The sequence below is a fragment of the Helianthus annuus genome, chromosome 5, assembly GCF_002127325.2.
Source record: "Helianthus annuus cultivar XRQ/B chromosome 5, HanXRQr2.0-SUNRISE, whole genome shotgun sequence".
In the NCBI taxonomy this organism is placed as follows: Eukaryota; Viridiplantae; Streptophyta; class Magnoliopsida; order Asterales; family Asteraceae; genus Helianthus; species Helianthus annuus.
In genome coordinates this window covers 51,784,860-51,856,948 of record NC_035437.2, presented here as the reverse complement: position 1 = coordinate 51,856,948, position 72,089 = coordinate 51,784,860, and the positions used below count along the sequence as shown (strand labels likewise).

Below are 72,089 nucleotides of genomic sequence, written 5' to 3'. Positions count from 1 at the left end.
AGGAAAACCATTTATCAGCAAATCACTCATCAACCGCATCAACAAAAGGAACCTCAAACGGCACATGGAAGAATGATCGAGGATGCAAACAGGAAAGCTTATTATGGCATCATTGATCAAGACGACGAGAAAATGGCTGAAGGTTTTAGCTGGGACAAGTTTATTCCAGCTGATTCAAATGTTAAAGCATTCATTGCACATATTATTCGAAAGCCAGAAATGCTGAAGGAATGGATGGAAGTGTTATCTGATGAAGAGAAGAGTGAAGATGAAGGATCTGTTTCTTCTGAAAACAGTTCATCAGAAACAAGTGATAGTGATGAAGAAATTGAACAAATTAATATTGGAAAAACTCACTTATCTTCTGATAGCTTTGAATTTTATTTTGCAGAAAAACTGAAGAAACTGAAAGAGAGGAAAGCTGCAAAAGAAATGAAGGAAATCAAAGTGATTGAGAAGATTGTGGAAGTTGAAAAGAGAGTTGAAGTCGAGAAGATCGTTGAAGTCACAAAACCTTGTCTTACATGTTTAGAGTCTTGTAAACAATGTATAGAGAAAAACGAGAGGTTTAGTGAGTTAGAAAAGTTGAAAGAACAATTGTTATTTGATGTAAAGAACTTGAAAAGGTCGTATGATGTATTGAACAGGCATGTGAATGGTCTGGAAAAGACTAACTCTGAATGAGAGAAAGCTTTGAAGATGTTGAGTGCTACCATGATGACAAAGCAGAAAGAGATCAACATGTATATAGAAGAATGTGCAAAGTTGAAGAAAGAGTTGGATAGTGAAGCAACTGAGAATGAAAGAATCAGAAGATTGCTGCAAAGTTACAAAGGTTGTGACTACGTAATCGACATAATTTATCCAACAGTTGAAGGTTTCGAGGCATTTAAAGATGATCAGCCAAAGAAGAGAACGGATACTGGTAAGAAACAGGGTGTCTGTTATAATAAGTGTCCGCCTCCGATTTGGGAAGGGTACTCGCCTAGAAAACCTAATGAGGAAGAACTAAAACAGACGGTCAATATTAAGTTAGAATCCGAGATAACCGATGTTTTACCAGACAATATTGACGTCACGTTCACAGCGTCCGACACAGATCATGAGTCCGAACTGATAAAACGAGTGGTCGATCAGGTGTTGGATAAGGATGAGGAGTCAGAGTCAAAGTCCGAGTCCGAAAGTTCATGTCAGTCAGTCGGGAGTTCGAGTTCGTCCGAAAAGAGTTCAAAATCATCGGGAAAACGGGTTTACAGTAAAGAGTTTTTATTGTCAAAATCTATTTTGAATGACGAAATGTTTGAAGTTGCATATACTTTGAATGATTCTGACAAATTATATTTTGATAAAGAGTTTCCAATAAGAGGTGTTAAACCAGAAATGATTAAAAAGGTTTTCAAACTAACAGAAATTAATATTTCTGAAATAAAAGATGAAAATATTATTGTAAAACCTAAATTTTACACCTCAAGAGTTCAACAACGACTAAACAAGAAAAAAGGTTACAATTCTGGTTCGGGTTTTCAAAAGAAACCAAACCAAAATCGTAGCTACAAAAAGAAAGGACTTGGTTTTACGTCACAAGAAAACTATAAAAATGAAAAATTTTCTAAAAATACAAAATTTGTTTCAGGAACAAGCTCGGAAGAGGAAGCAAAAAGCACATTCTGGAAACAATCTAACCAAGAATTTCTTGCTGAGAAGAGAAAGAATGGAGCTTATGTGAAGAAAGAAACCAGAACCTGTTTCCGATGCAATGAAGCTGGTCACATTGCATGGAACTGTCCGAAAGCGACGAACACAAAACAGGGAGTTTCTGGAAAAATGAAAGAAGTTGTTGTTGATAAAACCTAACCACCAACTGAACAATTTAAAGTTTTCAAAAATTCAACATTTGAAGTTGGTGAATGTTCGAAGAGATTTTACAAGCGAAGTGTAAAACTTGACAACCAAAAATGGGTTGTTAAGAAATCTGAGGTAAAATCTGGCGATGAATCTGATTCCACAAAATCAGAGGAGCCACAGTTTGATGAGAGTGATGAAAACTCAGTTCCTTCAATGGATGACGAGAACTTTCCACCATTGAGGACTGAGTATTTTAAAAGAAAAGTTGGAAAGACTGAAGTCTCAAATCAGGATTATTCTGAAAAGGACAATTTTGATGTTGAGAAAGCATTTAACGGGAAAGTAAAGAAAATTTTCGGTAAAATGGTTGATAGGAAGGTGAAAGGGGTAAAAGACTTCTACGCTACAAAGAAAGCAACTTACACCCCAACAAAATCTGAATTGAAATCACCCAAGGCTGGTCAGGCTTGGGTGGACATTTTCTTTGCTTGAAAAACCTGACTTGCCGAAGATCCCAAGTTTGTAATCGTGGATCAGGAATCGGCATCATTCATGTATTATGAATTTGTATGAAAAATTCTTAAAATTGTTAAAACTTTACAGGTTGAATGACTACGCCGGAGCTTCCAGGTTGGTAAGTGCGAAGCAGGAATCAGCATTCTGATTGGTAAAATGGTTTGTGTAGAGGTGTCATTCCTACAAGTGATATTGTTTGGTTATTTTTACAAGTGGTACAGGTTTCTTGATTGCAAAACGGTAAATCAGGGACATTGAGTTGTACTTGATTTACTACATTTGATAAAACTGACAAGACGATGAACCATATCCCCGTACTTAACCAAGTGGTAAACTTACAAGTGGTAAAAACAAACACATTTTCCGGAAAAATCATTTTGATTAAAACAAACTTAAGTGTTTTGAAATCTAAATGAGAAAATGGTTTGTGAAAGGGGGAGTTCAGATTGTTTATGCCTAGTGAATGGCGAATTGAGGCGATTTGATATCGGTTGTCATGTTTCTGTACAGTTTGTTTTGAATTTTCTTCAAGTAGGTCAAGAGCTTAGATAGTTTTCAAATTTCTTTAATGTGTTTGCATTTTAGGGGGAGTAGAAAATTTCAGAAAATCCAAAAACATTAGAAAATTTGAAAAAGTCAAAAACATGATAAAATCAAAAATGAGTTTCGTTGTGAAAAGAGGAAATGATAGTACATCAGTAGACTGTCACAACATGCTAAAGAAATGAAAAGTAAAAATGTGATAAACAATCTCACCGAGGATGTGCCAGTAGGTTTTTACACATTTAGTAGATTGTGACGAGATATAAACCTATAATTCAAATTTGCTTATTCTGTGGGTTAACAAAACTGCTTGGATATATAGGTAACCCCTGAAATCTTGTTTGAAAGGTCCCTTATTCTGAGATACTAGGTCTTTATGCTCAGTGATATCTGGGGTATTATCCCGGGACTTCTGCTGTATGGAAGTACTGACCTAGTCCCCGGATAATGCTTTCCGCAAATGCTTGAAACATAGCATCGCCCTCAGCAAGCTGATGAAACAATAAAATTGATAGTCGCTGCTGTTGAAATCAAAAGATCCTCTAAAGGGGACACACCGAAAAGTCGAAGCCGTCATCTCTCTGCGTATACGGAAGTATCGACCTGAGCTCTCACGGCCCTTGCATTTAACCCCTGAACAGATATCATCTGTGGTATACTCACCTGTAAGACTGAATATTGGGATCTGGATACGGGAGTATATTCAAGTAGTGGGACACACGGATAAGTTTAAGTTCTTAAGACATTAATATCGTATATCGGATCAGTTGAACTTTGTGTGAAAATTTAAGTGGACAAATATACTGACAATCTAGGTGAATTGTTTAGAACTTAAAATGAAATGAAGCTTAACGGTGTTGGTGACTTGTCTCATAAACTGATATGATCCTCTTACACGAACTCACAAAAATATTGTTTTGTAAATATTTCTTTGCTGCATTACATATTTCTTTATTTCAAAATCCAAAAAGATTTTCAGTGTGTTTTAGCATAAAATTTTGAAAAAGTCAAAAGATTTTCGACAACTGATATTGGAAAGCTGATTTTCAAAATTCCGAGTGCTAAACATGATGAGCAATATTTGAGGGGGAGTGTTTGTTTGAAATCAAATGTTTTCATAATTTAACCTTTCAGGGGGTTCATCAATATTGTCACTGATAAAGTTTCAGTTTGGTTTGAGGAAGAGTTTGTTTTAGTGCATACACCTTTATTCTAAATTGTAAAACTTATGTTTTGGGTAGAGAATTTGCAGGATAAGATGAAAAGCTGTTAGATGGAAAGCCAGACAACGATCCTGAAGATGTTACTGAAGAACAAAGGAATACCAGTAAATCGAGAGGGGGAGTCTGAAGATAGAGAGAAAGAAAAGCCCAGAGACTGATCAAGACTGAAGATGTGAAGACTCAGCATTGTTGTGACTCGATAGTCGACTCCATCAACATCTGAGGGGGAGTCTGTTGTGCACTACATCTGTTGATTACGTCTTAGATCGAGTCTTTCATTGTAATGTATAGATTAGGGCGCGTTTTACGAGAAAACTGGAGAGTTTACGTGTTTTAGAGTATAGGTCCGCTTATACGGACATAGTAGGTTCTCTTTTGTGTCAGGTCCACTTATTCGGACATAATAGGTTAGCTTATTCGTCAGGTCTGCTTATACGGACATGCCGTATAAGGGAATGTAACACCCCAACCCGGAAGGGCGGGCGTGTCACAATAACGGTAACATAAACAAAAGTCATAATTCCATTTATTTATTTGATAAGGATACAACCACACGACTATTAAAATTAAGATTAATATACAAGCGGAGATATTCGTCTTAATTAACTAACATCTTCAGATTTATTCCTAGGCTTTATTCTTCTCTCTTTTCCCCTCCCAAAGTAACCTGTGGACCTGTATATACAAAAAGTTTACGGAATGAGCCGAATGCTCAGTACGGAATTTTAGGCTCAAATAACAAATAAGGCTTTATATGAAATCTTATCCGGATGGAATTTTATGCGAAAATGATACGATGCAAGAACATAATTTCATAATCATATCTTACGGATGTACCCATGAGCAAACTTAAAACGTGACAATACACAGGTAGCTACTCCTGCATAATTATCACATGAGATGGCGAATTGGCATACCCGTTATCCACCTCCTTATACTTAAATCCTAGGATCGATCCATACGCCTCCTAATAGCCTTATGTACCACACTTGTACTTAAGAGACGCCGTGAACTAATCTCTCCGTCATGGATGGAGCACATGATGTCGATGCCACAACAACATGCTCGTGGGACACTCCACGAGAAGCGATACTCAGGGTATCAGAGTACAAATGGTCTTATTCACATAACTTATAAAACTTATTTTCATAACAAAACGGAACATATATTGGAACATGCGATAATGAGTATAACAACATAATACTATCGCATGACATGAAAGTTAAATCAAATGATTAGGATAGGAATCGAACGGACTGTCAAATGAATCGATAATCAAAGACGTGAGGAGTTTTTAAAAGCTATAGTAATTTAGTGGTTTTATAACAATTTGAATATGAAGCAATAAAGAGCGGGGTAAGGATCCGTACCTTAATAACTTCAAAGTGAAGCTACCTTGTGCTAATATTTTAGATTTATATGGGCAGAGTTTCGACTACTGATTAATCTTTTCACCTAATTTAAATAACATGCACACAAACTAGGTTAGTAACTTAATACAGCATTTACGTCAATTCACGAGATCAAACCCTCACAACTATTATCAAGTGCAATACTTAATAATTCAATCGGATTCACAACGAATAACAGAGCATAGTCCGAATTCGAACAACACTCAAATATTCAAGTTGAAATCACGACGAATAATCAAAGTAGAAGCTCAATTTGAGCAGCACTCAGACAATCGTTGGATAGTTATGATCGATCGGACGTTGAATCGTAATAGCGATCGAGTTATTACCCTGATTGCGGCAGCGTTTCGAGGGGTGTGTGTGTTTGGGTAGTGGAAGAAGTATAACTCGACGTCAATTGAGAATTTGAGCGTCGTTTTTGTGCACAGAAGCAAGTCCCAAAGCCTGCTATTTATACACAAATTTGGCACTGCTTACGGACCGTAAGCCTGGTCCCTTACGGTCCGTAAGGGATACCGAAAATTCTTTTGCTTGCTCCTCACGGGACAAGCCTTGATTGGTCAGAAATTTGGTCCAATTATATTTAGACAACGTTTTAAGTAGATAATCGTCAACTAAGGTTTACCCCCCTTGAGTTTTACGGGTCCTGATCCTGATTGCTTTGAAATTTTCAGGGGTTGTGCAGAATTACTTGGGTGTCTTAATTAGGGTTTTCTAGTGGTCTATTATTCTTTTTATTTCTAGAATAATGATTTTAAATTTATGGGCATTACAACTATTACCCCCTTAAAAGAAATTTCGTCCTCGAAATTTTTCAAATAAGAATATAACCTATCGCATAAGTAACAGAAACGAAATTTTATAGCAGAGTTACTAACTTATATAACCAGAATCTCCTAACCACACATGTGTATCTGAAATTCATAACTAAAGTCATGACTATACTTGTCAATGACCTTATATATGTGCCCTAATGGTCCTTCTATAACGTATCTTAATAAAATATCTTACCGTACGAAAAGTTAATAGAGACTTACAGATACTTAGAGTGGCTATTAGTACTGATATTTTCTACATAGATATGCTTAGTCATAGCTAAAATATATTCACATAAGGTAAAGCATAAATGACCGTAAACAGAAACAAATGAACATATATCAAAGAGCAAGATTTACCGTTACTTGACTAAAATTCTATTGCGAGAATAGATTAGGGTATAGAGAACGAATTGATTCTTCTGATTCCCATGTTGCTTCGTGTTCAGAGTGATTTTTCCAAAGGACTTTAACAAACGGGATTACTTTCCTATGTAAAACCCTTTCTTGTCGATCTAAGATGGCTTCTGGTTCCTCTTCGTAGGACAAATCTTCGTGAATTGTAAGTAACGGATAACTAATGACATGGAGTGGATGATAATTATATCCTCGTAAAGAGGATACATGAAAAACGTTATGAACGTGAGAGAGTTGAGGCGGTAAAGCTAGTCGATATGACACTTCCCCAATTCTTTCAAGGATTTCAAACGGACCGATGAAACGGGGACTAAGTTTCCCTTTAATTCCAAATCTACGAACGCCACGCCAAGGTGATACCTTTAAGAATACGTGATCACCAATTTTAAATTCGAGGGGTCGTCTATCTTGATCTGCATAGCTCTTTTGTTTACTCTGAGCTTCTTTCAGTTTTTCTCGGGCCATAGTGACTTTTTCATTTGTAATCTGAACTAATTCTGGCCCTTCAATAATCTTTTCTCCGACTTCATCCCAGCATAATGGTGCGCGACATTTTCGACCGTACAAAAGCTCAAAAGGTGCCATGCCAATACTTGCTTGCCAACTATTGTTGTAAGCGAACTCAACAAGACATAGATATTCATCCCAGTTTCCAGACCATTCAAGTGCGCATGCTCGGAGCATGTCTTCCAAGATCTGAATCGTGCGTTCTAACTGCCCATTTGTTTGTGGATGGAAAGCCGTACTAAACTTTAGTCGTGTCCCCCAAGCTGCCTGAAAACCTTTCCAAAATCGTGAGGTGAGATGTAACAACCGTCAATAAAACTCGTAATTAGAATAATAATTATCCAATAAGAAAACCCTAATTAAGACACCCAAGTAATTTGGCGTAAACCCTGAAATTTCCGGAACAATCGGAATCAGGATCAGGGCCCCTAAAACTCGAGGGGGGCAAACCCTAATTGATAATTATCTTTATTAAAACGTTGCACAGTTCTTATTTGTTGAAAATGTTGATTCACCAAGGCTATAACCGAACTCAGCTAGGCTAGGAAATAGGCTGAACCCTTTACGGACCGTAAGGGTTGGTCCTTACGGACCGTAAGCATACCAGTCAGCCTTACGGACCGTAAGGGTTAAGGCATACGGTCCGTAAGCGAAGCGAAATTCTGGCTATAAAAAGCCGACCTTGGCACTTGAACTGTGGTGTTAAAACGTTGCACAAAGCTTCTGTGTACGTTGAGTTCTAACTGTTACACTACAAATAAACACACACGATCACGAGGTGCTGCCGCAATCAGGGTAATAACTCGATCGCTATTACGATTCAACGTCCGATCGATTATAACTATCCAACGATAGTCCGGGTGCTGCTCAAATTGAGCTTGTACTTTGATTATTTGTCGTGATTTCGACTTGAATATTAGAGTGCTGTTCGAATTCGGACTATGCTCTATTATTCGTTGTGAATCCGACTGAATTATCGAGTATTGCACTGATTAATCGTTGTGAGGGTTTAATCTCGTGAATTGACGTAACTGCTGTATTAGTTACTAACCTGCCTGTGTGTGCATTGTGTTAAATTAGGTTTAATCAAGGCTAATCAGTAGGCTTATATCTTGCTCGTTAATCTGCAATGTGAGTCATTCTTTTTTTTAAACTGTTTTCTCACAGTTTGTGAGTAAGTTTACAAAACTCCAAGTTATTTTCAAAGGTTATAATTACAGGGATTAAGTCTATGTAATCACCATATTACAGCCGGTATGTGGGGTTTTGTATACATTACTTATTTCCCGTCACACTTGGACAAACGGGTGGCCAAGGGGTGATCTGACCACAGTCACAGACACCATTGGACAAATGGGCTAGCCAATGGTTGGTCGAGTGACAAATACTGTGGGTAGTTGGTTTGATATCAGAAACATTGTAATTCCCCTTAATACTGTAATTTATAACTAACGGGTCGTTTTAGAAAAATAGACTGATTCACTCAGTATTTCCCCGCTGACCAAACCTTTTTCCAAACATGTTTCAGGTGATCTATGTGATCCAGGAAAAGTGCAGTAAAGCACTACAAGCTCAGAGAAGTGGCTCATTGTGAATAAATAAATAAAACATGTTTTGGCAAATAATGATTTCTGTGTGGAATCAACGTATTGTAAATTATGGGAATTTATCCCTAAAACTTTGTATAATATATTAAACGAGCATTTTTACGGTGAAAAGATCCTGTAATAAAAGACTTCCGCTGCCGCATAAATCAGATACCACGGGTACCACTGGACTGCTTGCGGCTCCCGATTCCGTCCAGGGTGGGTCGGGGGGCGTGACAGAAGGTGGTATCAGAGCTAATAATTAATAACTATTGAGCCACTGATCGAGCCACTGATTTAAGCCTATTACGGAATTAAGTATTTGACAAAATACTTAATCCTACTAGTTATCATCCTGTGATTATTTGTTGTATTAACTGATTATTTGTTAGTTACAGTATGGGTAAACAAAAGCTGTCTGCTATCTACCACAAATTAGATATTGCATCTTCTTCTAAAAACCCAGTAAACCTAGAAGAAGGAATCTTTGTCCGCAAGGCAAACTATGAAAATCCTCTTTCTCCAGAAAAAGGGATTCAATACTTAAAAAGAGTCAGGAGAAAAAGAAACCCCGAACCAAGAAAGTTATGTTTAACCCAGAAGTCCAAGAGTTGGGTAATAGTACACCTTGGGAAGATAAAATAGACAAGAAATGGGCAAATCTCTATATGCTAGCTACTGTAGCAGAAAATGCCAACCTCTAAATATCCGATAAATTGGGTCTAGTAAGAGAAATCACAATCTAGTAAATAAATAAAATTCTAGTGTGTTTATTTCTGTTGTCCTTTGTATAAATTAGTATGCAATAAAACTTCAGTGTTTGTTTGTTAAACTTTGTTCCAAAGTTTTAACATTGCATTCTTGTATTTTGCATATATACTATGCAGCATGAATGAGATATCGGAAGCATTTTAGAATCTCAACCTATATCCAGTGCCTATCGAAGTCTCTTACGACTTTACTGGTTACATTGCTGACATAGAAGAACCTATGGAATTCAAAGCTCCACCGCTGGAAAAAGCCAAACCTAAAAAGAAAAGAAGATACGTAGGGTGGAGGAAAGTACGCCGTAGGAAACCAACCACTAGGAGACTTCCTAAAATAGAAAATCCTATGAGCATGAACAAGGGAAAGGAAATAGAAACTGGAGAAAATTCGAAACCACCAGAAAAGGAAGTAGGAATAGACCTGAAGCAAAAGGGAATAGAGATCGGAGAAAGCTCTAAACAGTCTGAGGAAATCACGTTCCAGGACGAAATAGACCGCCGACTGGATAATTGTGATGTTCTAGAGCCTATCAACGATAATCTTTTCTCTTATCCTGCTACAGCCCAATTCCCACTAAACCTAGGACCAGCTATTCCAGACCCACTAGTTCACACCAGACCATTAGGCCAAATGGAAGAATGGTGGACTAATGACTGGCAATTCCAAAATATAATTAATAGTCCCTATAGTTTTCTCCCACAGTTTGATCCAGAACCTATCCCTAATCCGCCAATGAGCTATGAAAATTTAGCTGAGTTACGTCAGTTTGGTGAAGAACTGATAGGCACCGGGAATAGGATCCGGGAAATAGGGGAGCAGATCTCTTGGAAGTACGACGAGAGGGAGCGTCGTTACTGAAACTGCCAGTGGACCAAAAGATAGGAAGGACTGGAAAAAGGTTGTCTGTATTATAACTAATGTAGTAAAACTGATTCTGTAAAATGGGCAATAAAACCTTGTAAGATATGGTGTGTACGGAGGCATATACAATATACAATAACAAAATGAAAGTCGAGAAATCGACAATTTTGGTTATGTTTGTATGTTGTAGTAATTTATGTGTTCATCTATGCTAAATTTGTTATTAATAAGTTAGACACTAATAAACTTCTACTAATTAGCAGATGGAAAACGCTAACAATGAACCAATTAACGAAGTAAATCAATCTGAGCAAGAATTGGAAGATCAATATATAACCCGACAAGATATTGAGCACTTTATCGCCCAAGGAATAGCCCATGCTATTCCAGAAATTGTGGCTGCTGTTCAAAAACCTGCCGAACCACAACAATTACATCCTAGTAAACATACTCTGGAAGATAACGGCAGTAACAACATAAATGGAGGCGGCAATCACAACGATCATGATCCGCAACAAGTCCCACTTCTAAAAAGAATAAAAGCTGCAACATCCGGTTGCACTTACAAAGAGTTTCTTGCTTGCAAACCCACTGAATTTGCAGGTAACGAAGGGGCAACTGCAACACTGCGCTGGTTAGAGAAAACCGAAGAAGTAATTGCAATAAGCAAATGTGCCGAAGAGGATCAAGTGATGTATGCATCAAATCTGTTCAAAGAAGGAGCACTAGAATGGTGGAACACAGTCATCCAGGAAAAAGGAAGAAGGATAGCCTATGCCATGAGTTGGGAAGAATTTAAGAATCTTGTAGAAAGAAAATTCTGTCCCGAATATGAAAAAGATCAAATGGCAAACAAATTCCTAAGTCACCGCATGACAGGGGTAGATTGCCGGGGCTATACTTCGACATTCTTTGAATACGCAAGGGTGGTGCCAACACTGGCTTCGCCAGAACCGGTACTCATTTCCCGTTACATCTGGGGGTTAATTAGTGAAATCCGAAACATCATTAAAGCTGCGAGACCTCGTACCATTGACGATGCGGTAGAATTAGCTAACACCCTAACGGATGAATTGGTACGCACAAGAGAGGAAGATCGTAAGAAGGAAATAGCTCAGAAGATTACCCAAGGGTTTCATATGGGTAATATCAAGAAAAGAGGAACAGGGTAATCCTCATCACCTCCTTTCTGCAGAAATTGCAAAAAGAAGCATTATGGACAATGCAATATAGTTTGCAATTTTTGCAAGGCAAAAGGACATCGTGAAGAAGACTGCAGGAAGAAAACAAGAATTTGTTATAACTGCAGAGAAAGGGGACATTTTCAATCCGAATGTCCTAAGCTAGCTAAACCAGTTGACAACAAAGCTAAACCAACTGAAGAAGCAACCAAGAAGAATGTACGCGCATTCCAGCTGACCACTCAAGAGGCCGAACTCATTCCAGATGTGATAGCTGGTACGTTCCTAGTACATGACGTATTTGCAAAAGTATTATTTGACTCTGGTGCGAACCAAAGTTTTATTAATACTTCATTTTGTCAAGCTCTTAAGTTACCTTTAACCACTCTTAGGCAAATTTTCACAGTTGAAACCGCAGAAGGAAATTCTGTGAAAATAGATAAAGTCTGGCAAGAAGGAAAAATAGAACTATTAGGCCATAAATTTTCTGCAAATCTGTTACCAATGAATTTAGCCGGATTCGATGTAGTATTAGGAATGGATTGGTTAATAGCCAACCATGCACGAATCCTATGTGATAAAAATGCAGTAGAAATTCAAACCCCCACATGAGAAGTAATTTTAATTACTGGAGATAAACCTCGAAAGCCACTGAAATTTATTTCAGTAATGAAATTGGTAAGCTATTCGAGAAAGCAGGAAATGGTGTATATGATTTCAGTAATCATTAACACTAAAGATAAGGAACTTCAGGATATTCCAATAGTCTCAGAATACCCAGACGTTTTTCCATAAGAATTACCTGGATTACCACCTGATAGAGAAGTAGAATTTAGAATTCATTTAATTCCAGGTACTGCACCAATAGCCAAAGCACCATATAGATTAGCACCTACCGAAATGCTAGAATTGAAAAAGCAATTAGATGAATTATTAAGCAAAGGATTCATACAACCGAGTTCATCCCCTTGGGGTGCACCAGTATTGTTTGTAAAAAAGAAAGATGGATCGATGAGAATGTGTATCGATTATAGAGAATTGAATAAGGTTACGATTAAGAATCGATACCCACTACCTAGGACTGATGATCTTTTTGATCAATTGCAAGGAGCTAGGTATTTCTCTAAGATAGATTTAAGATCTGGATATCATCAGTTGAAGGTACAAGAAGAAGACATACCTAAAACTGCCTTCAGAACTAGGTATGGTCATTATGAGTTTACAGTCATGCCCTTTGGATTAACAAATGCCCCAGCAGCATTCATGGACATGATGAATCGAATCTGTAAACCATACTTGGATAAATTTGTGATCGTTTTCATCGACGACATACTTATTTATTCCAAAAGCCAAAAAGAACATTGTGAACACTTACACGTTCTCTTAACTTTGTTAAGAAAAGAAAGGCTTTATGCCAAATTCTTGAAATGTGAATTTTGGCTACAAGAAGTACAATTCTTAGGTCATGTGGTAAATCATGAAGGTATCCATGTAGATCCTGCTAAGATAGAAGCTATTACAAAGTGGAAAGTCCCACAAACAGCTATGGAGATAAGAAGTTTTCTAGGCTTAGCTGGATACTATAGACGATTTATCAAAGATTTTTCTAAAATAGCCGTACCTTTAACTAAGTTAACCTGTAAAGCTGCTAAGTTTGAATGGGGACCTAGACAAGAAGAAGCCTTTAAGATTTTAAAGCATCGATTGACGAATGCACCAATCCTAGCTTTACCAGAAGGAACCGAAGATTTTGAAGTATATTGTGATGCTTCAAAATTAGGCTATGGATGTGTGTTAATGCAACGCAAGAAGGTAATTGCGTATGCTTCTAGACAATTGAAAAAGCACGAAGAAAATTATACGACTCATGACCTAGAACTAGGAGCCATAATTTTTGCCCTTAAGATATGGAGACATTATCTGTATGGAAGTAAGTTTACTGTTTATACAGATCATAAGAGTTTAAGATATATATTTGGGCAAAAAGAGTTAAACATGAGGCAAAGAAGATGGATGGAGATGCTAAGCGATTACGACTGTGATATCCAATATCACGAAGGAAAGGCAAATGTAGTTGCAGATGCCTTAAGTCGTAAGTACCATGAGAAACAGAAACGAGTCCGTGCTCTGAGGTTAAATCTACAAGTGGATGTAATGGAACAAATCAAAGAAGTTCAGAAAACAGCAATCCAAGATGATGCTGAAGGAATGAAAGGTTATATAAAAGAACTAGAACAAGGAAATGATGGAATTTGGAAATTCCATAAGAAACAAATTTGGGTACCTAAGCGAGGAGAGTTAAGAAATAAGATTTTAGAAGAAGCTCATAAATCTAGGTATACCATGCACCCAGGAAACAATAAAATGTACCAAGATTTAAGGAATAATTTCTGGTGGATAGGAATGAAAAAGGATATAGCCGAATACGTATCCAAGTGTTTAACTTGTTCACAAGTTAAGGCTGAACACCAGAAACCCTCAGGATTACTACAATAGCTAGAAATGCCTGTATGGAAATGGGAACTCATAACAATGGATTTTGTTACCAAGTTACCCAAAACCAAAAGAGGCAATGATGCGATTTGGGTAATCGTAGACCGATTAACCAAGTCAGCTCATTTCTTACCAATGAAAGAAACCTTTAGCATGGAAAGGTTAGCACAACTGTACATGGACGAAGTAGTATCCCTACATGGAGTTCCGCTCTCCATTATATCGGATAGAGATAGTCGTTTTACTTCTCATTTTTGGAAAAGTTTTTAGAAAGCAATGGGAACTCGACTAAATCTAAGTACTGCTTATCATCCACAAACAGACGGACAGAGTGAAAGGACAATACAAACTCTAGAAGACATGCTCCGAGCATGTGTAATTGACTTTGGTGGTAATTGGGATAGCCATTTGCCATTAATTGAATTCTCCTATAACAATAGTTATCATTCAAGCATCGAAGCTGCACCATTCGAAGCACTGTACGGACGTAAGTGCAGAACTCCAGTATGTTGGGCAGAAATCGGAGAAAGTCAATTATCAGGTCCTGAAATTGTACAAGAAACTACTGACAAGATAACTCAGATTAAGGAAAGATTGAAAACGGCTCGAGACCATCAGAAGAGCTATGCAGACAATCGTCGTAAGCCTTTAGAATTCCAAGTAGGAGATAAAGTACTTTTAAAAGTCTCTCCTTGGAAAGGAGTAGTACGATTCGGTAAGAAAGGAAAGCTAAGTCCAAGGTACGTTGGACCATTCCCCGTGATTCAACGAATAGGACCAGTAGCTTATCGTTTACAATTACCAGAAGAATTAGCTGGAGTACATGATGTATTCCATGTATCCAATCTCAAGAAATGTTTATCAGATGACTCATTGGTAGTCCCTCTTAAAGATGTAGAAGTAAACGAAAAACTAAAATTCATGGAGAAACCATTAGAAATCGAAGATCGAAAAGTCAAATTCCTCAAGCATAAACGACTGGTATTGGTCAAAGTCAAGTGGAATTCAAAGAGAGGACCAGAATACACTTGGGAGCTGGAATCAGAAATGAAGCGAAAGTATCCTCATCTCTTCCAATAAATCTCGAGGACGAGATTTTTCTTAAGGTGGGGAGGATGTAACAACCGTCAATAAAACTCGTAATTAGAATAATAATTATCCAATAAGAAAACCCTAATTAAGACACCCAAGTAATTTGGCGTAAACCCTGAAATTTCCGGAACAATCGGAATCAGGATCAGGGCCCCTAAAACTCGAGGGGGGCAAACCCTAATTGATAATTATCTTTATTAAAACGTTGCACAGTTCTTATTTTTTGAAAATGTTGATTCACCAAGGCTATAACCGAACTCAGCTAGGCTAGGAAATAGGCTGAACCCTTTACGGACCGTAAGGGTTGGTCCTTACGGACAGTAAGCATACCAGTCGGCCTTACGGACCGTAAGGGTTAAGGCATACGGTCCGTAAGCGAAGCGAAATTCTGGCTATAAATAGCCGACCTTGGCACTTGAACTGTGGTGTTAAAACGTTGCACAAAGCTTCTGTGTACGTTGAGTTCTAACTGTTACACTACAAATAAACACACACGATCACGAGGTGCTGCCACAATCAGGGTAATAACTCGATCGCTATTACGATTCAACGTCCTATCGATTATAACTATCCAACGATAGTCCGGGTGCTGCTCGAATTGAGCTTGTACTTTGATTATTTGTCGTGATTTCGACTTGAATATTAGAGTGCTGTTCGAATTCGGACTATGCTCTGTTATTCGTTGTGAATCCGACTGAATTATCGAGTATTGCACTGATTAATCGTTGTGAGGGTTTAATCTCGTGAATTGACGTAACTGCTGTATTAGTTACTAACCTGCCTGTGTGTGCATTGTGTTAAATTAGGTTTAATCAAGGCTAATCAGTAGGCTTATATCTTGCTCGTTAATCTGCAATGTGAGTCATTCTTTTTTTTAAACTGTTTTCTCACAGTTTGTGAGTAAGTTTACAAAACTCCAAGTTATTTTCAAAGGTTATAATTACAGGGATTAAGTCTATGTAATCACCATATTACAGCCGGTATGTGGGGTTTTGTATACATTACTTATTTCCCGTCACACTTGGACAAACGGGTGGCCAAGGGGTGATCTGACCACAGTCACAGACACCATTGGACAAATGGGCTAGCCAATGGTTGGTCGAGTGACAAATACTGTGGGTAGTTGGTTTGATATCAGAAACATTGTAATTCCCCTTAATACTGTAATTTATAACTAACGGGTCGTTTTAGAAAAATAGTCTGATTCACTCAGTATTTCCCCGCTGACCAAACCTTTTTCCAAACATGTTTCAGGTGATCTATGTGATCCAGGAAAAGTGCAGTAAAGCACTACAAGCTCAGAGAAGTGGCTCATTGTGAATAAATAAATAAAACATGTTTTGGCAAATAATGATTTCTGTGTGGAATCAACGTATTGTAAATTATGGGAATTTATCCCTAAAACTTTGTATAATATATTAAACGAGCATTTTTACGGTGAAAAGATCCTGTAATAAAAGACTTCCGCTGCCGCATAAATCAGATACCACGGGTACCACTGGACTGCTCGCGGCTCCCGATTCCGTCCAGGGTGGGTCGGGGGGCGTGACATGAAACGTGGGTTTCTATCGGAAACAATGGAAGATGGTGTGCCATGGAGTCGAATAATTTCTTGAAGAAATATTTCGGATAACTTATTAACCGAAAATCCTTGCTGAATTGGTAGAAAATGTGCTGACTTTGATAATCTATCGACAACAACCCATACAACATCATTCTTCTTGAATGTCTTAGGTAAACCAGTAACAAAATCCATTGTGATCTCATCCCACTTCCATATGGGAATATCCAATGGCTGCAACAGACCGCTTGCTCGTTTGTGTTCAATTTTCACTTGTTGGCAGGTGAGGCATTTACTTACGTATCGAGCAACGTCTTCCTTCATGCCATTCCACCAGAAGTTCTGTCTTAAATCTCTATACATCTTGGTAGATCCTGGGTGAATCGAAAATGGTGAGCTGTGAGCTTCAGCTAACAATGACTCACGAAGGGTAGAGTCATCGGGTACACAAAGTCTTTTGCCGCACCAAATCACCCCCTGATGGTCTATACTAAATTCAGATTGCTTACCCACCTCGAGATTTTGCACAATTGCCCAAAGTTCTCCATCTTGCTTTTGTGCATCTTTGATCCGGGATATGAGGCCGGGTTCAATCTGCATTCTAGCTAGATATCCATCAGATTTACTAACCTGAAGCCAAATGTCCATCCTTTCGAGATCCCTCCTAATATGAGGTTGAATTTTTAGGCAAGATATAGTCCCGGAATTCTTTCGGCTTAATGCGTCAGCTACAACATTGGCCTTGCCTGGATGGTATTGAATATTTGCGTCATAATCTTTTAAAAGTTCTAACCACCTTCTTTGCCTCATATTTAGCTCCTTCTGCGTAAATATATACTTGAGGCTCTTGTGGTCGGTAAAGATGTCACAACTTTCACCATACAGATAATGTCGCCAAATCTTAAGTGCAAAGACGACTGCGGCTAGTTCTAAATCATGTGTAGGATAGTTAACTTCATAAGGCTTCAACTGACGGGAGGCATAAGCGATAACCTTCCCATGTTGCATTAGCACACAACCTAATCTTTTCTTTGAGGCATCACTGTAGATTTGGTAACCTCCTGATCCAGAAGGGAGAGCGAGTATCGGAGAGGATACGAGTCGTTTCTTTAATTCTTCAAAGCTTTTCTCTTATTCCTCATTCCATGAATACTTCACCCCTTTCCTTAGGAGTTTTGTGAGTGGTAAAGCAATTACCGAGAATCTTTCAACAAATCTTCGGTAATAGCCAGCAAGACCCAAGAAACTTCGTATTTCGGTAACAGAAGTGGGTCTTGGCCATTTTGTAATAGCTTCAACCTTTGTTGGGTCTACCATAATTCCCTCTGATGATATGACATGACCTAGAAATGACACTTGGCTAAGCCAAAAGTCACATTTGGAAAACTTCGCATACAATTTCTCATGCCGCAAGGTTCCAAGTACTACATGTAGATGTGCTTCATGCTCTTCGCGACTCTTAGAATACACCAGAATGTCATTGATAAAGACAATAACGAATTTGTCTAGAAATTGGTGAAATACGCGATTCATCAAATCCATGAAGACTGCGGGTGCATTAGTTAGCCCAAAGGGCATAACCAAAAATTCGTAATGACCATATCGAGTACGAAAGGCGGTCTTGGGAACATCATCATTCTTGACCTTTAGCTGATGGTACCCAGACCTCAGGTCGATTTTTGAGAAGAACTGAGCCCCCTGAAGTTGATCAAAGAGGTCATCATTGCGAGGCAGAGGATACTGATTACGAATAGTAATCTTGTTCAGCTCTCGGTAGTCAATACATAAACGCATACTACCGTCTTTCTTCTTCACAAATAAGACCGGAGCACCCCAAGGTGAAACACTGGGTCTTATGAATCCTAGATCTAACAATTCTTGCAATTGTTCCTTCAACTCCTTCAGTTCCACCGGGGCCATACGGTATGGAGCTTTAGAAATAGGTTCGGCACCAGGGATCAAGTCGATGGTGAATTCTAACTGACGGTCGGGTGGTAATCCCGGGAGTTTATCCGGAAATATATCAGGATATTCACGAACAACGGAGTGGCTATCAATACTCTTAATACTGGCAGAAGTATCCTTAATCGATGCTAGGAATCCAGCACAACCGTTTGATATGGATTTTCGAGCCTTAAGCGCAGAGATGATTTTAAGAGATTTATGAGCTTGAGTTCCCTGATATATAATATCAGGATGATGAAGATCACCGAAAATAACACGGCGAGAATGACAATCTATAGTTACGTGATGTCGAGATAACCAATCTATTCCTAGAATAACATCAAAGTCACACATATGTATAGGAAATAGGTCTGCCTTACACATAATAGATTTAATACAGATCGGACAATCTTTATATACGTAAGTGATTACGGATGAAGTTTCCATGGGAGTGGAAATGGTTAAAGTATGATTTAAGAGAGTTGGTCTTATCGGAAGATACTTAGTAAACGAGTGGGATACTAAAGAATGGGTCGCTCCTGTATCGAATAACACATAGATACTACGTTCACCAATCTGAAGGGTTCCAGATACAGTACCTGGAACATTAGCAGCGTCAGTAGCAGAAAGTGCGAAAACTCTTCCTCCAACATTAGGTTGATTATTCTTCTTAGTATCTTTCTTAGGACATTCCTTGATCATGTGTCCAGTTTGGCCACATCTAAAGCATGCTCCTGTACTTCGGTGACATACGCCCTGATGTCTCTTACCACAAGTATTACATAGAGGATATGTAATCTGATTCGGGTTTACTTGTTGATTCAGTGGTTGAGCTCTAATAGGTTCTGCATACAACTGAATCTGGTTTTGAGCAGGCCTCGGGTTTTGAAATCTAGGTTGCCATGGACGTGCTTGATTTCCAAAGTTTTGATTTCCTTGCACTTTACGATCTTGATGCTGTGGCGTAGTGGATGATTGGCCGATTTCTTGCTTAAATTGGCCTTCCCTATTTCTCTTCTTATTATCCCCAGTTCGAGATAGGAATTCTTTCCTTTCGAATTCAAAAGTTTTGATTGCATCAGCAACTTCGGTGATATCCTTAAATTTCATGTACATGATCGACTTCCGAATTCGATCATTAACTGCCCATTTGCATTTTTCTGCCTGGACTTCTGCTGATCCTGCAACATTTCCTACAATACTAGCCAACCTTGAAAATCGAATAATGAACTCAGAGGCTGGTTCATCACTCCCCTGTCGAATTATTGCATACTCCCTGATATAAGCTTCTTTATCAGCGGTCGAGAAATACTTATCGTAAAAGATATTACGAAAGTCGACCCATGAAAGATTAGCGTCAAAATCATCCCCTCCTTTGACTTGCTTATATCCTTCCCACCAAGTTTGTGCGTTATCTTCCAATTTGTAGGTAGCCAGTCTAACTTTGTATTGCTCCGGAACTCCAAGAACTCCGAAGATCTTTTCAACATGAGCTATCCAGTTTCTTGCTTCGACTGGATTAGTAGCATGACTAAAGGATTTCGGCTTTTGTTTTTGGAATTTACTAATCCATATGTCTATACTATAAGTAATATTGTTAGTGGTATTCTCACGAGTTTCACCACCAGAGGTTGGATTAGTGTTAGTGCGTTTTGGATGACGGGTTTGTTGAATAACGGCCTCAGCTGTTTGAGCAACAAGGTTTGGAAGCAACCCGGCAACAGCCTGGTTGATAGCATTAATTGTGTTTGGATCGACTGGAGTCTCATTCGAAGAAGTGTTGTTACGTTCATGGTTAGTACGAGTACTCCTACGTGGCGGACGACGAGGAGGCATCTACATAGGAGTTAAACCAAATAAGAGATCAAGTTGAATCCTATCATAGATATCTACCCATTCCTCACAGGTCTTAATTACTATCTTCAAGTTTTCTACAGGAAAGAGCCTTTGCTCTGATACCATAGCTGTAACACCCCAACCCGGAAGGGCGGACGTGTCACAATAACGGTAACATAAACAAAAGTCATAATTCCATTTATTTATTTGATAAGGATACAACCACACGACTATTAAAATTAAGATTAATATACAAGCGGAGATATTCGTCTTAATTAACTAACATCTTCAGATTTATTTCTAGGCTTTATTCTTCTCTCTTTTCCCCTCCCAAAGTAACCTGTGGACCTGTATATACAAAAAGTTTACGGAATGAGCCGAATGCTCAGTACGGAATTTTAGGCTCAAATAACAAATAAGGCTTTATATGAAATCTTATCCGGATGGAATTTTATGCGAAAAATGATACGATGCAAGAACATAATTTCATAATCATATCTTACGGATGTACCCATGAGCAAACTTAAAACGTGACAATACACAGGTAGCTACTCCTGCATAATTATCACATGAGATGGCGAATTGGCATACCCGTTATCCACCTCCTTATACTTAAATCCTAGGATCGATCCATATGCCTCCTAATAGCCTTATGTACCACACTTGTACTTAAGAGACGCCGTGAACTGATCTCTCCGTCACGGATGGAGCACATGATGTCGATGCCACAACAACATGCTCGTGGGACACTCCACGAGAAGCGATACTCAGGGTATCAGAGTACAAATGGTCTTATTCACATAACTTATAAAACTTATTTTCATAACAAAACGGAACATATATTGGAACATGCGATAATGAGTATAACAACATAATACTATCGCATGACATGAAAGTTAAATCAAATGATTAGGATAGGAATCGAACGGACTGTCAAATGAATCGATAATCAAAGACGTGAGGAGTTTTTAAAAGATATAGTAATTTAGTGGTTTTATAACAATTTGAATATGAAGCAATAAAGAGCGGGGTAAGGATCCGTACCTTAATAACTTCAAAGTGAAGCTACCTTGTGCTAATATTTTAGATTTATATGGGCAGAGTTTCGACTACTGATTAATCTTTTCACCTAATTTAAATAACATGCACACAAACTAGGTTAGTAACTTAATACAGCATTTACGTCAATTCACGAGATCAAACCCTCACAACTATTATCAAGTGCAATACTTAATAATTCAATCGGATTCACAACGAATAACAGAGCATAGTCCGAATTCGAACAACACTCAAATATTCAAGTTGAAATCACGACGAATAATCAAAGTAGAAGCTCAATTTGAGCAGCACTCAGACAATCGTTGGATAGTTATGATCGATCGGACGTTGAATCGTAATAGCGATCGAGTTATTACCCTGATTGCGACAGCGTTTCGAGGTGTGTGTGTGTTTGCATAGTGGAAGAAGTATAACTCGACGTCAATTGAGAATTTGAGCGTCGTTTTTGTTCACAGAAGCAAGTCCCAAAGCCTGCTATTTATACACAAATTTGGCACTGCTTACGGACCGTAAGCCTGGTCCCTTACGGTCCGTAAGGGATACCTAAAATTCTTTTGCTTGCTCCTCACGGGACAAGCCTTGATTGGTCAGAATTTTGGTCCAATTATATTTAGACAACGTTTTAAGTAGATAATCGTCAACTAAGGTTTACCCCCCCCTTGAGTTTTAGGGGTCCTGATCCTGATTCTGATTGCTTTGAAATTTTCAGGGGTTGTGTAGAATTACTTGGGTGTCTTAATTAGGGTTTTCTAGTGGTCTATTATTCTTTTTATTTCTAGAATAATGATTTTAAATTTATGGGCATTACAGGGAACCTATCAGGTTCGCTTATATGAACATGCCGTATAAGGGGACCTCCTCACCTATATATACCGTATAAGAGAACCTCATTTGTAACCTTCTGATTTCCATACCGAGGTGCTGCCGGTGTGAGAATTGAATGTAAACGCTGTCAAATTAATCAGAAAAGTGAATTAAGAAGATATCTAGCTGTTTCTACGTCAGGTACTTGTTTTCCGCACCTGTATCTGATCAAACTCCCCTGATTGACTCGTTCGGGTCAGAATCCGATCCTACAAAATGTAAAAGATAATTTACTTACTTGTCCTTCCTTCTCACCCGAAGTTCCATTTATATCAGCACTAGGAGCCCAGAATCGCAGAGAAGAGAAGATGAAGCGAACACCAGGAGAGTTTACATACAGGTAATACAACCAAACGGTGACAAGTAATACAAAGCATCTCCCATGAACATAAAGGTAATTTTCATCCTATTTTTTAAGATGGCAAAATACCAGCAGTGACCGACCCACCAGGAGAGTTTACATACATCACAATATCCTGTCAATAATATTAAAAACGGTGACAGTAGCATGTAGTGAGCAGTCTTTAGAGGAATAACTAACTTTTGATCAATTAAGTAATGGATCTGATCAAAACTTGTTAGGATCAACAACATCAAGATATAGAAGCTAAGCAACTATAATGTTTACCATATCATCATCACCAAAAACCAAAGAACAAAATCAAATAAAGTGCATAAAGGGGTAGCGGCCATGAAAAGGGAGTGGTAAATCAGTGTTATCCGGTCAGACGCAATAGCAGTCGGAACAAAAATCAAGGGTCGTAGGAATTCCTGTATCACTGGTTTCTTAATCAGATGTTCAAGGATAACATAATCCCCTATGATAGGCAACATTTAAAGTAATGGTAATCGACTTATCGGATCTCAATATTATAATTAATTAGACAAAATAAAAGCTACAATGTGCAGCAAGAAGATGTGCGTTTGGTAATGGATAAACTTGAAGAATAAATTAGAAACTCAGTACATATTTTGAAGATTTAAATATATAAAATCAAACCTTGATTGCATTGTGAACACCAGTTATCTCTTCAAACTCAGCGAATCATCCTAAAGCATATTTAGAAACCCTAAATCAGAAACACAAAGGAAAAATTAAGCCCATAACAAACAATAATGATTGCGTATCTAATATACAAAATCGCATTACCTTAACACCGTCGTATGAAACAAACAAAAAGGCATATCGGCTGGTCCAAGTGCTGGAGAAGGAGAATTGATCGGATTTATGGGATTGAAATCATAGGGTTTTGGTGGCTTTTGGTGTGATATCAGTTTCATCGATCAAACCTTAATGATGATATCAGTAATTGATTTCAGTTTCATGAGAAGAATTGATTTCAAAGTTGACTGTATTAGTAATTGAACTGACGTTTGCTTCTCCCCTGTTCGGCTGGTTGATTTCCTTAACCATGGTATATTCAAGAAAGACAATGAGTTGGAGGCCGGTTTCTAGGGGACGGGAGGCAATAATGGAAGAAAATGGAGAAAAAATAGGGATTTTAACTGACTTTTCACATGCCATCTTAAAATTAGAGGGTACAATTACATCTTAGTCCTAAGGAGATGTATCTAATCTAATCTATATCTATATCTATATATCTAATAAAGCAAACCATTGGGGGACACATGTCACCCTATGGTTAATGCCAAATAAGCTGCACATGTGGCAGTACATGTGGCATAGCTAGAATTAAAGGATTAGGCAAGCTTCTTATGTACGTTTCTTAATCTCTCTCTCTCTCATTCAATTATACCGATTCAGTAGCTTCTCTCATAAGAATCCCTAATTAACCCTAAATCTCATCATTCTCTCTCTCAATCATCATCGACGACAATATCATCTTCTTCATTCTTCATTCATCAGAATTCAATACATTCTAATCGACGGTAATCTCTTTGCTCTGATGTTCGTTTCATATACTTTATCAGTATTTTACTTAATCTGTATTTGTTCATCTTCATCCGGATTCTAAACCAAACCCTAGAACCAAAATCATCTGCGTCTTTATCCGTCTCAATCGTCTGCACCACTTTCTAAAGGACCAAGTTTTTGTCATGTTTGCTAGATGTTTTCAGATCACAGGTAAGCTTTGTTCTTGATTAGGGCAGATTGAGAAAATTAAAACCTTTCCAATTCGTTTTGGTATTTAGGATTTTTTTAGTTTAGTTCTAATTTTTCAATTATTTTAACTAGACGTTTGATGTCTATAAGTTTCAGATTCCGTTTCCTAAATCTGCTTCTTCGTTTTTCAGAGATTCATCGTCCTTAGGTATGTTATTGTGCCATTTCCTCTTTGTTTTCGTATTGTTAATCTAATAAATCTTTGATTTTTTTTCGATTTCATCAACTGTCTTACATATTCAGATGAGATTCATAAGGACGACAATGTTTTGATGCTTTCTTCATCTTCATGTAAATACGATTTGTTTCATGCTTCCAGATTTGAAGAGATCGATTTGTTTGCTGTCTGTTTATCATGGTTAATTTGTGTATGCATTCTGTTTTGACAGCAAAATGGTTATGGGGCTGACATGTTTTTTCTTTAATTTGGCCATTGATATGTGTGTTTTCAAGTCCATAACTGAATTGCAAAATATCCGCTAAAATGATCTATTGAACAAGTATATATTACATATTCGTATACCTATTTTTGCTGTTGAAAACGATTTGAGCACATGTGTTATGAATATGTGAGATTTATTTAAGTTGTTCTCACTTTATTCAATGTTTATGCAAGTTTTATTTTTTAGTTGCGTTCAATATACGACCCATGAACCCAGGTTCCAGTCTTTACGCTCTATGTTATCGGTTTGGGATTTGGTAATTTTGCCATATAATCGCCCTTTGGGTAACTGTAAACTGGTTTGCATCTTGCGTCTAATTCAAACTATGTGATTATGTTCAAATCAGTGATTTCTTTGAAAAAAGGATATCATTGTATTATGATTTCTTTCATTTTTGGTAAGATTTATTATGCTATCACTCAAAAACGTTTTGATAAATTTTGATTGCTTACCTTATAAATGTAGACTATTTATTTGGTAAACATAACAAATTTATGTTAAGATTTTATTTGTTTCTAATAATTGTTATAGCTTTTAAACTTTATATTTCAAATTTGTTATTTTTTGGAATCTTCTAATTGTTATCTTAAATTTCATATATTTATATATGATAATTAGTAAGTATTTATTTCGTTCCTCATAAGGTACTAAAAAGTATTGCAAATAGTACAATTGATCCAGAAGTTGTACTATTATTGTTGATCACACATAGTTCAATTTACAATAAACAAAATTTCTAAACTGTAGTACTAACTGTTTCGGATATTGTTAGACTGTGGCTTGGATTTCTGATGAGTATTCTAAATTCCATGGCTACTCGCCCGCTATTGTCAAAGGAAAACCAATAGTGAGTATAAGTTAATATATCTATATAGCATGCTATCAATATATTTGAATATCTAGATAATTTATATCAACATTCTAATTACCAGGAGCTCGGTGGATCACTTGGAAGAGAGGCTGTAACCGGTCGTGGTGTTCTTTTTGCTACAGAAGCCTTGCTTACTGATCATGGGAAGTCAATCAAAGGTTTGACTTTTGATTTTCTTTTTATTAGATATACTTAATATAATTGTGTATAACTTTGCTTTTGATCTTTTGTTATTTAATTGTTTTGAATGTCGTGTGATTATTAAAAAAAAAGTAAAAAAATATTATTTTTTCTATATTATAATCAAATTAAAATTTAAATTGTGACAGTATTTTTGGTAACTTGAAAACGTAAAAATAAATGTGATTTAATTTATTTATTTTTGTATAATTTTCAAATATAACATGCTTCAATCTTTCATTTTTGGTAAGATTTATTATGCTATCACTCAAAAACGTTTTGATAAATTTTGATTGCTTACCTTATAAATGTAGACTATTTATTTGGTAAACATAACACATTTATGTTGAGATTTTATTTGTTTCCTAATAATTGTTATAGCTTTTAAACTTTATATTTCAAATTTGTTATTTTTTGGAATTTTTTAATTGTTATCTTAAATTTAATATATTTATATATGATAATTAGTAAGTATTTATTTCGTTCCTCATAAGGTACTAAAAAGTATTGCAAATAGTACAATTGATCCAGAAGTTGTACTATTATTGTTGATCACACATAGTTCAATTTACAATAAACTAAATTTCCAAACTGTAGTACTAACTGTTTCGGATATTGTTAGACTGTGGCTTGGATTTCTGATGAGTATTCTAAATTTCATGGCTACTCGCCCGCTATTGTCAAAGGAAAACCAATAGTGAGTATAAGTTTATATATCTATGTAGCATGCTATCAATATATTTGAATATCTAGATAATTTATATCAACATTCTAATTACCAGGAGCTCTCGATGGATCACTTGGAAGAGAGGCTGTAACCGGTCGTGGTGTTGTTTTTGCTACAGAAGCCTTGCTTGCTGATCAAGGGAAGTCAATCAAAGGTTTGTCTTTTGATTTTCCTTTTATTAGATATACTTAATATAATCGTGTATAACTTTGCTTTTGATCTTTTATTATTTAATTGTTTTGAATGTCGTGTGATTATTAAAAAAAAGTAAAAAAGTATTATTTTTTCTATATTATAATTAGGGGTGTGCATGGGTCGGTTTGGGTCGGTTTTGACCAAAAACCATAACCATAACCGTGATATCGGTTATTGGATAACCATAACCATAACCGATCGGTTATGGTGGTTATGGTTATTCGGTTTTAATGGTTAGAGCGGGTCGGTTATGGGTGGTTAACCGTGTATTTAGCTTAGCGAAAAAAAAAAACTTAATTTTTTAACATGGAATAAATTGTTATTGCATATTTGTATATATTAGTAGATTACATAGTATTAAAAAATACATATAATCTATAATGTTAATACCCCGAATATTCAAATAAAGTGTTATGATACAATCCATAATTCAAATAAACATATAACCAAAACCACAAAATAATATGAAAAACCAATAAGTACTAAAAATCTTCGGTCAAAAACATCAAATATTAAAAATATGGTGAAAAGTCCTAAATCCTACAAAGATTTATTACATGTCGGTTCGGTTCGGTTATGGTGGGTATGGAAAAAATGATAAACCATAACCGACCCGCTACATTCGGTTTTCAAAAAAACCATTAACCGACCCACTGGTTTTTTATTTGGTTCGGTTTTTTCGGTTCGGTTTTGTCGGTTAATTCGGTTATGGTTCGGTTAATTCGATTTTTTGCACACCCCTAATTATAATCAAATTAAAATTTAAATTATGACAATATTTTTGGTAACTTGAAAACGTAAAAATAAATTTGATTTAATTTATTTATTTTTGTATAATTTTCAAATATAACATGCTTCAATCTTTCATTTTTGGTAAGATTTCTTATGCTATCACTCAAAAACGTTTTGATAAATTTTGATTGCTTACCTTATAAATGTAGACTATTTATTTGGTAAACATAACAAATTTATGTTAAGATTTTATTTGTTTCCTAATAATTGTTATAGCTTTTAAACTTTATAATTCAATTTTGTTATTTTTTGGAATCTTTTAATTGTTATCTTAAATTTAATATATTTATATATGATAATTAGTAAGTATTTATTTCGTTCCTCATAAGGTACTAAAAAGTATTGCAAATAGTACAATTGATCCAGAAGTTGTACTATTATTGTTGATCACACATAGTTCAATTTACAATAAACAAAATTTCCAAACTGTAGTACTAATTGTTTCGGATATTGTTAGACCGTGGCTTGGATTTCTGATGAGTATTCTAAATTCCATGGCTATTCGCCCGCTATTGTCAAAGGAAAACCAATAGTGAGTATAAGTTAATATATCTATATAGCATGCTATCAATATATTTGAATATCTAGATAATTTATATCAACATTCTAATCACCAGGAGCTCGGTGGATCACTTGGAAGAGAGGCTGTAACCGGTCGTGGTGTTGTTTTTGCTACAGAAGCCTTAGCCTTGCTTGCTGATCATTGGAAGTCAATCAAAGGTTTGACTTTTGTTATTCAGGTATGGTTTATAATGAAAAGTTAATTTTATATTTCCTGATATTGTAACTATTTTTACAGGGTTTTGGCAATGTGGGATCTTAGGTAGCAAGGCTGATACACGAAAGGGGTGGTAAGATCATCGCGGTTAGTGATGTTACTGGAGCTGTAAATAACCCAAATGGTCCTGACAAAGTATCGTCTCTTATATATATTTATTAAATATTGAATCCCATGCCGAAAGAGGATATATTATTTAATCAGATTAAGATTAATATGAGGACATATGTTTTTAAAGACATAAGTCCTAATAATGGTAAAGAACAAATTGTTACGTCTAGCTTTAAGATTCACTAATGTTGGAAAATCAAGTATGAATAAAAGTTGGGATCTTCATGGGTCTTTAAAAATCTAAACGGATCTGATTTCTTTGTTCAAAAAGAGAAAATGCAGGCGATGTTAAAGCCAAGTTCATCATAGAAGCTGCAAATAATACAATTGATCCAGAAGCATACGAGGTACCATTCCCGTTTAGATTCTTTGATCCGTTGGAAACTACATTGTAAATTTCTAATAAGATATGTTTTCTTTCTAAAGATTTTGTCAAAGAAAGGAGTTGTAATACTTCCGGATATATATGCAAATGCTGGAGGCGTGACTGTTAGCTACTTTGAGTTAGTTCAGGTACATAATAGCTATGCAGTTAATGCGGTAAAATATCGGATATAGGTCAAGGACCGATATTTAAAATATAGGTTATCTCGGTGAGATATCGGTAAATTCAATATAATGCAGAATTTATATATATAGCAACTTAACACCAATAATCAGTGATATGTCAGTCAAATATCGGTCAATATCGCCGATAACCAAAGGTACCGATATTTTGACCGATATTTGACGTCGATATTTTAGTAAGGGACCGATATGACTGATATAACCGATATATCATCGATCTGCATAGCATAATATAAGGAATAAGAATGGAACTTATAGTCCATAATTTGTTTTTTTTTTGTGGGAGCCTCTCTTTTGTCTAATAACGACACTTGCTGTAAACAAATTTTCTAAAAGACCTCTCATCAATAATTTTGTGGACGAGTTAAAGAAGATTAGACAAGTAGTGTAAATCTACAGAAACAACAAAATTGGCATTTGTTTCTCATCTTTGAAGAAATATAGTTATGCAAAAAGGGAAGTGTTAATCAAATCACAGGTTTAATCTTTAAGACAACTATTGTTTGAGTTTGGTGGCAACCCATAAGCTTGACCAACATGATTATTGTCACACCCCGAAATTATCAGAGCATTGGCGTGACTGGACTGGTATCTTCATTGCACAGCGGAAGCAAATAAAGCTAAGACTTCTAGAAATTGAACGCCACTAAGTACTCGACTCTTTATGGTCCTCCTATTCCAACCGTTCCATTGTTTGAAAAGTAACCTGAGAAAGAAACATGCGAAAAATCAACATAAAGTTGAGCGAGTTCATAGTTTGGTTGTAAAAGATTTGAAGTAAATCTTTTTGAATAACCGGTTTTTGAAGTATTGTTGAGAAAACGAATTTTAAAATCATTTTCTTGTACAGATCATGTATTCATGTATAAATCATGTTTTCATATATAAAACAAATATTCATGTGTACACCACGTACCTATGTATAATTCACTTTTCTCTTGAGTACCCCACGTACTTCAAGTATAATTCCCGTTTTCTTGAGTACCCCACGTACTTCAAGTATAATTCAAGTTTTCTTTTATGGTATGAATTTCATGTAATTAAAGTATTCCTGTAAGTATCAGGATTGTTAATGGGTTGCAAAGCCATTAACATGTGACACGACATAGGAAGCCACCAAACCTTAGGCATTTAATTGGTATATTCTGAGACACAAAAGCACTACTCGATACTCGCCCTCATCGAGAGTGTGGCTGCCCGACACCCGTTAGATCTAACCTTTTGTTCTGCGGTCTAGGTATATTGTTGATTAATGGTGCTTCTGTACCCTATTCGTGACACGATTCCTCGCATCATTTTTCATAGCGCATCCTACTTGGTACTCGTTTCTCACCAAGTGCGCTTCCCGTATTCTTATATCACATCACACTTGGTACTCGTTTCTCACCAAGTGTGTTTCTTGTATTCTTATATCGCTACACACTTGGTACTCGTTCTCACCAAGTGTGCTTTTTATTTTTTATATTTTCATACCATAACTCACGTATTTTTAAACTCTTGAATTTGTATTTTCAGAAAAATACGCTTGTTTGGAAAACCGGTATAAATCATAAGTTTTTCGTAAACCATTTGTGTTCTTTGTAACATGGTTTAAAAATATATAATTCTTGTATGCTTTTTGCAAAAAGTGCATGTCTTTCCACCCCGAAAACATTTATAAAAGTGTAAAATGTGGGGTTATGAACTCACCTGAATATTCCTGTGCAAAGCTAGCTAATTTACGACTTCTTGATGTCGTTTCCAAGGCTTGACTTGCTAGCGTGCATTCTACAGTATTCCTAACACGGAATATCTAATAAGTTTCTAATTTTTGTGGTAACAAATCTACGTGTTACCGAGCTCTACCGAATCGCTAATTGAATGGTTTGTCTGTAAGTTATGACGGTAAATGAACGACGGTAACTAAACTATGTGTCGTTTAGGCGTTTGTAATAAATATAAAAAGTTATATTTTTTTCTGCGAAAGTATCATCGAGTTGTTTGAAGTTTGAAATAAATATACAAACTATATTTATTTTTCTAAAAGAATTCGTGTCGTTTATAATTTCAAATAAATACATAAACTATATTTATTTTAGCAAAACAATCGTCGTGTCGTTTGATATTTGAAATAAATATAAACAATATTTATTTTGATGAAACGAATTCGTGTTACGCGATGCTTGAAATAAATATATATACTATATTTATTTATAGAAGGATTCGAGTTTATGTTTGAAATAAATATATAAATTATATTTATTTTTACAAAAGGATTCGTCGAATTTCCGAAAAAAAACAACTATGTTTGTTGTTGTAAATAGTTTCCGAATCGTTGTTTTCGTAAGGTGTGAAGTGTCGTCGAAAATAATTTTATATTTGTAAAAGTCGCTTTTCAATAATTGTCGTTTTTCAACCAAGCTCATTTTGTTTTATAATTAAAACTTGTTTTAGTTTTACGGATTTTCTCGAAAAACGGGCAGAGTTTCCTCTGTTTTTGAACGTCCTGACAACAACAGTTGTCGTTATTTATCAAAGTTCAATCAACAATATACTCAATATTAATATCAATATGTTAATTTTCATCATATGTATAAAATGTAAACCATAATCAATACGAATCAGTGCGAGCTCGTTCACGACATTAATAAAAATCTTAAAATTAGTGTAAATAATATTCGTTCTAAACTTTTACCGAGTCTTTCGCGTCGAGTCGTCGAACCGCCTAACGGAGTTGACCGGGTCAACTGAGTTGACCGAGTCAGCTCTTGTTGACTGAGTTGAGGCGAGATGAACCGAGTCGAGCCGAGTTTGACCGAGTCAAGCTGAGTCGGACCGAGTTGAGCCGTTTATAACTGAGTCGAGCCTGAATCCGATGGGTTTGACCTGAGACTCCATGAAAACCCAAACCAGAGATGAAATCTGAACCAAAGTGACATTGACCCAAAATAAGACCCGAAACAAGCCTACACCCGTAACCAATCTGACCCGAAACTGAAGACCCGAGTTACTTACCGGAACCATCATCATCACTGTCACAGAATCGTCGGAGAACTCAAGAACACCGCCGCTGCCGACTCCTCCACTGCCGCCGCCGCGCCGCTCCCTTTTTCACCGCTCTTTCTCTCTCTCATCGCTCCTCTCTCTCCGTCTCGTCTCTCTCTCTCTCTCTCTCTCTCTCTCTCTGTTGTAGCCGCCGCACACCACCACCAGACGGTGGTGGTGGTCCGTTTCATCTAACGAGGAAGGGGGGCTGCTTGCAGGTTGACCGAGCCACCGAACCACCGGCAGCCGGTCGGTTAATCGGCTCCGGCGGTCGGATCCGTGAGGTGAGACGAGAGATGAGTGAAGGGGGGTGTCTCGCCTGAAAAATCGCCAGCATCAACACCAGTTCCGGCTCCAGTCTTCGTGCCAGTAGATCGAGAGGGTGAGAGCAGGTTGTGTGTGTGTTCTTAGGGTTTGATTTGGGTTATGTTTGTGAGAGTTGATTTTTCTGTGGTTGTATATGAAACCGAGAGAGAAGAGAGTGAAATTTGAGTGTGTATTTGGTTTGTGTTTGTCTGGGCATACCACCGAGAGAGAGGGATAGAGGGTGATTGAGTGTATTGGTTTAGTTGAAGATGAGAATGAGGGGGGTCAAGTTCGGTGTATTAATAGAGGGGAGGGTTCTTATTGTCTTTTATGCACTCAAACTACCTTATGGTTATATGTTTTATCCCTTTGACATAAAATCTCTTGCATAGATTTAATAGGATTTTGCAAGATTTGGTAAATATTTTGCTTAGATTTGTAGGGATTTCTAGAGATCTCATAAGATCTAATTTATTGTGCAGGTTTAGGCTTGTGGGTTTTGGGCTTGGGCCCGGGGCCCACAAGTCCATATCATGTGTAAGTGGTCTGTAATTACTACGAGACCCGGTATCGCGACCCAAACTTCGTAAGCATAAAATATTTGTGCAACATCCATATTTGTTGGCGTTGTCAGTATTTCGTACGGTGTCAGTCCGTTGTTGTTTGATGTTCCGCAGATCCCACGCGAATCTTCACACGCGTACTGTAAAGTCGTATAGACGTTCCTAGGCACTCCAAAGACCTAATTAAGTTTATTTGCGCTGTAAACACTATTTATTATTGCGTAATCACCTGTTAATCACATAATTAAGCGCGTAGATTACCGGTTGTCACATTCTCCCCCTGTTAATGAAATTTCGTCCTCGAAATTTAGACTACGTTAACTCCTTAGAGTTACGTTATATGTAGGTAATTACGAATAGTACCAGAGTGAACGATCATGAAATCGATTCAAGACTTATTCGAATGATATGAATTCAAGGACGTATCGCAAAATGCAAATGAATTCTAGAAATGATTGCATCCAATGAATGAATTTAGATTTCAACAAGCTCAAATGTAATAGTTTGCATGAAACGCTCGATCATGATCAGCCCAAGCTGCAAGTTCTACCGACGCCACAAGGTGTCGTAGTGATCAAGAATAATTCAATAATAGTGGTGATTAAACAAGCATCACCTGTGTTTGAAGTCAAATGAAAGCGCAATAATAAATCGGAGCGGATTTAATCTAAATAAATAAATAAATAATTAAATCCGTGCATGAGATTAGCGCAAGCTTCAATTTAGTGAAAATGTCACCTCAAGGTGTCGAAATCAACAAACGACTTAATGGAGCCGTAGACCAAGCAAATCTACCACGACTCAGAACAATGAAACGCTTGTTACAACGAATTCGAATATGATGTTTTCAATACATCATATGGTGTCATGAATTGAATAGGCGTAATGAACAAGTTCAAACAATTGAATTTGACTTCGACGCAAGCCGACAAGAAATACTTATATCGACAAGAAACTTTCGGCATGGTCACAACGAAAACCATGTATGTAACTTGAAAAGAAAAGGGATTTCAAGAAAATGTGTTGACCTGATAGCGAAGAAGCCAGCAATTATAATAATGCAGGTCATTCGAATCACAAATCGACAATTAGATTTAGCGAAACAATATTTGAGCTTCAATGAAACGCTTTATTCGAAACGAAACCACATGCGTAACAAACGATGCATGCGTAACATATGAATTTTCAAGAAATGAAGCAAATGAAAATTCGCTATAATGAAGAAGTTATTGTGATGCAATGACCATTAAGAGGAGTAGAGATGCGAAAATCTACTCAGTGAATGTGAAAGTCGAAATTTCAATAAAAGAAATTTAAGGACTTTACCTGAGGTTGCATGTGATAACCAGTTGTTAGGTGACATTACCATGGAGTCAAACATAGCGTACTTGTCATTATTCGGATAGGGGGGGATACGGTGACTTGCGTCTTTTCCTTAGCATGACTCGTGTCGTTTGCAGGACCGCGTGCCAAACTGCCGCTTCCTGATCGATAGTCGCATGTGACGTACTTCAACCTCCGTTGACGTATAGCTTAAGTCTCACGTATACCTGTGCGCTAGCGTTTTGTTATGCGTAGGCTGCCTGCTCGGGAAGTTAAAATATCATAGACGATATGTATAATTGAGTGTGCCCGAATTAATATTTGCAGTTCCTACGTGATGACCTTTAATGAACTTTCACATAAGTTTCCGAAGGTCTTAAATGCATGTTTCCTAAACTCTCAGGGTTTTGTGTGCCGTATGCGACTGTTTGTGTACCGTGTCTAAAACACCACCATAGCGTTTGTTTGAAAACAAAATTTTGACTGTCGTTTTTCGGCAACGGTTGGAGACCATATTCGAGTACTATGCGTTCTGTATGTATTCAGGTTTTAATATTCTAAGTTCCCAGAGGATAGTGAGGTTAGAGCCCAGGTATTCCTACGGAAAACCCTGTTCGCTGTAACCTATAGCTCTGATACCAATCTGTCACACCCCGAAATTATCAGAGCATTGGCGTGACTGGACTGGTATCTTCATTGCACAGCGGAAGCAAATAAAGCTAAGACTTCTAGAAATTGAACGCCACTAAGTACTCGACTCTTTATGGTCCTCCTATTCCAACCGTTCCATTGTTTGAAAAGTAACCTGAGAAAGAAACATGCGAAAAATCAACATAAAGTTGAGCGAGTTCATAGTTTGGTTGTAAAAGATTTGAAGTAAATCTTTTTGAATAACCGGTTTTTGAAGTATTGTTGAGAAAACGAATTTTAAAATCATTTTCTTGTACAGATCATGTATTCATGTATAAATCATGTTTTCATATATAAAACAAATATTCATGTGTACACCACGTACCTATGTATAATTCACTTTTCTCTTGAGTACCCCACGTACTTCAAGTATAATTCCCGTTTTCTTGAGTACCCCACGTACTTCAAGTATAATTCAAGTTTTCTTTTATGGTATGAATTTCATGTAATTAAAGTATTCCTGTAAGTATCAGGATTGTTAATGGGTTGCAAAGCCATTAACATGTGACACGACATAGGAAGCCACCAAACCTTAGGCATTTAATTGGTATATTCTGAGACACAAAAGCACTACTCGATACTCGCCCTCATCGAGAGTGTGGCTGCCCGACACCCGTTAGATCTAACCTTTTGTTCTGCGGTCTAGGTATATTGTTGATTAATGGTGCTTCTGTACCCTATTCGTGACACGATTCCTCGCATCATTTTTCATAGCGCATCCTACTTGGTACTCGTTTCTCACCAAGTGCGCTTCCCGTATTCTTATATCACATCACACTTGGTACTCGTTTCTCACCAAGTGTGTTTCTTGTATTCTTATATCGCTACACACTTGGTACTCGTTCTCACCAAGTGTGCTTTTTATTTTTTATATTTTCATACCATAACTCACGTATTTTTAAACTCTTGAATTTGTATTTTCAGAAAAATACGCTTGTTTGGAAAACCGGTATAAATCATAAGTTTTTCGTAAACCATTTGTGTTCTTTGTAACATGGTTTAAAAATATATAATTCTTGTATGCTTTTTGCAAAAAGTGCATGTCTTTCCACCCCGAAAACATTTATAAAAGTGTAAAATGTGGGGTTATGAACTCACCTGAATATTCCTGTGCAAAGCTAGCTAATTTACGACTTCTTGATGTCGTTTCCAAGGCTTGACTTGCTAGCGTGCATTCTACAGTATTCCTAACACGGAATATCTAATAAGTTTCTAATTTTTGTGGTAACAAATCTACGTGTTACCGAGCTCTACCGAATCGCTAATTGAATGGTTTGTCTGTAAGTTATGACGGTAAATGAACGACGGTAACTAAACTATGTGTCGTTTAGGCGTTTGTAATAAATATAAAAAGTTATATTTTTTTCTGCGAAAGTATCATCGAGTTGTTTGAAGTTTGAAATAAATATACAAACTATATTTATTTTTCTAAAAGAATTCGTGTCGTTTATAATTTCAAATAAATACATAAACTATATTTATTTTAGCAAAACAATCGTCGTGTCGTTTGATATTTGAAATAAATATAAACAATATTTATTTTGATGAAACGAATTCGTGTTACGCGATGCTTGAAATAAATATATATACTATATTTATTTATAGAAGGATTCGAGTTTATGTTTGAAATAAATATATAAATTATATTTATTTTTACAAAAGGATTCGTCGAATTTCCGAAAAAAAACAACTATGTTTGTTGTTGTAAATAGTTTCCGAATCGTTGTTTTCGTAAGGTGTGAAGTGTCGTCGAAAATAATTTTATATTTGTAAAAGTCGCTTTTCAATAATTGTCGTTTTTCAACCAAGCTCATTTTGTTTTATAATTAAAACTTGTTTTAGTTTTACGGATTTTCTCGAAAAACGGGCAGAGTTTCCTCTGTTTTTGAACGTCCTGACAACAACAGTTGTCGTTATTTATCAAAGTTCAATCAACAATATACTCAATATTAATATCAATATGTTAATTTTCATCATATGTATAAAATGTAAACCATAATCAATACGAATCAGTGCGAGCTCGTTCACGACATTAATAAAAATCTTAAAATTAGTGTAAATAATATTCGTTCTAAACTTTTACCGAGTCTTTCGCGTCGAGTCGTCGAACCGCCTAACGGAGTTGACCGGGTCAACTGAGTTGACCGAGTCAGCTCTTGTTGACTGAGTTGAGGCGAGATGAACCGAGTCGAGCCGAGTTTGACCGAGTCAAGCTGAGTCGGACCGAGTTGAGCCGTTTATAACTGAGTCGAGCCTGAATCCGATGGGTTTGACCTGAGACTCCATGAAAACCCAAACCAGAGATGAAATCTGAACCAAAGTGACATTGACCCAAAATAAGACCCGAAACAAGCCTACACCCGTAACCAATCTGACCCGAAACTGAAGACCCGAGTTACTTACCGGAACCATCATCATCACTGTCACAGAATCGTCGGAGAACTCAAGAACACCGCCGCTGCCGACTCCTCCACTGCCGCCGCCGCGCCGCTCCCTTTTTCACCGCTCTTTCTCTCTCTCATCGCTCCTCTCTCTCCGTCTCGTCTCTCTCTCTCTCTCTCTCTCTCTCTCTGTTGTAGCCGCCGCACACCACCACCAGACGGTGGTGGTGGTCCGTTTCATCTAACGAGGAAGGGGGGCTGCTTGCAGGTTGACCGAGCCACCGAACCACCGGCAGCCGGTCGGTTAATCGGCTCCGGCGGTCGGATCCGTGAGGTGAGACGAGAGATGAGTGAAGGGGGGTGTCTCGCCTGAAAAATCGCCAGCATCAACACCAGTTCCGGGTCCAGTCTTCGTGCCAGTAGATCGAGAGGGTGAGAGCAGGTTGTGTGTGTGTTCTTAGGGTTTGATTTGGGTTATGTTTGTGAGAGTTGATTTTTCTGTGGTTGTATATGAAACCGAGAGAGAAGAGAGTGAAATTTGAGTGTGTATTTGGTTTGTGTTTGTCTGGGCATACCACCGAGAGAGAGGGATAGAGGGTGATTGAGTGTATTGGTTTAGTTGAAGATGAGAATGAGGGGGGTCAAGTTCGGTGTATTAATAGAGGGGAGGGTTCTTATTGTCTTTTATGCACTCAAACTACCTTATGGTTATATGTTTTATCCCTTTGACATAAAATCTCTTGTATAGATTTAATAGGATTTTGCAAGATTTGGTAAATATTTTGCTTAGATTTGTAGGGATTTCTAGAGATCTCATAAGATCTAATTTATTGTGCAGGTTTAGGCTTGTGGGTTTTGGGCTTGGGCCCGGGGCCCACAAGTCCATATCATGTGTAAGTGGTCTGTAATTACTACGAGACCCGGTATCGCGACCCAAACTTCGTAAGCATAAAATATTTGTGCAACATCCATATTTGTTGGCGTTGTCAGTATTTCGTACGGTGTCAGTCCGTTGTTGTTTGATGTTCCGCAGATCCCACGCGAATCTTCACACGCGTACTGTAAAGTCGTATAGACGTTCCTAGGCACTCCAAAGACCTAATTAAGTTTATTTGCGCTGTAAACACTATTTATTATTGCGTAATCACCTGTTAATCACATAATTAAGCGCGTAGATTACCGGTTGTCACAATTATTGTTTGGGTGTGTGGGTGGTAGGTAGTCAGTTTACAAGTTAAAACGTGTCTGGGTCAAAAAGTTTGATTTTTAAGTATGAGGCCGAAACATATTGGGTTGGGCTGGGTTGGGTCACTTCACATGCACATTTTATTTATTTATTTTTATTAATGATAATGATAAATGTGTTAACTGTGATTACAAATATCATATTATTAAAATAGTCATCTATGTTTTTAAGTAAATCTACTTAGGAGGTTTATTGCACTTGAGTACACCTTTTGGATGACTCGTGACCTGTTTGACCCATAGTTTCCTTTTCCAGTTACCAAATTAGCTCAACCTACCAGATATAAAACATTATCTAGATCGACCTATTTTTTGTGAAAATTTATAATATTTTAGTAATCGATTTTCAGGTGAAGATGGAATAGTAGAATCGTTGTCGCTTCAGTTTTTCCGTATCTTATTGTGTGTTTCCCCTTATCTGTATGTTTCCCCTCATCGCAATGACTATAAACAAAAGTCAAGGACAATTTCTATCAACAGTTGGATTGTATTTCAAATATTCAGTTTTTCACATGGTCAGCTTTATGTTGCGTTATCTAGAGTCAAAAGCATAGCCGGTGTGAAGTTGCTTATACTAGACAAAGATGAGAATGTAACGAGTAAAACAACAAATTTAGTCTACAAGGAAGTTTTTTTCCGGGATTTAATAATTTTCTGTTTGTTTCTTCCAATGTATGCGTTTGTACAGAATATTATACTTCAAAGTAAATAATATGGTTTTTGATGAAGCCGCGCATCGCGCGGGCATTAACCTAGTACTAATAATAAAAAGGTATAGTTAAAGCCACATGGCATTCTTATACTAAAACAAAAGCCTACTTAATGCCACATGGCATTATTTCCTTCAATTCACTATTATTATTATTATTATTATTATTATTATTATTAATTAATACAAAACAAAAAAAAATCCTTAACAACTTAATACTAATAAATATTTTATCGTTTACTTAGATAATGATTATTTACTTTTGACTTATCTAAAATATATAGTTAGTTATTAGTAATAATTCTACTTATAATAAACAATTTCAAATAATATCAATGTGACAACACCTAGTTATTCTTTAAAAGGATTTTTTTTACTATATGTTTAAAACATCTATTAAATAAATTATTATTTTATTATTCTAATAATAAAAATGGTAAAGAATAGGTTAATCCAATATTTGAAAACCAGTTTACTTCCATGCTTTGAAAACACTTTTAATGTTATTAGACCCGTGTAATAAACGAGTTTAAAGATAGAATATCTTCATAATAATTTTGATGTAAGTCTACACCCACCGGATGTCCTAAATAGAGTTATATTTTTAGGCTTGCCAAACCATTGATAATTACCAAAGGTCAGTGTTCCAGTGACGTTTTCAAGAAATATTAATAAGAATAATGGTTTATGTAATGAAACTCGACTACAGGTCCTATCACTGGGTGATCAAGTTATTGAGATACTCATATTATCCGGAAGTAATACTGGAACTTGAACGTTTATCCCTAAATTTCGTTTAATATTGCCAAATAGAAGGATTCCATTTAAATTAAAAAGAAGACAGTTTCCTCTCGCCCTATGTTTTGCGATGACGATAAATAAAAGTATTGGACAATTTCTATGTAAAGTTGGTTTGTTTTTAAAAGAATCAGTTTTTAGGGTAGGCGGTATGGTATCGGTGAGTGGTGTGGGGGAGTGAAGTCACCGATCGGTGACCACACCGTAGTGATTGAGTGAGGGTGTTTGAGTAGGAGAGAGGGAGAGAAATCGGTGAATAGTCACCTAAGGTGGAGAAGAGTGATGGAGGAGAGAGAGAGAGAGGAGAGAACAACCAATCAAAATTTTTTATTTTTTAATTGAGTGGGTGTTTGAACCATACATAGTGTTTGAGTAGAAAATGGGGAGTGAAGGGGGGAGTTGACATGGCTTTATATCATTGGGTAGAGAAAACTCAAACACCCTAAATGACCCAAACCATACCGCCTACCCTTACACATGACTAATTGTTGCGTCATCTATGGTAAAAAAATCACTTATGTAAATTTTTGAAGAGATTATAAAATTAAATACTTTATAAATTTATATCCTTAAATCCGTGTAGTACACGGGTCTAATAATCTAGTTATATATTATATAGTATTAGAGATAAGCGAACTGAATGAAAAGTAGAATATGACAATTTTGTAATTTGGTTCTTTAATAGGTTTAAAAGGTTGAGAAAAGAGACAGCACTCTCTGCTTCTGGTCACAAAAAGAAGAAAGATCCGGAAGGAGAGAGGCCTGGCACGGCGGCGCGTGGCCAGGCGGTGGCGGAGCAAAGGCGGCACTAACAGAAAACAGAAAAGAGAGAGCACCGCTTCTGGTCAGAAAGAGAAGAAAGATCTGGAAGGAGAGAGGCCCGGCACGGCAGCGCGCGACTAGGCTGTGGCGGAGCAAAGGCGGCAATACCGATTTCCGTCGAGTGCACGGTTAGGATTAAGTAAACAAAAGACAAAGAAGCTTATGGTAGCATTGGTTAGGTCACAGAAGCGGTCGTCATGGTCGTACAAGAAGAACAAAAGAGCATACGGTGGTCCCACATCAAGCAGACAATGCCGGTAAGTTTATCACCTCCGATTTGGTTATGTAATCAGCAAATCCATGTCATGCAACAACCTTTTTGGCTGAATCTGCTTTTAATGGCGATGTTTGTTCAGCTTCTGGCCAGATTAGGGTTCCGTCCGTTATCCGGTCACCCGCTTTCATCTTGGATGGTGGATGGACGGCTCTGGTAGGTGATTGGGTTAGCTGGGCGGTTCCCCTTGCAAATATAAGTGTTGGTATTTGATGTCCTGTAACTGATATGGATTTTTTTAATGGAAAAAAATCACGCTCACTTTTGAAGCTCATTATCAACAAAACAAATAATATCACATTGTGATGTTCATTAGAGTGTAGTTTAACTTCACATTAAATACATTATTTGCGAATAAAGACTATATAATGTGGTTTAATCTTGATCGAATACAAATTTAGTCCTTTTTAAGTTGTGGGCATATACGCTTATATAGAAAATGGCATTAACATTCAGCAGCATGTTGGATTGTTTGGATAGTATATTAATATATGCCAACTTTGCAGTAGGAGAAGAGAGAATTACATATCAACTGCAGCTATGTGAATACCACAAGAATGATGATAGTTGGACCCATTATCACTTCTGGTTTGTAATTCTTTGGCTTTACTAAAATAACTTCATGTTAAGTCTGAAGTACTTATTATTAACATTTGTTATTCAAAAACAAAAGAGAACCAAACAACATAAAGGTAATTTATATCCTTTTATAGACAAGAATTTGGCTGTAAAGGCACCTTTTTGTTCCTATCTAAGCTCTAATAAAATAAATGTTAATTCCTAGACAATATATGTATTTATGAATAGTAATCAGACTAGGTTTAGTAGTTATCCAAATATATATAAGTTTCCTTAGCAAAATATTATACAGTGTTGGGTTGTTGCTAATATGTTTTTTTTTCTCAAATTATTCAGCAAATGGGTAGACGTTAGGAAATCTAAAAGCATCCTGCTTTGTATTATGTACATGACTCTCTGGACGTTGTGGAAAGAACGATATGGTTTGGTTTTTAGAGGTTTGAAGAGACCGGCTGATAGAGGGTGCGAAGACATCATCTCCTCCTTATTCAATTGTATTAATCACAGGTCTAAAAATGTGGTCTGGGATTTCTCTCCCTGTATCCAGCTCGCTGGAGGCCTTTTAGCTTTTTTTAATGCTATGTCGTTATCTAAAAAAGTCAGCAAATGGGTATGAAGTTGTGATGAATTGGTATTAGGCTTGACGGTGTGGGCTTCGTCCCACCCCCGTCGTGCCCGGCGTCGTTCCGCCACCCATTTCTCCCCTCCCCGTCGTCCCAAACGACCCAGGTAAGACGTTGAAGCCACTCCCACAATTTTTCCATCTGGGTATCAATAATCTTTAACCATGGAGAACAACAACAATAATCAATCAATCATCTTTCTGGCAGTTCAGTGATCAGCTTCGTGTTCAGACCAACAATCTTTCTTTAAATGACTCCATCTGGAGCACCTCTTACGCCTCCAAACGCCCCGAAAAAGATCGCCGGAACTTTGACCTCCGTGTTGGCGGTGACTTCATCAACTCCGGCACCGTCCACACCAACAATTCCGGCACCGATTTTAATGGGTTCAACTTTGACTGGAAGATGGGGTCCACTAAAAGTGCTGATTTTGGGATAAATGGTGGGTTTAATAAAGGGGTTTATTCAAACCCCAGTTTGAATTTTGGTCCATGATGTGCACAAAATGCAACATATAAATTACATCAATTGTGGCATAAAACTAACCCTTTTTAGTACTAAAGTTGGAAAAAGTATGTTTTTGTCTTCCTTTTGTATTTTCAGGATTAAATGAGCTCAAATGAACAAAAGAAGCAAAAAAGGCAGCTAAATCTAACACAAATACATGAAAGGAACAAACGTTGCACACCCGGCCTCCCTGACAGCATCTTCCCAAGCAAAACAAGAGAACAGAAGGCTGAACACGCCCCGTGCTCAATGAGCATGGGGGCGTGCCCAAGTGTCAGCAGAAAAGACAAAGTTGTAGAAGTTTCTATCGCCCACCACGGGGCCGTGCTCAGCGGATACGGGGCCGTGGTCAACTCTAAGATTCGCAGGATCTAAGGAAATCTTGATAGTACAGATACGCTTCTGCATACGGGGTCGTGCTCAGCGGACACGGGGGCGTGGTCAACTAATGCAGACAAACTGCAATTAATGAAGAAAGAGAGAAGGATGGACACGGGGCCGTGCCCGAGCTTCTGTTCAGCCTATAAATAGGAGTGCTTGGATCACTTGCAACTCATCCCTTGGCATATCACCTCTCTCACACTTCACCCACCACCCACCACCATCACAACACCATCATCCACCACCATCATCCATTGTCCATCATAGAGTGTGTGAGTCGTCTCGGGATCCAAGATTGATCGTAAGAGTTCTTAACAATCAAAGGCCATGTTTGCCTAAGTCTCTTACATCACTTGGTGAAGACAAGTGTTTAGTGTAATACTTTTTATTTTTAATCTTTTCGCACTTTTTATTTGGTTATGTATTAATGACTTTAATAACTAGTTTCTTATGTTGAAGGTGATTCTTCCTTATCGTTTGTCCGTGGTGTCTTGGCATTATTTTACTGTCTATATAAAATAAAAGATTTTCACTATTCATATCTCCATGGTCTATATGGAGATATGTTGGCTACCTGGTCGGGGGTTAAGGGAACGGTTTGGTAAGAGTCTTGCCATTGTTTAGTGTATAGATCCTGCAAAGGACCTGGGTCACATTTAGTAGGACCTCCTTCAATACCCACCGGTATTGGATGGCGGGGGTCCAAACTCTTTGATCCCCTCATAAGTTAAACTACTATTAAAACTTTAACCCGGCTACTTAGGATTGTACCCCTGCTGACTCAGACTACTTAGCCGAGGGTAACGTCACCTTCAAAAGTGGGGCCTACCACATTATGCATTAATAACTTAATTAATTATCTTTCAATAATCCGACCCTTTAGGATTGTATCCTTGCTGACTCAAACTATTGGGTTGAGGGTAACACACCTTCAAAAGAGGGGCATACTATAATAACTAAGCTAATCTCTTAAAAAGTGCAAAAGTGCGAAAATAATCAAAGGTTACACTACACACGAGTCGGATCCAAGTGATTCATCTTGTCTATCTGTTTTTACTTTTATTTTATTTTTCAGCATCTTAGTTAGTTTTATTTTTCTAGTTTAAAAACCTTTTTCTAACTTTCGATTTGATTAGACGTTGAGGATAAACCGGTACTAAAAGCTCTTGTGTCCTTGGACGACCTCGGTATCTTACCAACACTATACTACGTTCATGATGGGTGCACTTGCCCGTATGTGTGTTTAGTGTTAGTGAATATCGTGTTTTATAAATTTAAAATTTGGCTAAAAAGTGTAAAAAGGGCTTAAAATATACACCTAAAATATATTACACTACACACGCATCAAGTTTTTGGCGCCGCTGCCGGGGACACAAGGATTTTAAGAAAGTTGGGAATCAACGGCCTAATCGTTTTTTTTCTAAATTTTCTGTTTTTTTTTAGGATTTTCTTAATTTTTCAGCTTCTGCAGAACTCAGCACGGGCCGTGCCCGCTGAACACGCCCCGTGCCCAATCTTTGAAACTGTCAATCCTGTTTTAAGTCAGACAGTAAGCTAAACACGGGGCCGTGCCCACTCAACATGCCCCGTGCCCAAGATTCAGTTACTGAAAACAGAACGGTAAGATCCCGACGGTTGGTAATTTCTGACACAAACATGAGTGATAATGATAATTTTTACTTTCGGCACTCTTATGGTATGTGGTGTCAATTATGTGGTGGCTCTCGTAAAGAATTAGAATGTTATTTTCTAAATTATAACCCCCACTATATAGACCCATTGTTTTCCTGTAGCCTTAAGAGGGGCGAAAGTAAAAATAATCCCTATCTCTCCCTCGAATGCGCTCAACCGGACCTTCTAGAGAAATGCTTCTTGATGAACTATTTCAATTAGAAGATCTAATTCTTAATTTGTTAAAAGAACTTAGGATGGATTTTATTAATTCATCTCAAGACGATACCCAAGAAGAATTATTGGGACCACATTCGAATAAAAACAACTTCGTTGTTCCCAATAATACCTTCGACTCTAGCGAGGACTTGAGCGATAGTCCTCCCTGTGCTGATTGTGCCGTGAAGGACTCTCCATCGACTTCGTTCGGTGCATACATAGACCTGAGCGATTCGGCATACACCTTCTTTAACGAGAGCCCGGGAAAGGGTTGGACTTGTCCACCTACATTTAGCATAGGAATCACCCTCACCGACAACCTCTTGCGTTCTCGTCTTAATCTAGAGCAATTAAGGTATCTTAGGCACTTTGGGGTTGTCCTATCCAGTAAGGAGCCGGCCGATCTGGATAAATTCCTTAAAAATAGGAAAGTCCTTAAGACAGCTTCTAGACACGGGGCCGTGTCCAGGTCAACACGCCCCCGTGTCCACCGAAAGATTCCTTTCTGATTTTTTATCAGAATACGGACAAAATGTGTCAGGATTCTGTCTGCACACGGGGCCGTGTCCAGCCGACACGGGGCCGTGTGCAGCGTGCTGTCGTTTTCTATAAATGCAGCAAGATTCCTGCTCATTTGGACCACTCCAAAGACAAAGATCTGCTGAAATCTTCACTCATACCATCCTAGGTATATTCTAAAGAAGGTTCTCAACAACCATCTTGTCTTTTCCACTTTTGTTCATTACCTTCTTCTTCAATTTTTAGTCAATACCTCCATTGAAGCTTGAAATCTCCATGAACTCAAGCTTTATTGTAATGTTTGTAAGGTTATTATTCAAGGAATCTTGTTTAAAATGAGTTATACAACTTCGTTTTAAATTATTTATGCTTAAAAATACCTTATAAATTGGAAAAATAATTTAAAACTCCAAGATTCCTTGCTCTAAAAACCTGCAGACAACTAAACACGGGGCCGTGTCTGAGGTACTGTCACGTCAAAATTGAACTCTTTTCGGTCTGTTTTCTCAGAATGGCGAGCAGAACTAGCAGGACATCTTCATCGCAATCAAGGAACAACCGACAAGGGAGGAGGTCATCAACGATAGAAGACTCTCTTGTAAATTATGTTTACGCTTTAAGAGAGGCTATTGATGAAATGACAGGGGTGGAAGAAGCGTTGGTCGACCGTATCAATCACTTAACGGTGGGACTAGAAGGGTGTCTTCGAGAGGTCAACCTTTTGCACCAAAGGTTGAACATTCTCGCCTCTCCTCCTTTGGTACCGGTCATTACCCAAAGGGCATGGAACGTGGTGCCTGAAGTCATCATACCAGCCGAATGGTACACCGTACACCCGGGACTTCCTCGTGATATACTACAAGGGGTTCCGGTTGGTGTCACTTCCCATCCACAAGATGTTGAGGAGAATGAAGCCGCCTTCTTCCTCCCGAGAGAGATAGAAGAATGGCTTTAACCACATCTAGGGAACACCCCTCGGCCCAGAGTTCTACCAAGCTTTTAGATACCGGAAAATTGTTTCCGGAATTTTGGTTCTTAATATAAAAGTAGAGCTCCTTAGAATGATTTTATGTGCCCCACTTGACCTATCTAGTTTAACTCTTATTTTTCTTTTTTCTTTATTTTTAGTTTTCTAGGAATGTTATGTAATTCTCTCTATTACTTCAATGGAATGATGGTTTTAGTTAATTTGGTGTTTTGATGATGTTGTAATGGATAAAACACACTCGGGATGGTGAAGGATAACAAGGGAAACTTGCACCAGCACCCCATGCATGAAAACAGGGCCATCCGACAAAATTTTCTTCATTACAGCAAGTTCAGCACGGGTCGTGCCCGCCCAACACGGCCCCGTGCTGCACAGTTTGCAGAAAATGGCCAGTTCAGGTAACTGGACACGGGGCGTGCTCACTGAACACGCCCCCGTGCCCAGGCTTCTGTTTCTTTTTACAAACTTTTGTTACTGGCAATCTGAACACGGGGCCGTGCCCGGACACCACGGGGCCATGTCCAGACGCCCAGTAACATAAAATTTTGCTTTTTCATACCTTTTTACACATTCAATCAACCTAAAACTTATTTTTGGGACACATTGAGGACAATGTGTAATTTAAGTGTGGGGAGGGGGATGCTAAAACTTTGAATCTTGCAAGTCCTAATTAACAAGCCTTACACAAAACTCTATTGAAACCGCTAATCACCCCAAATTTTTTCAAAATATTTTTTCATTTTTTTTACTTGTCTAGGTTTAATTTGGGAAATTGAAGTTCTAAAAAGTGATATTTTTACAAATTTACAACCAACAACGTCGTGATAAAAAGAACCAACATAAGAAAATTATGAAACGACATGACAAGTTTAGTTAAAATTTGATTATATATACTTGACTACATAAATAACCCATTCCCACAAAAAGTGAGTTTTTGAGCCTTTATTGAGCATACAAATACATATCTTTAAACTAAATGCTCATTTTTCGTTTCTTGTGTGAATAGCCGCTTGGTTCGTACGACTCTAGAACTTGCCACGGCGATACATTCCCGGTCCTTACCAACTTAAACCCAAGTAAGTAAATGACGGAGGCATTAGGACTAACCCTTTTTATTTCTTCACCACTGTTTTTTTTTTTACCACCTACCCAAAATCCCCCTAGTTAACCCCTTTGAGCCTAAACCTTTTCATTTCTTAACCCAAACCAAAAACCCTTTTTACCCACCTAAACCCTTTTTTAATTTAAACCCTTTATTTTAGTAACAAAGCTCGTTTTTTCTTATGACTTGGTGAAAAAAAAAACAATGATAATGAAGCCTAAAGAAATAAACAAACAAGTTTATCAAAAAGAACTTTGTTTGAAAGAAATGCTTCATCAAAATAAAAAGTTAAGAAAAAAATAAAATAAAATAAAAAGTCTTCCAAAAACCGACGCTTTTTACGCCTTTCGCCCTTTTACTAACCACTAACCCAACCACCCACCTTTAGCCCAAGCCTAACCCTTCACCCAAAAGTCCTCTTGATATTTACAAAGTTGTATAGTTAAAAAGGAGGAGGATTGATTGCTTGGCAAGCTTATGGTAGAAGTAAGTTCCATGCCGCTCTCGAGTGATTCACTAAAAATACACCTTCGGCCGAGTGTTGAGTGATCCCCCGTGAGGTATGTGAACTTGTATATAAATGAAATTTTAAAAAAGGCATGTTATGCCCTAATAAGTAATTTATCTTATGAAACGTTTTTAATAAATCATGACGAATAGGATTGTAAATAAATAAAAATAAAACTTAATAAAGAATCTTGGAAATACCGACACTCTATGACAAGCCCAAAAACCTTCTCTTCTACCCATTCCATTTGGGAGTGTAAAGCCACATTATAAAGAGTTTTGCTTGAGGACAAGCAAAGATTCAAGTGTGGGGGTATTTGATGTGCACAAAATGCAACATATAAATTACATCAATTGTGGCATAAAACTAACCCTTTTTTAGTACTAATGTTGGAAAAAGTATGTTTTTGTCTTCCTTTTGTATTTTCAGGATTAAATGAGCTCAAATGAACAAAAGAAGCAAAAAGGCAGCTAAATCTAAGATAAATACAAGAAAAGGAACAAACGTGGCGTGCCCGGCCTCCCCGACAGCATCTTCCCAAGCAAAACAAGTGAACAGAAGGCTGAACACGCCCCGTGCTCAATGAGCACGGGGGCGTGCCCAAGTGTCAACAGAAAAGACAAAGTTGTAGAAGCTTCTATCGCCCACCACGGGGCCGTGCTTAGCGGACACGGGGCCGTGGTCAACTCTAAGATTCGCAGGATCTAGGGAAATCTTGATAGTACAGATACGCTTCTGCACACGGGGTCGTGCTCAGCGGACACGGGGGCGTGGTCAACTAATGCAGACAAACTGCAATTAATGAAGAAAGAAAGAAGGATGGACACTGGGCCGTGCCCAATGGACACGGGGCCGTGCCCGAGCTTCTGTTCAGCCTATAAATAGGAGTGCTTGGATCACTTGCAACCAATCCCTTGGCACACCACCTCTCTCACACTTCACACTTCACCCACCACCCACCACCCACCACCCACCACCATCACAACACCATCATCTACCACCATCATCCATTGTCCATCATAGAGTGTGTGAGTCGTCTTGGGATCCAAGATTGATCGTAAGAGTTCTTGACAATCAAAGGCCATGTTTGCCTAAGTCTCTAACATCACTTGGTGAAGACAAGTGTTTAGTGTAATACTTTTTATTTTTAATCTTTTCGCACTTTTTATTTGGTTTTGCATTAATGACTTTAATAACTAATTTCTTATGTTGAAGGTGATTCTTCCTTATCGTTTGTCCGTGGTGTCTTGGCATTATTTTACTGTCTATATAAAATAAAAGATTTTCACCATTCATATCTCCACGGTCTATATGGAGATATATTGGCTACCTGGTCGGGGGTTAAGGGAACGATTTGGTAAGAGTCTTGCCATTGTTTAGTGTATAGATCCTGCAAAGGACCTGGGTCAAATTTAGTAGGACCTCCTTCAATACCCACCGGTATTGGATGGCGGGGGTCTAAACTCTTTGATCCCCTCATAAGTTAAACTACTATTAAAACTTTAACCCGGCTACTTAGGACTGTATCCCTGCTGACTCAGACTACTTAGCCGAGGGTAACGTCACCTTCAAAAGAGGGGCCTACCACATTATGCATTAATAACTTAATTAATTATCTTTCAATAATCCGACACTTTAGGATTGTATCCTTGCTGACTCAAACTACTGGGTTGAGGGTAACGTCACCTTCAAAAGAGGGGCCTACTACAATAACTAAGATAATCTCCTAAAAGGTGCAAAAGTGCGAAAATAATCAAAGGTTACACTACACACGAGTCGGATCCAAGTGATTCATCTTGTCTATCTGTTTTTACTTTTATTTTATTTTTCAGCATCTTAGTTGGTTTTATTTTTTTAGTTTAAAAACCTTTTTCTAACTTTCGATTTGATTAGACGTTGAGGATAAACCGGTACTAAAAGCTCTTGTGTCCTTGGACGACCTCGGTATCTTACCAACACTATACTACGTTCACGATGGGTGCACTTGCCCATATGTGTGTTTAGTGTTAGTGAATATCGTGTTTTATAAATTTAAAACTTGGCTAAAAAGTGTAAAAAGGGCTTAAAATATACACCTAAAATATATTACACTACACACGCATCAGTCCAAATAATGTGAATTTTGAGCGAAATGGGTTTAATAAAGATGGAAAATTGGGGGAAAATGGTGAGGTTGATCATCATTCTGTTGGGGGTAAACATGGAAATAATAATAATAATAATAATAATAATAATAATAATAATAATAATAATAATAATAATAACAGTGGTGTTAGTAATAATGAGAAGGATAATGGTAAGAATAGTGTTGATAAGAGGTTCAAGACTCTGCCACCTTCAGAATCTTTGCCCAGAAATGAGACTGTTGGTGGGTATATTTTTGTTTGTAACAATGATACCATGCAAGAGAATCTTCAAAGGCAGCTTTTTGGTACGTTTGGTTCTTTGATTTGCTCAATTTTGTATCATTTTTTTCATGGGTGTTTTATACTTCATATTTGTGTTGATTTTGTTTATTTTTTTCTAGATTTTTGGTTGAGAATTTGGGATCTTTTTGGAGTTGTATATAGATCATTTTTTAGAACATTTCCAGATGATGATGGTATATAGAAAGATCACTTTATGGTTAGAAAATTAGGCAGGAATTATGAGGATAAGAGAATGGTTAGCATCTTTTTAGGTTAATGTTGAATTGTGACCATAAATTAGAACATGGGTTGGCTCTTGATGTTCTTGACTTCTTCCACAAATTGGAATATTCTGTTGTTGGGAAGATTTTACAAATTAGTTTACTATTTTTTAGTAAAATTTCTGAACATTATGTTTATATTCTAAGTTTTGTTGAACAACAGCAACTCTGTTAATCACAAAAACTAGATGGATTTGATTAAAAGCCAGTGCCTGAGTGTAGTTCTTTAAAAATATATAATCTATGAACGTTACGTATTCCGATGGAAATCGTTTTATCGTGTAAGATGCAAGTGTAATTCTGTTATGAATTTGCCTAATCTTTTTCTTAAACTGAATTTCAGGTTTACTGCCACGCTACCGGGACTCTGTTAGGCATATCACACCTGGTCTGCCTCTTTTTCTTTACAACTACTCCACCCACCAGCTTCATGGTGTTTTTGAGGTATTCAGTCTCATTCATTTAACTTGCAAGTTTCTTGTATTTGATTTGTATTGGTGAAAATCCTTAAAAATCAAAGGTTAAAGAACATATATTATATATCTTCTAACATGGAATATGGTTTCAATGATTTAGGCTGCAAGTTTTAGCGGAACAAACATCGACCCGTTTGCATGGGAAGACAAAAAGAACCCTGGTGAATCACGGTTCCCTGCTCAGGTGTGCGTTATAACTAGAAAGTTAGCCGAGCCGTTAGAAGAAGACTCATTCATGCCAATTCTTCACCACTACGACGGCCCTAAATTTCGCCTTGAACTCAACATCCCTGAGGTAAAACTATCCTTTTACCCTTCAGGTCCATTAAGAACACTTTTCGATGTCCAAATCACTAATCACTTGAAAAACTAACACGCGTGTTGTTGTTGCAGGCGCTCTCGTTTTTGGACATATTTGAGGATAACAAGAACTGAAGCATGGTCGAGGAAAATCAAGTATCAACATGTATTATAAGGTTAAGAAGTGGTTTTGTGATAATGTGAGATATGTTTAATCATATATACGTAACTAATATATGTTAATATCGAGTCGTATTAAGAAAGATTTATCCCTGGGTTAAGACCCTGAATGCCATACCTTGCTGAAGGCGATTCACGAGAGAATCGCGCACAGTTTCCCTTGACCGAGATGTGAATGCCCATGATTTGCTCATATATGTTTGTATAGGGGACGTGTAACCATGAAGATTAATGAATTTATTTTTCTATCTTATTTAATAAATGTTAAAAAAAGTAGATGAATTAAAAAAAAAATAAATAAACTTGGTAGGGTAGGACCATCCTCCATTTCTAGTGTTTCTACCATGGCGGACCATCCTCCAAGGGAGGACCATCACCATACCGTATAGCCTTATAACATGATTGTCACACCCCAACCGATAGCGGAAACATCGGGGCGCGACACTGAGCGAAACAGATTGTCCAGGAGAAATCATAACAACTGATTTACCAGATATTTAAATATTATGTCCCATACCATAACATACCAAAGTAAAAATTATTACAGACCGAATATCTCAAGACAAATAACATGTTCCGACAACTCAGATTTAAATTGTTTTTGTTTGTTTCTTGACTCCATCCTAACTCAATTCCATCAAATAGCAAGTAGCATCCTACACACCTGTGTCACATACGTTAAAATATAGGTCAATACACATAGTGTAAAGGTGAGCATACAAGTTTAATAGTATAATAGAGTTCGAAATCGTTTACGCATAACCAGCATGTAACATGTAATAAAGTGAAGGCTAGTAGGTTATCGACAGAGAAATATGCACAGACGTGACTGAGAGTTGTAGAATGCGCAACACATATCCCCACTGGGACACGTGAAGTAAAGCCCTTAACAACCCCTGTCCACGACAGGTGCTGAGTCCAAACTATAGTACTATCGGTGCTAAGGTGTCAGGCAACGATCACTGTGTTAACATAACATACAAGCATTCGTCGAATAACACGTAGCATGCAATAATGGTCAGCGTATAAATAGTGTTTGTGTTGTGTGTTGATTTTGATTTGAATAAGTAACGTATGTAACACCCAAAAGTGCATAAAGCAAAAAGGGTTCGAGTATACTCACAGATAACGTTCAAGTTAATAAACACTGCCTTGGATTGAAGGGAGCGCTAAGAGATTAGCCTGAACAGTTAACGATAGCATAAGCGGTGAACGACGCGTAAATCGGTGAAGAGTGGCTAAGTGTCGAGTGGCAATCCGATCGGATGGCTATCCGGCCGATTGGCCATTCGTTCGGATGTCAATCCGTTCGGATGGTCATCCGATCGGATGACCATTCGGTCGGATTGATATTCGTTTGGTAAGGATGTGTTTGTGTATGATGGCTTTGAAGTTTTTGTTGTAGCATTTTGAAAACCGAGAAGTATCTTTACCCTTCAGGTTGATCGATCGACGGTCGTTCGATCGGATTGCAATCCAATGAGCGAGACATTTCAGTTGAGAACAAGTTCACAGCAGGGTGGTCATTTGATCGGATAGCAATCCGATCGAATGCAATCCGTTGGAAACTCATGATCTTTGAAAATTATGAAAATGATTAAGTGTCAAAGTTCCAAATGTCACTGATCGGATGGTCGTTCGATCTGATGGCAATCCGATCGGACGGTAATCCGTTCGACGTTCAGATCTTTGAGAATTTGAAGAAAATGTTTAAGTGTGGAACCAAGTGCAATCCGATCGGATTGCAGTTCGATCGGACGGCAATCCGATCGTACGACGATCCATCCCAACGAATCTGATCGTCTTGAGCTTGTTTATTTTGAAAGTTCTTGCAGTTTGCTCGAGACGGTATGACAACGTACTAAACAACGGAATCTCGTCAAGTCCCAAGTCGTCCGATCAAACAGGAACCACCCAAATCCGATCAGTCTACTGGTTCGTGACGGTTGTTCATGTTTAGCCCGAAATCGGTTGTCTCTTTGGTAGAAACCAGATCTCAGACCGATGCTTCACTAAGAAATGAGTAAAAGACCTGAATGAGCACCGATTCTATCGGTTCTGAGTGCATTGAGTGTAAAAGAGTTGAAAGGAAGTTGGAAAAGCTTCTTTCAATCCTTTTAAACTTGAAAATGTTTAGATCTATGTGAAATCGTTGTGAAATCATGTGGAAGTCCTTCAGATCTGAGTTATTCTTGGTGGAATGAGGTCAAAACTTGAAGTTCATAAGAACTCCATGATGACATCACCCTAGAACACCTCAAATCCGTTGATTTCACGGTTAAAAGTTAAGATTCAAAGGTGAAAATGATGAAGAAGTGCGTGTAGGTCATAGAGGTACAAGATTTTAGTTGAAAACTTACAAGAACCGTGAGAAATCGAGAGAAAAGAGGGCTTGAGTGCTGCTGGTCGAATGATAGAGCTATCACATCACTTGTGATGTGACAGGAGGGTATTTATAGGTTTCCAAAAAGGGAAAGGAGGAGCAAGTGTCGGATTGCGCACCGATCGGATGGCACTTTGATCGGATGGAAATCCGATCGGATGGCAATCCGATCAGATGGCCATTCGATAGATTGGCCATTCGATCGAGTGGCTCCGACGAGTTGCGTTTCGGCGTTTCGTTTCGCGTATTGAGCGTTGCGACACGTTTAAGAGAGTTTCGATTAAGCGATGCGATAGATTAATAATAAACACACAAATACTATATCTAACATATAATCATCCAAATTAACTTGCGGTTAGCGTTTGCAATTAAGTTGCGTTGCGATATAGTTGCGATTGCGTTTCGATTAATCACCACAAACATAAAGTAAACATGCACAAGTAACACATAAGTAACACACACACACGTAAAACAATATACAAAATCTATCAATTCAAGGTGCGAATGCGATTGCGATGCGATTAGCGATGAAGCGATATAACATGCAATAAACATCGATCAAACCTCGATTATTTATAGATACTCCACATAATGCAACTAAAGCAAACAAAATAAAAGGTTCGATTACAAGTCAATGTAGTACAGTAAACAGTTAAGCAAGGAGTGACAGATTGCAATTAGCAATCTTTTCTTCCTTTGACCATGACTTTGACTTTCGTAACACGGGGTGTTACAATGATATAAAATCAAACAGTTTCACTTAGATTTGACATTGCAGATTGTATTTTTTTGGTAACAAGTCATACTACAGCTTGCATTTTGTAGTTTTGTTATCAACAAAAAAGGTAAATGTTTGGTGGCTTATATTAGAATCAAACCTGACAGCTTAGAACGATTCAACCCTATCCAAGTCAACAATATTTATTGTTTAGTGCGCTGCGTCGTGAAGCGCGCATAGTTTAAATACTAGTTAAGTTTGTTTTCGAAGTCGTTTCTTAGTAACTAATTTTTTCACATGTACCAAAGTTAGGAGCAAAAAACCTGAGAAGAATCTTGGAACGCCTCTCTTTACAAGCTTTCCGCTTCTCTTTTTTACGTCGGAGTTGTCTGCTTAGAGATCTTCCACTCTGTACGGACACGGATGAACATCCCTCACTCCCTCCTTCCTCTCTCACAATACTCATGATGGTGCTTGTGTAGACATACACGAACACATGCCCTCCTCTCTCTCCTAGATATTGGTTGTTGGACCTACAAAAGAACATATGATATTTAAAAGCCAAAACATGACCATTTTGATTAAGAAATAAACAGCAGCTTGAACAGGCTCCTCCCAAAGATAGTGAATCTTGAACACTAATAAGAACAGTTGTTGAACACATTAACATCTGTTTAAGCCTTGGAAGCCACTGTTGAATAAGAGCCAAGCACTGATCAAGACCAAAGCGCTGTTGAAGCAAAGATTTGTTCAAGAAGATCAAACATCTGTTCAAACCAAACATGTTTGATATGAAGATCAGCGATTTCATCTTTGTAACAATATTTTACTTTGGAACATATGTTTAGTATATTAGATCATATGTTAGATCCCACAGATGTTTGCAAACATCTGTGAATCTTTTCTGTTAGGAATGTTAGATAGCACTATCAGGGTAATGTCAACTAATCACGACCAAACCTTTTGTACTTAGTATAAATAGATCTCACTTGTTGGAAATCTATTTATCACGTTCCATTCTCTTTTGTACGAACATATTAGTGGTGTAATCAGGTTGAGAGGGAGTTTGTAAAGTCAATTGTACTATAATCAAATCATTTGAATCTGATATAAAACAGTCATTGATGATAATTCCCAGCTTGTGATTATTTTATCTGCTTTACAATACAAAATTGTCTGTTCTTATTTCTTTTAATCATAAGCCTTGTAAACTCAGATCCTAACAATTGGTATCAGAGCTTGGTCACATTAAACTTGATTTCACAATCAGTTTAATATTCAAAGATCAGCTCACAAAGATCCGATATGTTCATAGCTCAGAGTTGTAAAGTGTTAAATTCAAAAAATATTTTACACGTACTCCGTTTTTTCTTTAGAAGAACAAAAGAGATGGCACAAAATGATCCCATAATACTGGCTTCAGTAACAAGCCTCCCATTCTTGTCATATCTGAATTTAATATCTGGTAACGTAGGATGGCTCACATACTTGCTCAACAGAACACCGGGTGTTGGAAGTCCATTGTATTCGGACCACAGATTCCAATGGTACCTAGTACTGAAAACCCGAGTGTTCAAGAGCCAAAGAAGCCGGAAAACTACTCAGAGCAAGATTTCCAAAAATTTGAGCTAGATACAAAGGCCTTTAGCATTGTGGCCATGGTACTGCTAAATGATATCTATGTCGGCCTGTTACATTGCAACAATGCTAAAGAGTTATGCTGTACATTGAAAGAGCAGTTTGGTGGAACAGAGGAAGTGATAGAGAATACTCGACTAATCCTTAACCAACAATACGAGACGTTCACACATGTCAAGGAAGAAAACCTTACATAATAGTTTGAGAGTTTGTTATGTTTAATTGGTGAATTAAAGATGGTGAACAAGGATTTTCCTAAATCAACTTTACGTAACCAATTTTTAAGATCTCTTCCTGAGAAGTGGGCACCATAGCTATAGTGAAGAACAACTCCTGACTTTAAGGACATGACCATGACCTCAGCTTCATGGAAAACTCTTAACATTTGAGAGAGAGCTTGTCGAGAAAAAAGAAGCTCCAGGAAATTGGAAAAGTGTTCGACGATTATGTTTTCAGAAACACATCACTTCTAAGTCAGGAAGGATCATCTTCAGGAATGACAAATGATCAAAGTTTTGATCATTATATTGATATAAAGCATATGGACCCAACAGACCTTGAGGAAATGAATATATTGCACCAAGTGGCACTACTAACTACTAAGTCTTAGAGCAAAAAAAAAAAATTACAAAAGGACCGGTAGGACATATCTAGGGTTAAATGGAAGGTCAAAGGTAGGGTTAGATAAATCTATAACCAAATGTTTAACGTGTAATAGATTAGGTCACTTTGAAAGAGAGTGTAGGAGTTAATCAAATAACCCTGCACCATTGATTACATATCCTAACCAAAGACCTCAATCTAACACACAAGAGTCATTTTATCAAAATACCCAAACTACCCCTGGACTAAGTGTACAAAACACTACCCATTTTGCACAAAGCATAAACCCTGTGCATGTGCATTATGTTCAAGCAACTCCTATTCCTTATGTCCGGTATGTTCAAGTGCATGTCGCACAAGTTCAAGCACCTCAAGTTGCTTATGCTCCTGCAACTGTAGAGCCTGATCAACAAAGCTTTTCACCCAAGGCTATGTTGATTGGAGCAGCTTTCCAGAAAATTTAGTTATTAGAAAGTTGCATTAATGGCAAATGATACTAATGAACATGGAAATATCTGGTTTATGCCAATTGAATGTACCCCACGAGAAGCAGATCAAGAAAAGAAAACAAATGTTGGTGACCCTACTGTTAGGATCTGAGTTTGAATTGTTGTGAATGTTTAAGATGAAACAATGAATGAAGATAAACAAATAAGGAAATATGGAGCAGAATAGTAAACTTTTAATCACAATAATGGAAGATTTGCTTTCATTATGCTTTTGTAAAAGATTGAAATTACAATGATTCACGTATATATGAGAATTACAAACTCCCCCTCAGCCTGATCACTCCTATTTGTTCGTACAAAATGTCAAGAAGGAAAGTGATAAATAGAACAGTACATGCACTGTTTTATTTATTGTACAAATCAAACATCTGAAGCATCTTGGCTGACGTCACCTAGACAGTGACATCTAACAACCTAACAACCTCTAACGTCTGCTAATAGTCTAAGTATTGTTACATTAAAAACTCTGTTGAGCAGCATCTGTTTTCTAATCATCTGTTGAGCTTTAACCTCTGTTGAGCCTCAGCAGACCTTGCTTCTTCAGACTTTGTCTTCATCAGCAATGGATGATCAGACCTTTGCTTCAACAGACTTTGTCTTCAAGCAGAGGTTCACTTTGGCAGACCCACCTAGGGGTGTTCATGAGCCAATCCGATCCGATCGAGGGTCTGCTCATGCTCGGATTGAATTACAACCGATCCGATCCAATCGGATCGAATTTGCAAAACTGAGCACAAAAGTGATGCTCGTGTTCGGATTAAATTTGAATCGAGCGGATCGTTTTCACTCGGTTCTCAGCACCGAAATTAAAACATGTGTAGCAAAAAGAAAAAAAAAAACTGAAATCAAGACTATTACAAGGCTGCATTCAACAAAAACAAATCCTAACTTAATTAAAACATGTCCAGCACCTTACTAACAAAAACAATACATAACTAAAATCATGATTCTAAAAATGTTTGATGTATTATACTCAGCTTAGATCCATAATGTATTATACTCAGCTTAAACAATTTAGGCATAAGATGAGCAGCTCAGATCCATAATGTATTATACTCAGCTTAAACAGTTTAGGCATAACATAAGCTCAATTGAACATAAGCACAACAAAAGTATCGTTAAAACAAAAGATCACCGCAAATGTCCAAAAAGGAAAGAGCTACACTCGATTTTCTTAACATCAAATCTAGTTCATCCAAAATATAAATTACATTACCAAATCAACATAACTTACTTTTTCAATAGAACATTAACATCACTTATACGTGTTTAATGACAGATATGATCATCATAATTTCTTCATAACTATCTAGTTTGCAGATAACTTATAACTACACATACACTATTTCATCATGAATCACTGATACAACAATACATTCATATCAATCAAGATTGTACCTCTGCTAATTTGGATCCTCTGCTGAAAGTAATCATGAGTTGAGTTGAACTTGAGCAGTTGCGCAGCGAGATTCCGTATGAGTTGAACTTGAGCAGTTGAGGAGCAACGAGGTATTTGGATCCTCTACTGAAAGTACATCAAAGTTGTCTAGATATCTCACCAGATTTTCTCCCGATTCATCAACTACAGCAGCGAGATTCCATTTTTTCAGTTGAGCAGCAGCGAGGTGAGGTATGTGAATATGTGATTGTGGCAACGAGATTATGTGATTGTGTGAATTTTTTAGGAATTAGGGTTAGGTTTTGGTATTGAGTTGGCTAGTATGTTTCTTGGGCTTTTAATTTTTGGGCTACTTATCAATATAACTATATATATATATATATTAATTATTTAAAAAAATAATTTGAGCGAAACCGAGCGATCGGTGAGCGAGCAGACCTTTGTTCATGCTTGGCTCGTTTTCAAATCGAACCAAGCCAAGCGGCTCATTTACAAACTGAGCGGGAATCGAACGAGCATTTTTCGGGCATTTTTCCAGTGATCGTTGAGCGCCTCGATCGTTGAGCAGTTTGGTCAGCCCTATCTTCAACAGTCTTTGTCTTTGGCAGACTTTGGCTTTGGCAGACTTTTGGAGTAGCAGTTGTTGATGCCTTTGTCATTGAGGGGAGCAGATCTTCTGTGCACTGTTTATTGTTGATCAGATAATGTAGATTATTTTGGCTTTCCAACCATCTGTTCTTTTGGCAGGGTCCACATGATCCAACAATCTCCCCCTATAACAGATGATGCCAAAACACTTATTTATTGGTGATCTTTATTTCTCATCAACATCTACCTGATCTGCCCTTTGAATTGTAACTCAAAGTTCATGGAGATCATGTCTTCAAATTCCCTTTCAAGTTCAAGGTCTAACAGATCTTGCAGATCACATGCATCCAGACCATATGCATTCTCCATTTTCAGCTTTTGAACACTACCATCTGATTTGAACAGAGTTAATTCGTGGGTGTCTAAGGATAACTTCCACTTTAGATTTTTCGGATCAGTTGGTTTTCTTCGGAGAAGAGTTATTGTTGATGAGTTGGGTGATTGTGGCCTGCTGATAAGTTTAGCAACTGTTACTCTTAGTTTGTCACTTGCTGGATCTGTGTGATACCTCAGCTGGCATCTAATTCCCTCCTTTCTGTAGTATTCAAACATCTGCTCATTAGCCTCAGCAGTATGCTTTTGCCTTTTTGCTTGATTCAAGGCAGCTATGGATAAGGCAGATGTTGAGGGCAGCTTTTTGGATGTCTAGGTCTATTGAGGGATAACCACTATTGGATAAACTGGCTTTTGAGGAACCGAAGGATCCTTTGCTCTAAGTTGTTCTAGTATTTTGGAAGTTTCAACTATCTTTGATTCAGACTATCTAGTAACCGACCTAGCATTACCATAACTTGCAGCACCAAGCTCTACTCTCATTCTTTTCAGCTTCAATGCCTTGTTAGGATCAATTTGTTTGCCTTTCTTCCAATCTGGTGGAGTAGGCTTTTGTGAAGCATCTGAAGCATCTTTGTTATTCTTTCAATTTCTTCCTTAAGAGCATCTGATGACCAGTCTTTGAACTGTGCTCTTGTTGCCTTATATGGTTTGTGTGTCATGATATGATCAAGGTAATCCTGCTTTAGTTCCTTGTCAAGCTCAGCATTGAATGGCTTCTCTGACATGGACTTTCTCAGGTCCTTAACATAATCTTCAATCTTGCTAACCTTGCTAAGTTCATGTGATAATATACCCTGAGAAGCCCTATCATCCATCCCTTTACACTTCTCCTTTCCAATGTAATCAACCTGTCTAGCCTTCAACTTCAAGTCTTCATCTAAGTTTCCGGGCTTTCTATAACCAAGTAGAGATGGGGAGGTTGTGATTTATCCTCTGTTGTGTAAAATGATTCAATTTCACCTTTGAGAACGTGACTTTCCAGATGATATTGAGCAGCCAGTGTTATGATTGATGCTTGTGGTGCAGCGGGTGGAAGTGTAGTGGATTTAGATGGAAATGATGAGATTGGTGTAGGAGATTGGTGATTTAATCTCTCATCATCTTCTTGCACAACAAAAGTTTTTCTTTTGCGTGTGAATTTGAGTTTCGGTGAAGGTGGGTGTGTATGAATTCTTTGTGGTGTGGGAGGTGGTTTAGTTGTTGGTGGTGAAGGAAAAATGATCATAGCAGTTGTTTAGAAAACTATAACAACCCTCCTAAATTCCCTATAACATGTCCCATACGTCTTAAAATACACCCCGTACACGAAAAATGGCCCCAAAATACCTGTATTTTAAAAAAATCAAATAAAACAAAAATCCCTGCTCGCTCGCGGGGCGCGACGAAGACAGCAGGAGCTGTCGCGGGCCGCGACAGCAGGGCCACCAGGCCGCACCCTAGGCCGCCACCTGTCGTAAGGCATGTCGAGGCTAGTACCAAGTCAGCAAAACTAGGGCCTAGTCTACAAGCCCTCACGGGCCGCGAAGGCTTAGCTTTCATCTGTCGCGGGGCGCGACAAACTGGACGAATAGCCCTATAAATAAAGGCCATCGGCTTCACTTTCAACTCATTCAAAATTTCGATCTCTCTCTCTCTCTAATTCTCTGATAGCTAAAGTAATACTCGGGCATAATACCCACTAAATTAACGAAGCTCTGCCTCGTTGTAAGTATTATAACCTTGATTACGTATTAGTTACTCTGCCCGATTGATCTAGAGCTCCTAACGCATGTCTAGGCTCTGCCCGACTCAGTCGTTGGAGTTCTGTGTCGGGGAGAGGGATATAGCTAATGTAAATTGGGTTATTATACTAACGCGTGTGCATTGTTTTATTTAATAGATTATAACCAGGAAGTCACAAGGAAATACCTAAATTAGCAATGTGAGTAATTCCTCGTTTTGTAAATTGTTTTTACAAAACCTCAATTGTTTTAAATTATATTTAACAGCGATTGAGTATTTGTATTCTACAATTATCGTCGGTATGTTGGGGTTTTATATACAAAATTTTTTACTACACTGTGAGTAGTAACATTACCACAAGTCAGGATTGACGGTACCGTGGGTGGTAATTAAAGTAGATGTAAACAAATATAATTGCTAGATTGCCCTTAATGCTGTAAAATGATAAAACCTGTTTTAATTAAACTTGTTGGAACCTGAAGGTTTATACATAGAGGATTACAAAGTTTAGGGGTTGATTTGTAATGTTTTGTTTAATAGTCTTTTGGGTCGATATGTTTGGTTTGGCTCTAGTATGTGGTTTCGAGTGGGCCTTAGGGGTTTCGACCCATATGTTTTGTATTTAAGCAAACCTCAACCTAATGGTTGAGATTTATCAGTCATTGGAAAGCTTAGGCTAGTCGAAACCATCATTGGAGTCTTGTATCGGTCACAGTTAATCAGTGAATGCAAGTTTTCGGTTTGTTTTGACTTATATTGTTTTAGTTGCTATTATATGTTCTTGAATCCACTTGTGTTTGATTTCCTCACTTACACAAGTTAGAGTTTGATATCATTGAAAGATCCTTACGGGTTTTACAATTGGTATCAGAGCCAAGAAACCAATTCTTGGTTCGGTTTTGATATCATTCGGATTCAAGAAAAGGCCTTATTATTACTGATCTTATTTTTGCTAGTGTTTGTCTTACAGTGTTTCAGTTTTGGTAGTATTTTCTGTTTACGGATCATACAAACCTTCAAACTGTTCTTCGCAAATATTATATCAAAGTGCTGATTTTGATTCTGTGATTCCAGAAAAGTGTTTGCTGATTTCTCGGAAGTTTTTGGTGATAAAATTTAAAGATTTCGATATCTTTGAATTTTGGAAAGTGCTAAAATTCAGGGATTAGGAGTCAACAGTTTTATCTCATATCTGTTTTGCAGGTCTCGACTCGTAATCACTTAGTCTCGTGTTGTCAACTTTCCTGGTCTCGACTCGCAACAAACCTGGTCTCGAGTTGTCATCTTCAAGATCTCTACTCGCAACCAGCAATCCAGTCTCGACTCGAAATCAGAAATCTCGAGTTGTCAACATCTCAGTATCGACTCGCAACATCTCAGTCTCGACTCGCAACCAGCCATCTTCATCTCGACTCGCAACCTTCAGTCTCGAGTAGTCAAATTCTTCATCTTGACTCGCAATCACGGTCTCGACTCATTGTCTCAAGTCGAAACGACAATCTACTACGTGATATTGAACAGTGGACTGTGAATCTTGGACCTTGAACTTTTGGACTTAACAATAATTAATCAGTTAATTGAACTAATCACCAAGAAATTATGACTACAAATAATCTAAGTGTTGACCTGGCAACCATGAATGCTCAGCAAGAATTGGACTAAAAAATTGGAACTACTACACGTATTCCCAGGTTGATGGATGGAAACGAATTTCCCGAATGGAAATGGCGTTTTGAACAACATGTGAAAGTTAAGGATCCTAAAATCTGGAGATGTATTATGAAAGGTCCTAGGGAAATTATGTTTGAACGACCTATTGATCCAGGAGTTAAGGTCAAGAAGCCTACTGCAGAATATACTTAAGAAGATTTTGCTATTATCGAGGAAGGTAACATGGCGCTTTCCTATCTGACCATAGCTTTGGGCTTAGACATTGCTATGGGATTTTGTACTTGCAATCAGCTAAGGAAATGGTGGAAGCACTGATCGATGTCTATGAAGGTAATGAAGACATGAAAGAGAGCCGAAGGAACTTGTTGAGGCAAAAATTTAACAACTTCAGTTATGTCTATGGAGAGTCTATTGATAATCAGATTTAGCGGTTTGTGAAGATCGTTACTCAGATGGATTTGGAGGAAATTGTTCCTTCTAAAGCTGCTCAGAATTGACAACTTCTTAATGCTTTGCCTAAAAGCTAGGATAATCATGTTGCAATGATCAAAAGAACCAAGGATCTTGCAAGATGCACTTTGACTGAGATTGTCACACCCTGGCTTTGCGGAAGCGTGGTTAATTTGGTGTGACTTCTTAATACCATAGCTTAATCATAACAAAGCTATATGAAAATAAAACCATGCAAGATCATCCATTAAATTAAGTTTTAAAACATAAGTAACACAACATTGTCTTAGGGCGTTGACTCGTCCAATGGAAACTACAATCTAATGACATAAAACATTGTTATGAAGACACAAACATCAACATGAAATAAACACAGTTTAAGGACTGTGACTCGTCCAGGTAAAAGTTACATTCCCTAAACTTGGATGACCTCGATCTCTTATGCAGCGGGAAAACGTAACATACTGCGCCAGATCTTTAGTTCCCTGAAATACATGTAAGTTGGAAAAATCAACAATAATGTTGAGCGAGTTCATGTGTAAGTGAGTAATAAAACCTTTGTATGTATAAAATCCTGGTATGTAGCAAATAAGGAAAAAGAGATCACCAATGGTTTACAAGGCCATTGATATGTGTGAAGTGCAAGTCGGAAGACACAAACCTAGCGGATTTATGCGTTGGGCACAAAGTCACCCCGAGGTCCGCTATGCTGGGCCTGGGGCTGGGCTCGCTACACCCAGATAGATCTACCGCTCCTGTCCCTCGGTCCTACCCTGAGGATTAATGGCCTCAAGTTTCCGCCTACCCACTCACATGATCTAGTAGTAACCCTCCTTACGCTAACCATACCATGTATAAAGTACTTGTAATCAAAGTAACATGTATTTCACCCCCGCAGTTTAGAAAACTGAAAACAGTTAAGAGAAAAGGGGGACATGAACTCACAGTGGTGCGTCTCTATCAAGTAAATCTCCTGATCAATCTGCTGAGTGACGACCTACACGTACTAACTTCTATTAGACGGACGGCCGTTCCTTAGCTTAAGGTTTAATGTCTTTGGGAAATAGTTAGACAACTATTTCGTAATTACACTTTGTAATTATTTGGTAATTATATTCCTTCCTAAGGATGGGGGTTTTAATACATGAGCGTTCGTATAATCTTCGAAATATATTATTAAGTCTCACTTAAAATATATTTTAATCCTTTCTCCAAAATACAAATATTTTTCCCAAAAATATTATATTTTAATCCTTATAATTTTCCAAAATAATATCCTTGTCAAAATACACATTCACTAGTATTTTTCCGAAAATACGTAAGTTACGTTTAAAGATCGGGTGGTATTAATTATACCGCTGTAACTTAATATTTATTGTGAAGGCGTTCGTATTATTTTGGAATCGTTAATATTTGGTAATATTATTTTTACCCTAAAAATAATATTTGTATAGTTCACAAAATAATCATAAAAATCTCACAAGTGTTGTTATGAAAAATATATACTAAATATATATTTATCAAGTTTTATTTTGTGAAAATCCCACCTCCGACACTTAGAAATTTTGTAATAAAAATCGTGGTGAAAGTTATATTTTTGAAAACAAGTTAAAAATACATTTATAACACTCGTGGTGAAAATATTTCCAAGTGTTAGGTTTTTAGAAAAATTTCGCCAGAGTTTCCCCTGTAACTGGAGGTGGCCACGCTTTCAAGCGTATTATTTTCTTTTAAAATTCAAATCAACAATGTCCCCAACATTAACAAACAATAAACAATATTCGAACCATCAAACTAGTCAAAATAGTTATAAATCGCAAAAATACATGAACTTGTGGTTTGTCCAAAATATGTAGTAACTTCCCATTATTTTTTAGTAGACCTTTTTATAAATCAATCCGGTTTCTTGAAAGTCTCGTTTTTAAAGAAGTTACATCTTTACAACTTCTTGTCAATATTTACAAAAATAGTTCTTTTGTCAAAACTTTGTGTTACACAAGTGTCCATACACTTGTGTTCTTACAAAAATCACCTTTGTTCATGTAAATCCTGGTTTTAGAAAACATGATTTCTTTTGACGCTTGGTTCTTTGAAAATACCACTTGTAGATCCGTAGATCTACTAGTTTAGAACACTATTTCATAAGAAAAATTGTTTTTACACAAGTTTATGCTTAATAGTAGTAGTGTTCTTCATCTAACCACTTCGCACACTTTAACATACACTAGGTCATGTTCCATGAACATGACTTAGTCGGGTTAGATGACGATCCGAACAAATACTAGCATAAAACAACACTAAATAATCATAACAAAACAAGTCTTGTAAGTTTTACACCAATATTCATCTATTAACCACTTTGTTTATATTATTTTAGTAGACTTTAAATTTTGTTCTTACATGCTCATAAATTTCAACCGTCAAAAATCTTATTAACCACTTTAGAATAGATCAAAAAGGCGTTTAGAGTTACTTACTACTAGCTCGAGGCTAGGGAAGAAACTAGTTGAAAATCGGGTGGTTAAAAGCGTTGAGGTGAGGTCCTTGACAATTCGCAAGCACCGGGCTTCCTCGTATGTGACCCTTTACACTTGTAAGTAAATAATGTGGCTAGAAAAGGATTGAAAGTGGGTGGATGGTGCTTAGTGGGGTTCGGCCGAGAGGTTTAAAAGAGGGGAGGAAAGATGGAATTTTTTTTGTGTTGGATGAAGTAAATGGATGGACATAAGCTCTTACTTGTAGGCTAATCCTTTCTAAATACCCAAAGGAAATTATGTATTCTTGATATATGACATGGGGAAATAAATTAATCAAGTTGTAAGATAATGTTCCCTATGGGGGGACTGAACTTAGTTACATGGGGGGGGGGGTTTGGTTAGTTTCTAATTATAAGTTAGGTAGTTTTAGTTAGTTAGTTTAGGAATTTAATATTAGTTATTAGTGGGTAGTAAATTATAACGGGTGTTAGGGTATTCGGGGACCCTAACTGGCTCAGAAAAAGATAAACAATGTTAATGACAATATTTTATGTCTCGGGTTACGTCCGGTTGTTCGGTTGGATACTAGTCCGTTAAAGTGCCAAATAATTATTTAAGGTGTCGTCAATATTATTTTTAGTGACACAATTTATTCCCGACATTTTGGAAAGTGTCTAGTAATATTTTTCTCATGTTATGGCACTTTACTAGTTAGCTAATTGCTGGATTTTTATTTAAAGTGCAGAATTTTTGTACTCAGAGTACGTTTTAGGCACATCCGGTCACTATAATTATCACCTAGTGACGCAGTTCTACAATCTTCACCTCCCTACACTCCCTACTAGTGTAGTAAACTATTCCCGGCTCATACTGGCCTTAGAGACAGTGTCTGTCTGATGCTGGTTATGTCAGCATACTGGGTATCCCGTATAGTGTGCTCACTGTGCTTTTGTGCATCAAGGTTGTCACTGACGGTTGTGTATAAATAATAGAGTGACAGTATAAGATGTGATGCAAGAGTATGTATGTATCAGAAATCAGTAAGCAGTTTAATCACAGTTGTAAGCAAGCACAGAAATTAAGCAGTTATTAAATATTAATTAATTCGTACGGATACCTGGTTTGGTGAGGGTTGTCACATTCTCCCCATGTTAAAGAAATTTCGTCCTGAAATTTTAAGTTCTGCTTCTAGATGCAGGGTTTTTGGGAAATAAGTGGGGGTACTTTTCTTTCATTCGGTCCTCACACTCCCAGGTGTATTCAGGACCATGTCTACGTTCCAACGAACCTTGACGAGCTTGACACTGCTCCGGCGGGTTTTGTTGATCTTCCAATCTGTAACCTTAACCGGTTCTTCGACAAAATGGAGCGTGTCGTCAACTTGAATCTCGTTGGTGGGAATGACAACGGTATCTTGAGTTGGACTTTTCTTCAAACTTGATACATGAAATGTATCGTGAACGCCATTCAGTTCAGCAGGTAAGTCCAGCTTGTATGCTACTAACCCAATTCTTTCCAAAATTCTGACCGGGCCAATATACCGCGGATTCAACTTTCCACGCTTTCCGAAGGGTGCCACACCCTTCCAGGGTGATGCTTTCAACAAAACCATATCACCTACCTCAAATTCCAGATGTTTCCTCCTTCGGTCCGCATAACATTTCTGATGATCGCGGGCCGCCTTGATGCGATCCCGGATCTGTGCAATTTTGTCTGTGGTTTCCTGTACCACATCAGGACCAACCAATTGTCTATTACCTGCATCAGATCAACAAAGCAGTGATCTGCACCTGCGGCCATATAGTGCTTCAAATGGCGCGACACCAATACTGGTGTGGTAGCTGTTGTTATATGAAAATTCGACCAATGGCAAATGCTTATCCCAGCTACCGCCCAAATCCATAACATACGCTCTCAGCATATTTTCCAAAGTCTGTATCGTCCGTTCGCTTTGTCCGTCGGTCTGTGGGTGAAATGCAGTGCTCAGATTCAATTGTGAGCCAGAAGCTTCTTGGAAGGATTGCCAAATCCTTGATACGAACCTTCCGTCTCTATCAGAGATGATTGAGAGAGGTACTCCATGGCGTGTAACGATTTCTCTCATGTAAATTTCAGCTAACTTGCTCGTATTATCCTTCTCCCTGATAGGTAAGAAGTGCGCAGACTTCGTTAATCGGTCCACTATTACCCAAATAGTGTCATGACCTCTTGGCGTTCTTGGCAACTTTGAAATAAAATCCATGGAGATTTGTTCCCATTTCCACTTGGGAATCTCAGGTTGTTGCAGAAGTCCTGAGGGCTTCTGGTATTCCGCTTTCACTTTAGCGCACGTTAAACATTTTCTCACATAAACAACAACATCGCCTTTCATCCTAGGCCACCAATAATAATCCTTAAGATCTTGGTACATTTTATCCGCTCCTGGATGGATAGAGTACCGCGATTTGTGTGCTTCATCAAAAATAACCTTCCTCAATCCACCAAACAGGGGGACCCAAATCCTTTTCATAAAACATAGCGTTCCTTCCTCGTTTGGCACCGATTGCTTCTCCATCCCACGGAGATATTCCTTTTCAAGGTTTCTTTCCTCAAGAGCTTCTTTTCGCGCGGCACGAAGACGCAGAGAAAGATCTGTTTGAATAATCATCTCCAAAGCCCTAACCCTTATGGGCTTGATCCTTTCTTTACAAGTTAGGGCATCGGCGACCACATTCGCCTTCCCCGGGATGGTCCTTTATCTCGCAGTCGTAATAGTTCAACAATTCGATCCAACGTCTTTGTCTCATATTCAGTTCTTTCTGGTTGAATATTTGTTGTAGGCTCTTATGATCTGTGAAGATTGTACATTTCGTACCATACAAATAATGTCTCCAGATTTTCAGCGCAAATACCACCGCCCTAGTTCTAAATCATGCGTGGCATAGTTCTTTTCATGTACTTTCAACTGACGTGATGCGTAAGCTATAACCTTCTGGCGTTGCATCAACACGCAACCCAATCCTTGACGCGAGGCGTCACGGTATACCACAAAATCGTCTGTACCTTCTGGTAGTGCTAAGATCGGCGCATCACAAAGTTTGTTCTTAAATAACTGAAATGCTTCTTCCTGTTTGATTCCCCAATCAAACTTCTTATCCTTCTGTGTGAGCGCGGTAAGGGGTTGAGCGATTTTAGAAAAATCCTCAATGAATCTTCGATAATAGCCGGCCAAACCTAAGAACTGGCGAATCTCGGTCGGCGTCTTTGGAGTCTCCCAGCTCTTTATCGCCTCGATCTTTGTGGGATCAACATGGATTCCATTTCCATTAACCACGTGTCCAAGAAACTGGACTTCACGTAGCCAAAACTCGCACTTGGAGAACTTGGCGTACAATTGTTCCTTTTTCAGCAACTCCCAAAATAGCTCTTAAGTGCTGTTCGTGTTCAGCCTTTGTTTTTTTTTTAATAAATCAAAATATCATCGATGAACACAATCACGAACTTATCGAGATACGGCTTGCAGACTCGGTTCATTATGTCCATGAAAACTGCAGGCACGTTTGTCAACCCAAACGGCATAACTAGGAACTCGTAGTGTCCATAACAAGTTCTGAAGGCTGTCTTCGAGATACTTTCCTCTTGTATCCGTAGCTGATGGTATCCAGATCGCAAATCGATCTTTGAATAAAAGCTTGAACCTTGCAGTTGATCAAATAGATCATCGATCCTTGGCAGAGGATACCTATTCTTGATCGTCAGCTTATTCAACTCCCGGTAGTCGATACACATTCGAAAACTACCGTCCTTCTTCTTGACAAACAAGACCGGAGCTCCCCAAGGCGAGAAGCTTGGTCTGATGAATCCCTTGTCTAACAACTCTTCAAGTTGTGTCGGCAATTCCTACATCTCAGACGGGGCAAGTCTATAAGGTGCCTTAGCCACAGGTGCGGCGCCTGGAACTAAGTCGATGCGGAACTCTACTTGCCTTTGAGGTGGCAATCCAGGCAAGTCCTCTGGGAAGACTTTTGGATATTCCCTCACGACAGGGATGTCTTCGATTTTTGGTTCTGCAGCTTTCTTGTCTACAATGTGTGCCAGGAAGGCAGCACATCCCTTTTGTAAACATTTTCGCGCTTTCAGGCAGCTGATAATTCTTAAAGGCGTATCACGCTTCTCCCCATGAACCACAATTGTTTCTCCATCTTCGATTGGGATACGAACGACCTTTTCGTGACAAACCATCTTGGCCTTGTTACTCGATAGCCAATCCGTTCCCACTACTACATCAAAGCTTCCCAACTCGATAGGTAGTAAGTCTAGCGTAAACTCGTGCCCTCCAAATTCAATCACACATCCTTGGACAACTTCACTGGTCTCAACTAGTTTCCCATTTGTTAATTCGATCGAATATGGGACGTCTAACTTACTAGGCGTCAAACCAAGAATATTCTTAAATTCTAATGACACGAAGCTATAATCGGCACCAGTATCAAACAAAATAGATGCAAAAGATTTGGTTGTTAGAGAACGTACCAGTAATCACGCCTGGATCCTGGCATGCTTCACAAGCTCTGATGCTGGATGTTCTTTCACGGTCTTGTTTCAACTTCGGGCATTCCCTCTTAAGATGTCCAACGTCCCCACAATGGAAGCATCCTGGCACTCGGCCATTTCCTTTCCCATTTCCACCTTGAGCGTTGTTACTGTTTTCTCCTTGTCTGGGACTCTTCATTCCACAACCATCCTTGTTGTGTCCTTTCCTCCCGCACCTAGGCTTCCGACATCCACATTCATGGTGATACTTGCACCCAGCACATCTTGGTTTAGTTTCTAAGTAAATTTTATCATTAGACTGTTTGTTGTTAGGGCAATCTTTCTTGAAATGCCCTTTGTCTCCGCAGTCAAAACAACCTCGAATAGATCTTTGTTCATCATTATTCTTTCGGGTCTCTTCGGTGAGCTTCCTTTTGTTCTTTCCAGATGACTCTACCTGAGTCTCCTTGTCAGGGTTTGCAAGTGTAGTCTAATGGCTTCCGTAACGAGTGCCAAGCCCATCTTACTTGCAGCCATAGTTGTTGGTGGTGTAGATGCTGTCATAATGCTCAGGACTTGAGGTGCCAGTTCCCAAATGAAATGTCCTAATTTCCTCAATTCTGGTTCCACCAAGTACGGAATGACTCGTGCCAAATCATGAAGTCTTTACATGTATTCCAACATTTTCGGACCTTCCATTATCAGGCTCTGGAATTCACCTTCCAACCTCTGGGTTTCTGTTTGGGTGCAATACTTCTTACGCATTATTCCTTTCAACTCATCCCAAGTTAACGCGTATGCTGTAGTTAGGCCCATTATTCGAACCTGAAGATT

At 37.9% G+C, this 72,089-nt stretch overlaps 2 protein-coding genes and 1 long non-coding RNA gene across 8 annotated transcripts; all 3 read left to right on the top strand.

The window, feature by feature from the left end:
- Positions 1-26,741: 26,741 nt before the first annotated feature.
- LOC110940782 lies at positions 26,742-39,473 on the top strand. Its single transcript, XR_002593534.2, has 7 exons — positions 26,742-26,839; positions 26,925-27,023; positions 28,314-28,388; positions 28,474-28,576; positions 28,656-29,092; positions 29,172-29,258; positions 39,195-39,473. It is a non-coding gene; the product is annotated as an uncharacterized LOC110940782 (long non-coding RNA).
- A 1,531-nt stretch (positions 39,474-41,004) lies between these two features.
- Positions 41,005-43,464, top strand: LOC118492458. 6 transcript variants are annotated; one of them, XM_035990497.1, is made up of 4 exons: positions 41,005-41,430; positions 41,546-41,603; positions 41,954-42,035; positions 42,363-43,464. In XM_035990497.1, exons 1-4 carry the CDS (start codon positions 41,371-41,373, stop codon positions 42,640-42,642), a joined length of 480 nt encoding a protein of 159 aa, XP_035846390.1. In that variant the 5' UTR covers positions 41,005-41,370; the 3' UTR covers positions 42,643-43,464. The 6 variants fall into 6 exon arrangements, 1 of the variants encoding a protein (XP_035846390.1); XR_004893837.1 differs by lacking the exon at positions 41,546-41,603; XR_004893835.1 differs by lacking the exon at positions 42,363-43,464 and having other exon boundaries at positions 41,530-41,603; positions 41,954-42,356.
- A 2,993-nt stretch (positions 43,465-46,457) lies between these two features.
- Positions 46,458-52,272, top strand: LOC110943324 (B2 protein). The gene is made up of 5 exons (XM_022185074.2): positions 46,458-46,678; positions 50,650-50,975; positions 51,577-51,677; positions 51,810-52,004; positions 52,103-52,272. The coding sequence occupies exons 1-5, from the start codon at positions 46,458-46,460 to the stop codon at positions 52,142-52,144; spliced, it is 885 nt and encodes a 294-aa protein (XP_022040766.2). The 3' UTR covers positions 52,145-52,272.
- The last annotated feature ends 19,817 nt before the right edge of the window (positions 52,273-72,089 follow it).

What these genes read in the sequence shown, in the direction of transcription:
- LOC118492458 (XM_035990497.1), top strand. Translation starts at nt 41,371, where the DNA reads ATGGTCGTACAAGAAGAACAAAAGAGCATACGGTGGTCCCACATCAAG. An exon ending in ATGGTGGATGGACGGCTCTG is followed by an intron (nt 41,604 to 41,953) that starts GTAGGTGATTGG and finishes CCAACTTTGCAG; the next exon opens with TAGGAGAAGAGAGAATTACA. An exon ending in TGGACCCATTATCACTTCTG is followed by an intron (nt 42,036 to 42,362) that starts GTTTGTAATTCT and finishes CAAATTATTCAG; the next exon opens with CAAATGGGTAGACGTTAGGA.
- LOC110943324 (XM_022185074.2), top strand. Translation starts at nt 46,458, where the DNA reads ATGGCGAGCAGAACTAGCAGGACATCTTCATCGCAATCAAGGAACAAC. An exon ending in GTCAACCTTTTGCACCAAAG is followed by an intron (nt 46,679 to 50,649) that starts GTTGAACATTCT and finishes CACACGCATCAG; the next exon opens with TCCAAATAATGTGAATTTTG. An exon ending in AGCTTCATGGTGTTTTTGAG is followed by an intron (nt 51,678 to 51,809) that starts GTATTCAGTCTC and finishes TCAATGATTTAG; the next exon opens with GCTGCAAGTTTTAGCGGAAC.